Genomic DNA, 72,089 nt, shown 5'->3' on the forward strand with positions numbered 1-72,089 from the left:
TCCCAATTCGATGATGATTGTACAGAAGTTAATACACTGAAGACGTTAGTCGACCGTATTCACAAAAAAATAATACAAAATCAACTAAAAAGTTAATTTTCGATCGTTCCAGCTTTTAATTCGCTCTCACTTGGGACGGAAAATTTAAGTTTTATTTAATATTATTAACTTTTTGTCGAACCTGGAACACGCTTCTCGAAGACAGAAGAAGAAATCTTGATTGGAGCGTGGTTGGATGGCAAAAATTTATTCGGAGTATTTAAGATGCTTCTTTTGAAAATGTACGCGTCGATCAATGAATCAGTCAATCAATTTCACATGGTCATATGCTGTTTCTTTAATTCGATTTTTGCTGAATTTGACTGTGGAATAATTCTGATAATCCAAAAATAAGAGAATTAGCATTTGCTGGCCAATCTTACTACACATACTTGGATAAAACAATTTAATTATGAAAATAATCCTGTGTATGTTTTGAATCATTGATTTCCATTACTAATTCCGACTTTAGTGTTTCTTAAAAGGTTATTTTTGTAGAATAATTGTTGAGTTTTATTGTGGTTGTTAAAGTGGATAGGGGAGGAAGCGTGGGCAGAGAGGATAAAATGGAGTTGGGATTAAGAGTTGAGTCTTGATTGGTGACGAAAATATGATTTGATAAAAAAAAATATATATTTTTATTTAACTATTATTATTTTTAACTTAATTATTTTTAATTAATTTTCTATCATTGTTTATCAAGTTACGTGGGAAGTTTTTTCTTACCGAATAATTGCTTTTAGTTCATTATATAAGTTATTAACTTTTTATTTTAATTTTGTTATAACAGTTTTAATTAAATAACTGGATTAACAGGTAGGTAGTTATGTGAAATTTCTTGTGACCACAAACCCCCATAGGTTTTTCTCAATCGCAAAGCGTTATTTTTATTTATTTATTTGTGAATGTTAAAAATAAAAACTTAAACGTGAACTACTTATTGCAATCTCTTAAAGTTACATTTCAAATCTTGAACATGGCTCAAATTCTTTTGAATATAATATTTTGATGCAAGAATAAGAACCAGGCAAGAGAAAATTCAAAATACATAGCACTTATAATTGTTAAGTAAAATCCCGCAAAAAAAGCTATTACTACTGAAGTTACACAAATCGACTGCAGCCAAGACCAGAAGTGCATACAGGACTGAGCCCATAAGTTAGTCAGAGGTTGGAGGAAGGGGACTAAGACCCAGAATCTTGTTTTGAGGGGGGAAGGGGGTGAAGTTCGCTCAATTTAGACTGAGTTCCAATTATATGTGATTTTCTTGAGTTGCAAATAGTCATGTAAGCCGTAACAATTATAATAGATTGCTATATAACAAGCCTGTCAATATTTCAAAATTTCAAAAAGGGGTCACATGATTTTTCAAGGAATCTTATGTTTGAAAAACAGTGTTTTAACGCCTAAATATCTGGATCGCTGTGTGTTTTTTCCAAAATAAAAATACTAGGCGGGGTGGGGGTCTTCATATAAATGTTAAAGGTGGTTAATTTTATCCTTATGGCTTCATTAAATGAATGACTTACTACAGAAAGAAAATAGGAAGAATAAGTTCCACTTTAGATAGTTCATTGACTAATATTGGCAAATATTCACTGTCATTATTAGTAGTACAAGTCAACCCACGGGTTCTAAGGTACTTACAGGGGATGAAAAGGGGTAGTTTTCTGACCAAGTCTTTGCCAAATCTCTTTCTTCCAGACAAATTAATGTTAAAGCTCTTGTTTACTATATATTATTTTATTGAGTTATCCATATAAAAACGAATTTTTATCTAGCCTATAAAATTTAAAATTCCAGATGTGTTCCACTGTTTTAGTAATTGTTTCAGTTCACGTCACTTAGGGTCAGCTGGTCAAATGAAATTAACTAGTGGAGGGGATTCCTGGCCAGAGCGTGCATAAATTCTGCGAGGATGACGTTCCGTTCATTTCCAGTTCTTTTGATGAACTCCGAACGAATATATGACAGAAAACCATCTATAGGCTCGTCCTGCTGGCTTTCAGAAGTAACAACTTGATTTTGTTGCATTTCTGTTGCTACCAATTCACTAGGGCTATTTGGAGGCTCTTCTCTTATTTTCTTCTTAGGAGGTTGTCTGCAAATTTCTAAGCGACCTTCTCTCGTATCCTCTTGTGAACTATCTGGCCTAGAAGGCAGAATCAATTAGATACATTTATAATCATTTAGGTATATATATATATATATATATATATATATATATATATATATATATATATATATATATATATATATATGTACATTTGTTGTATCTTCTATATATATTTATTCGTTGTAATTTCTGTTAGTTTTGAGTTTCGTTTGTTTGTTGGTGGTGATTTGTAGGGGTTTACGCTTGGAGGGTTGTTTGACTTTATTTTTGCCCATTTTTGTCTTAATGGAGCTGTTTACTTTTCTTTGAGAAACTTGTTTTGTGGAAAGTTTTTTTTTAAATTAATTAAATTAAAAGACTATCCGTTTTTCTTTAAAATAGTTTTGATGGTCAAATCTATCTGAAAAGTTGTCGAATCGTAACATGTCGAACTTTGCGAGATTAGAAATGCCGGTTCTTCCTCTTGCTGCATAGTGATGGGTCCAAGGGGGGAAGTAGGTGAAGAGAAAATGTCATCAAAATTCTAGCTCATGGACTATAAAAGAAATGGGTGCTTGGCCTAAGGATCAGTCGTGCACAAAGAATCCTCGAAATTATTGTCAGGGGATTTGTGAAACAATGGACTTTTATTTAGCAAGAGACAAGGAACTACACTGCGAAGAAACTACTACGAAGAAACTACAGTAGCCTATTTTTATTTCCTGTTTTTGCCATTCCGTTCCATTTTCCATTTTTGTAATTTTTCAGTTGGTAGCTAACTAGGTTATATAAAATCTATTGAGTCATTTTCGTGTGCGTTGTCAGTTTGTAGTTTAATAAATGTTTAATGGATCCCTCCACAAGCTTGCTTCCAGGGACTCGTTTTTTTTCTCTTTCGCTCGTTCGTGTTTGTGGTATATTTAGCGTACAATAAAATAATGATTCTGATATATATATATATATATATATATATATATATATATATATATATATATATATATATATATATATATTTGTAATACATATTATATTTGTAATACAACTCGTTTTCAGTATTTACAGTGAGAGAAGGAGGCAATACCCAAATTCTTGATTGAAGTGATTTTTGTTCGTTCAAGCATGATTTGCATATTCAATTTAAGTTTCACTCGTTTTAAGGTTTCTTTATACATTTATATTAGTATCTATTGTGCGTTTGTTTGCACTGATTGTTTTATTTAATTTCTGTTTGTTTTGGGTTTCATTTATACTTCGGTAGAAAATTTTTTTTTCGTTTTTAGATTGATTTGCATATTCGATTTAAGCATTAATCGCTTTGAGATTAGTTTGTTCATTTATATTATTACTTCTTGTATGTTTTTTTGCTATGATTGTTTATGATTTGCTCTAGGGGCATAAATGGTTCTTATGGAAGGGATGCTCATATAAAGTTCAAAGAGGGCTCATGTAAATGGAAATTGAGTTTTAGTTCAATTTTTTTTTAGAGTCAAAAGATATCGGAGGGAAGCTAGCCCCCCACACCTCACAGCCTTTTTCTCCCAAACCCCTCCGATACAAATTTTGATAGCCATTTTTTTTAAAACAGTTCAAAGGTCAGATAACAAAACTCCAGTGTCGATAGAACCACCCAGGGCCCGGGGGGCAGGCGTTGTAAGTTATGTCCTTGGGGCGTATATGGTCCTTATGAAAGGAAAGGTCCTATAAACTTCAGAGAGGGCTTATTTGATTGGATATTAAAAGTTCTAGTTCCCTTTCTCAGAGTCAAAAGAGATCGGAGGGCAACTTACCTTTCCCCCCTCTATGACCCCCCCCCCCCCAAATGCATCCGACAAAAGTTTTGAGGCGACTGTTTTGCTAAAAATGGTTCAAACATCAGATATTAAAACTCCTGGATCGACACAACCCCCCCGGGCCCGGGGACAAATGTTGTAAATTATGCCCTTAAGGCATATGTGGTTCTTATAGAAAGGATGCTCGTATAAACTTAAGAGACGACTCGTTTAATTTAAAAAGGAAAGTTCTAGTTCACTTTTAAAGAGTCAAAAGGGATCGATGGCCAAGAAGGCCAATAAAAATTTTAAGATAGCCATTTTGTGCAAAATAATTCACATCAAATAATAAAAACTCCGAGGTTGACACAAATCCATTTTTTTTTTACTTTGATATTGATACTTTTATACTAATTTTGATACTTTGATGAACATTTGATGTAGAAAAAAGTTTGATTTTGAAATAAGAATTCCTTAAAACTTAAAACATTTTGCTATCAAAGACGATTAAAAATTAATTAAAAAAAAACTTCCAAATACAAATTTTTCAATTAAAAGTAAAGATCATATTAAAATTAAAATCAGCATATAAAAATACATTTTAAAATTCAGACTCAAAACGACCAGAAATTACTATTAAAGAATAAATGAAACCCAAAACGAATAGAAATTAAATAAACAACCATAGCAAAAAAACATACAAGAAGTAATAATATAAATGAACAAACAAATCTCAAAGCGATTAATGCTTAAATCGAATATGCAAATCAATCTAAAAACGAATTTTTTTTCTACTGAAATATAAATGAAACCCAAAACAAACAGAAATTAAATAAACAATCAATGCAAACAAACGTGTGCCCTCGGGCTCTGGGAGGTTGTGTCGGCCCCGGAGTTTTCGTTACATGATCTTTGAACTATTTAAAAAAAAGTGGATAGCTCAAAGTTCTTATCGAATGGGTTTGAGGAGAAAAGGGCGTTGAGGGGGGCTAGTTGCCCTCCGATCTTTCTTAACTCTTAAAAAGTGAACTAGAACTTTCAAATTCCAATAAAAGGACCCTTCTCTGAAGTTGATACGAGCTTTAGTTCCATAACAACCGTATATGTCCCCAGGGTATAACTTACAACGCCTGCCCCCGAGCCCTGGGGGGTCGTGTCGACACCAGAGTTATTGTTATATGATCTTTGAACTATTTTTGACAAAATGACTATCTCAAAATTTTTATGGGATGCATGTGGGAAAAAAGCGCGTGGGGGGGGGGGGGGAGGCTGGTTACCCTCCGATCTCTTTTGAATTTTAAAAAGTGAACTAGAACTCTCAATTTCCAATCAAATGAGCCCTCTCTGAAGTTTATACGAGCATTCCTTCCATAGGAACCATATATGCTGCCAGGGCACAACTTACAACACCTGCCCCAGGGCCTGGGGAAGGGGTTGTGTCGACACCGGAGTTTTGTTATATGATTTTGAACTATTTTTAACAATATGGTTATCTCAAAAGTTTTATCGGATGGATTTGGGGAAAAAGAAGTTGGGGGATGGGGCTAGTTGCCCTTCGATCTCTTTTGATTCTTTAAAAGTGAACTAGAACTTTCCATTTTAAGTCAAATGAGTCCTCTCTTAAGTTTATAAAAGCGTCCCTTCTATAAGAAGGGATTCACTTTTGACTCTTAAAAAGGGCAGTAGAACTCTCGATTTCCAATCGAATGAGCCCCCTCCCAAGTTTATACGACGAACCCTTCCATTTGAAGGGCCTCTGGGAAAAAAAAATAACAATAAATAATAAAATACTGGAGCCGTATGGCCTTTACACTGTCACTTTTATCACTTTAGCACTAATCACTTTAATATATTTTTCTGATGTCAGAGGCAACGCTTTTGCGTTATATATATATATATATATATATATATATATATATATATATATATATATATATATATATATATATATATATATATATATATATATATATATATATTGGTTTTTGCAAAGGATGATATGTACTATATTATAACGTTTCTTATGACACTATACATCTTATCTACTATACATATAAACGTTTCTTATGACATCATATTAACATCACATAAGTATTTTCTTATATGATGTCATGCATATAATAAAAAATATTGTTGAGTTTCTGACGCAACTGTTATTTATATAATTAATTAAAAAGACTTTCCAAAAAATAATTTTTTCAAATAAAAGTAAAGGTCATTTTAAACTTAAGCTCAGCAGATACAAATACCTTTTAAAATTCAAACTCAAAACGACCAGAAATTACTATTAAATAATAAATGAAACCCAAAACGAACAGAATAGCAAAAACATACAACAAGTAATAATATAAATGAATAAATAGATCTTAAAGCGAGTAATACTTAGATTGAATATGAAAATCAAGCTTAAAACGAAAAAATGTTTTGCTATTGAAGCATAAATGAATCTTAAAACGAGCAGAAATTAAATAAAAAATCAATGCAAACAAACATACAATAGATTTGATGTAAATTAGTAAATAAATCTTAAAACGAGTGAAACTTAAATTGAATATGCAAATCAAGCCTGAAACGAACAAACATTACTACAAACAAGAGTTTGAGTATGACCCCCTTCTCTCAGTGTAAAAGTCTAAAACCTACTGCGTCAAAGGCTATCTCAAAATTTTGATTGGATGTGTTTGGGAAAAGGTTGGCGTGAGAGGGGGGGTTAGTTGCTCTCCAATCACTTTCGACTATTAAAAAGGGCACTAGCCCTTTGAATTTCCAATAGAATGAGTCCTTTTTGAAATTTCTACGACAAAGCTTTCTATAAAACCTTATATGCCCCCAGGGCATCTGGAAATCAACTACGCTGAACAAAATGGCTATCTCAAAATTTTGATTGGATGTGTTTTGGGAACTGGTGGGCGTGGAAGGGGTATTAGTTGCCTTCCAATCACTTTTGACCCTTAAAAAGGCACTAGAACTCTCAATTTCCAATTGAATGAGCCCACTTTGAAGTTTCTACGACGACCCCTTCAATATGAAGTGCCTCTGGGGAAAAAAAATAATAAATGAGAGCCGTATGGCCTTTGGTAATGCCGTATGGCAGCGCTATAGCGTTGCTTAGCATAGCGCAACGCAATGTCTGTTGGAAGGCCCCAAAAAAAAAATTTGCAGTTGCAGCTGCTATAAATGATGATTATATATATAATGTTTTAGAGGTAATTACTTGGCAAGAAAAAAAAATTACTCATCTATCCACCTACCTAGGACCAAACAGTATAACCGAACCATCAACCAAATAGAAATGTCCAAATCCATGCAAAGTTGTCATCAATAAATGTAAGTCATTGTAAATTTACCAGCAAAAGCACCTTAAATCTAGCAAAATATTTCCAAGTAGTACCTTCCATTAGGGCTCATCAGAAGAAATACCACCTGCCTTAACGGGTTTCGAGGCTTTACTTTCCTTACCCGGCACAGTGGAGCCTCTACCATAAGATCTTTATATATATATATATATATATATATATATATATATATATATATTTATATATATATATATATATATATATATATATATATATATATATATATATATATATATATATATATATATATATATATATATATATATATATATATATTTATATATATATATATATATATATATATATATATATATATATATATATATATATATATATATATATATATATATATATATATATATATATATATATATAGTATACATGTTAATAGTAATATAACATCATTTTATAATCCGCAATATACAAAAGACTGTCGTTTCTGGTGACGTGGTTAATCAACAATAGTGTTCTAGTAACCAACAAAAGTTTTATTGATCAACATTGTAGATAAAAACGACCAACAATTTAAATCATTGTTTGTCAAACTTGTTGGTGAATTTCAGGGGAAAATTCAGGGTAGAATATCCCAGGGTAAACTAGTTTTTGTACTTATAATTTAAGAAGAGAAAAAACAGATACTTTTCCATAAAGGTTTTTTACTATAAGCTTGATGTCTTTCCTAAATTAAGACATTAAAATAAAAATTTAGTAATATATATTATATATATATATATATATATTATATATATATATATATATATATATATATATATATATATATATATATATATATATATATATATATATATATATATATATATATATATATATATATATATATATATATATAATGAGACTTTCTTTTTAGTTATGTACCCATTTAACCTCCAAAGAGTAGAGGTGAAATTTGGTTGGGTATAACTGAAATTATCAGAATTTGATCAGACAGTGAAAAGCTATATAAATAGTGAAAATTTGGCGAGTAAACATGAGTCTAATAAAAAATTAGCTAACCAAATTCAATTGATTTTGAAAATATTGCCGTTTATTTCCAACGTTTATTAAAAATTACGGTCTCACGAAAGTTGTTTGATCTATAATTATTGATAAGCAAATCTTATTCATGGTTGTTAATCAGCATTGTTGGTCAACAATGTGTTTGCCAGAAAATATAGAGCATTCAAAATAAAAGAGTAAGAAAAAGCAAGTCGCACAGAAACATTAATAGGCATAGCTAGTGAAAAATATCTTCTTATCAGGTTAACTTTAACCATTTATTCATGGATTTTGGACCATGAACTGCGATTGGACCAGAACCATGGATTCTGGAATATTGTTCGTTTGGACCTATTTGGCTCAGACAGGTATAGCATAAATTTAGGATGTTCACAATAGCATGTTTTTTTTTTATCGGTATCTCTCGCAGCTATATATATATATATATATATATATATATATATATATATATATATATATATATATATATATATATATATATATATATATATATTATGCTGCCCTGTTCTGTCTGCAACCTCTATCTTCAATCGCTCAAACAGCTCAGGATGTTCCTGCAGCTCAACATTTTTTGTCGCTATTTTCAACATTTTTCTTGGGTCCTAGGATTTATGCAATCCTAGACAAATGGACCAAGTATTACGAATTATAGAACATATAGACTACTGTAGTTAACACAATAAGTAACATGTGCGGATCAATTTTTTGTAAGTAAAATAGGAAACAGTTTTTTTTTAGAATTCCCATCAAAATGGCGTAATCCATTAGCAATATACGACGTGACACATTACTGAGGGTCGAAGGCCCAAGTTTTTGCCTGAGTGAAGTTAGGACCATTTACAAGTGCCAAAGGCTTGAGCTACCACCCGAGAAAATCTAGGGCTATTTAAGAGAGCCAAAGGCACGTCTGAGTGAAATGAGGGCAATCAAAAGGCTTTTAAAACGTGATACAGCTGATTCAAAATGCTAAAGACAAAAGAAACTTAGAGCAGTTGCCTCCTTGCTCAAACTTGGGTCGTAGTGTATCGATTTACGCCAAAGCCGCAAAATTTCACGACTACAGGATAGTAATGAATAGCAATGATATAGAATAGCAATGAATAGAATAGTAATGGCATGATTGGTATTCATTCCCTTCTTCCAACTGTCAAACTCCATTTTGACAGTTTTTTATGTTATTGGGCCTCTAATTTCAGTTACCAGAGGATTTAAGAAAATAATATTAAGGCCGGTGGAAGGGGGAAACGAATTGATTCTTTATAGGTATAGTATATTATAGAGTGTATTATAGTTGATAGCATAAAGTTGTAATATAGTTAATAGTAAATGGTATGAGAACAATTACAGTATAGCCATTTTTGTAGAGACAAAAGAAAAATATATTTGCTCAAACGCAAGATCAAAAGGCTAGCTCTTTCTCGTTCTGGGACTGATGCATTTATGGTAATTGTCGTAGCTCCTCATGTCAACGTCATCAAGGAAGTTAACCAATCATTATGAGTGAAATAAAATGCACGACTACATTACCATCAATATCTCGGTCGCAATTTCTTGAATTCAGTAATGTTCAACTTTTAAGTTTAATCTTTACAATTGAATCAGAATAAACCTTTACGGCATGATTTTTGAAATTATCTTTGGAAACTTTTTTTGCGGAAAAGTTTTTAAAATTAATTAAAAGAACCAACCCGGATGTTTTAGTACCAGAAGAGACTGAGGACCTTGTGAGCATAAATTTATTTTAGAAAATAGGCGTTTTCTCGGTAATCTGGAAATTCGTAAAAACATAAAAAGGAAACTGTTTGTCAATTGTTAAAAATATTTAATAATATTTCATTTTCATAGAAACTATAGAGAATAATTACATGAAACTTAAGACACATATAACTGCCATAAACAGAAGTAAGAAATATGGCTTCTAAAAATCATGATGTCATTTCCACTTTACTGAAAACACAACGCATTTCAAACTATTTCACTTTTTTAACACTAATACATCCAAAAATGATGAGACTTTCAGGAAAGAATATCAGCATCTAATAAATTGTTAATGTACATTTCATTAGTTCTTGTCATTATGGTTATGATGGGTATTTTCATGATTAGGTGAATTTTTATCGTCAGGTGACTCTGATGTTACTCGGGTATTAGAAATCACAAAGAGCCATGTGCTGAATAGTGAAGGAAACAGTTAAAAAAAAAAACAATAATGACCATACTGTACTTTTAAGTTCGATTAATAGGCCAGGGTGATTTTTTGTTTCTCTGATAGAATAATTTGTAGTTTCTAAAATATTTTTTCTTTCGTTATCTTTTTAAAGTAGCATTTTTGATGAGTGGCGTAGAGCTAAATTTACCGTCTGAATTTTCAATCTCAGAAATCTTTGAGACACTTTATTTTTTTACTAACAGTTACGAATCTAGGCCAAACCTGACTTTTCACATTGAAAATGTATGTCAGTTTTCTGAAACAAAATATTTTCTAGAATATTTCTCTTTTTTTAGAATATATTTGGTGTCAAAAGCGATTTGCAGCCTATATTATTAATTTTAGAAGTTTTTCTGTTCAACACTCTTAAAGTATGCACTATTTCGGAACACATTCTGTAATGTTTATACCTGTGCTCAAGTTCGGCCCTGGTGTCTCCTCTAGAAGAAGGTGAAGAGATGCAAATATATGGGACGTGATCTAAAGATTCATCGTGCCTGCTAACCTCTGATGGCTCTCTTTCGCAATTTGAAGTGCTTTCTGCTTGGGAGCTCATTTTGGGATGTTCAAGGGATCCCAAGGGAAAGTATAACCTATAAAGGAAAGTTGCGATTAGTCATATCAAAAAGAGTACAGTCCATGTAATTTAAGAAAAATTTCTTTCTTGAATCTCCCACTCAGTTTTGTTTATGTAGGAACAGCGTTCAAATTGATATTTAACCTCCTTCCTTTGGAGCTGTGGGTAATTTTTACTGCGGTTCGGCAATCTTTAATCTAGCTCATTGTGACATTTTATAATAACAATAAGAAGTTTTAACAATAAGAAAAAATCTTCTTGTCATAAAGGAAAGTTCTAACAAGCCATGCTACAAAATCTCAGGGCCGCAATCCTATTTTTAAATAAGTTTCCCTTCTTAAATCTCTCATAATAGTTCGCCTATCGGAACAGCACTCAAACTGATTTTTCATCTTCGTCTTTCGAAGCTATTTTTTACTTAAGCTTAATCTTCTGTGCCAGTTTTACAAAAGAAAATTGTAAGAATAACAAAAATCTTCCTGTCGGTAAGGAAAAGCTGTAATGAGCCACACTGAAGATTCTTAGAACTGCAATCCCTGTTTAAAACAAAATTCCTTTCTTCAACCTTCCATGGAAATCTTCCTGTCGTAACAGCACTCAAATTGATATTCATCTTCTTCCTTTAAAGTTGTAGGTAATTTTTACTGCAGTTAAGGAATTTTCTATTCGGCTTATTGTAAGAATGTTACAGTTTCAATAATATAAAATCTTCCTATTGGTAAAGGAAGGTTGTAATGAGCCAAATTAAAAGCTATTACGACTGAAATCCAAGTGTTTAAAAAAAAATCACCTCTTCAAATTTTCCATTAAAATTTTCTTCTCAGAACAGCGCTCAAATTAATATTTCATCTTCTTCTTTGAACTTACTGGTAATTTCCACTGCAGTAAAGCAATTTTTAATTTAGTTCATTGCAAGAGTTTCACAATAACAAATTGTAACGAAAAATATTCTTGTCGGAGCAGTGCTTGTCGGAGCAACACTTGTGTTAAGGGGGATATTGAACTCAATGAAAAGATTATATCTGCATCGAAGTTGTTAAAAGGACGTACCTCCAATACCCGAGGAATGGCTAAGGGTATTTAATTAAAGCTTTCAGACCCTGTTGAGAGGGATGTTGAACTAGATGAAAAGACACCATGTACATCCATCTTGTCAAAGGGAGTATCTATAATATCTTAGGACCTACTAAGGGTATTAAGTTGAAACTTCCAGGGAATGTTGAGGAGATGTTAAACTTAATCAAAAGACACTATATATGTCTATTCTGTCAAAAGTTGTCTTCAAAAGGACGTATTTACGATCATAGGCATCACGCTAGCGCTGCCTAAATAAAGAACGATGTGGGCACCATGTGTTTTTTTTTTTTTTTTCTCCATACCCGGGCACTTCTATCGAAGGAGTTGTCGTAGATACTTCGAAAAGGGCTCATTCGATTGGAAATTGGAATGGCAAGTCACATTTCATCTTCTGCCTTCGAAGAAATAAGTAATTTTTACCGCAGTAAAGTAATTCCCAATTTAGGTCATTGCAACAGTTCACTTGTGTTAAGGGGGATATTGAACTCAATGAAAAGATTATATCTGCATCGAAGTTGTTAAAAGGACGTACATCCAATACCCGAGGAATGGCTAAGGGTATTTATTTAAAACTTTCAGACCCTGTTGAGAGGGATGTTGAACTAGATGAAAAGACACCATGTTGTCAAAGGGAGTATCTATAATATCTTAGGACCTACTAAGGGTATCTAGTTGAAACTTCCAGGGAATGTTGAGGAGATGTTAAACTTAATCAAAAGACGCTATATATGTCTATTCTGCCAAAAGTTGTCTTCAAAAGGACGTATTTACGATCATAGGCAGCGCGCTAGCGCTGCCTAAGTAAAGATCGATGTGGGCACAAAGTGTTTTTTTTTCTTTTCTCCATACCCGGGCACTTCGTATCGAAGGAGTTATCGTAAAAACTTCGAAAAGGGCTCATTCGATTGGAAATTGGAGTGCCTAGGGTCCTTTTTAATAGTCGAAAGTGATTGGAGGGCAATTAGCCTCCCCCCCCCACGCCCATCATTCCCCCAAAGACCTCCAATCAAAATTTTGAGATAGCCATTTTTTTCAGCGTAGGTGATTTCCAGATAAAAAATGTGTTTTGAGGAGGACACTCTCCAACAACCCTCGGGGCAAGGTTTTTAAGTTAAACCCTGAGGGCATATAAGAATGATGTTGGTACAATGTACTATTTATTGTTTTTTCCTTTAAAGCAGAGCACTTCATATGGAAGGGGTCGTCGTAGAAACTTCAAAAGGGGCTTGTGTGATTGGAAATTGAGAGTTCTAGAGTCCTTTTTAATAGTCGAAAGTGATTGGAGGGCAGCTAGCCCCCCCCCGCCCCTCATTCCCCCTAACAAATCCATTCAAAATTTTGAGACAGCCATTTTGTTCAGCGTAGTAGATTTCCAGATAAAAAAAATGTTTTTGAGGAGGACACTCCTCCACAGCCCTCAGGGTAAGGGTTTTAAGTTATGCCGTGGGGGCATATAAGGTTTTAATAGAAGGCGTTGTCTTAAAAACTTCAAAAAGGCTCATTTGATTGGACATTCAAAGGGCTAGTGCCCTTTTTAATAGTCGAAAGTGATTGGAGGGCAACTAGTCCCCCCCACGCCCATCATTTCACCAAACACATCTAATCAAAATTCTGAGAGAGCCATTTTGTTCAGCGTAGTTGATTTCCAAATAGAAAATATGTTTTTGAGAAGCCCCAGAGCCCTCAGGGCAAGGGTTTTAAGTTATGCCCTGGGGACATATAAGGTTTTTATAGAAAGGCGTTGTCGTAGAAACTTCAAAACAGGCTCATTCGATTGGAAATTCAAAGGGCTAGAGCCCTTTTTAATAGTCGAAAGTAATAGGAGGGCAACTAGCCCCCCCCTACGCCCATCATTCCCCAAATACATCCAATAAAAATTTTGAGATAGCCATTTTGTTCAGCGTAGTTGATTTCCAGATAGAAAATATATTTTTGAGGAGGACACTCCCCCACAACCCTCAGGGCAAGGGTTTTAAGTTATGCCCTGGGGGCATATAAGAGGTTTTTATAGAAGGTAGTGTCGTAGAAACTTCAAAAGGGGCTCATTCGATTGGAAATTCAAAAGACTAGTGCCATTTTTAATAGTCGAAAGTGATTGGAGGGCAACTAGCCCCCCTCCCCCACGCCCATCATTCCCCCAAACACATCCAATCAAAATTATTAGATAGCCATTTTATTCAACGTAGTTGAAAGTTTTGAAATTAGGTCTTTAAGGATGACAACCCCTCCCCCACAGCCCTCAGGGCAAGGGTTGTAAATTATGCCCTGGGGGCACATAAAGTTTTTATTGAAAGCGTTGTCGAAGAAACTTCAAAAGGGCTCATTGACTTGGAAACTGAAAGGTCTAGTGCCTTTTTTAATAGTTGTAAGGAATTGGGTAATGATCAACGCCCCTCTCACCCCCACCATTGCCATAAGAATAGTGAATTAAAATTTAATGCGTTCACGTTGTTCAGCATAGAAGATAGTTCTGGGCGTTACGTCGTTTAGAATGAAGACCCTCTCAGAACCCTCACTTCACGGATTATAAGTTTTGCCTTGGGGCATATAAAGTTTTTATTGAAAGCGTTGTCGTAGAAACTTCAAAAGGGCACATTCAATAGGGAATTGAAAGGGCTAGTGCCTTCTTTAATAGTTGAAAGTGATTTGATAGCGACTAACGTCCCTCTCACGCCCACCATTTTCCAAAGCACATCCAATCAAAATTTTGATATATCCATTTTGTTCAACGTAGTTGAATGTTCTGGAATTTAGGTCTTTAGGAGGATAACCCCCTCAGAGCAAGGGTTGTAAGTTGTGCCCTGAGGGCATATAAGGTTTATATAGAAAGTTGTTGCATAAATTATAGACAGCGCGATCGCGCTGCCTAAGTAAAGAACGGGGACACTCTAGAACGAGAGAAGAAACAGCGACTAAGTAAAGAGGAGGACACTCCCCTACAACCCTCAGGGCAAGGGTTTTAAGTTATGCCCTGGGGGCATATAAGAACGATGTTGGCACAATGTATTATTTATTAATTTTTTCCTTTAGAGCAGGGCACTTCGTATCGAAGAAGTTGTCGTAGAAACTTCGAAAAGTGGTCATTCAATTGGAAATTGGAGTGGTTTGTGCCCTTTTTAATAGTCGAAAGTGATTGGAAGGTAACTAACTCCCCTTCTACGCCCACCATTTCCCGAAACACATCCAATCAAAATTTTTAGATAGCCATTTTGTTCAGCGTAGTTGATTTCCAGATAGAAATTATGTTCTTGAGGACAGTTCCCCACAGCCTTTAGAACAAGGGTTGTAAGTTATGCCCTGGGCATATAAGGTTTTTTATAGAAGAAACTTCAAAACAGGCTCATTCGATTGGAAATTCAAAGGGCTAGTGCCCTTTTTAATAGTAGAAAGTGATTAGAGGGCAACTAACCCGCCTCTCACGCCCACCTTTTCCCCAAACACATCTAATCAAAACTTTGAGATAGCCATTTTATTCAACGTAGTTTTAAGTTCTGGAAATCAGGTCTTTGAGGATGACAACCTCCCCCACGGCCCTCAGGGAAAGGGTTGTAAATTATGCCCTGGGGGCGTATAAGGTTTTTATTGAAAGCGTAGAAACTTCAAAAGGGCTCATTCAATTGGAAATTGAAAGGGCTAGTGCATTTTTTAATAGTTGAAAGTGATTGGAGAGCGACTAATGCCCCTCTCACGCCCACCATTTCCCCAAACACATCCAATAAAGATTTTGAGATAGCCATTCTGTTCCATGCAGTTCAAAGTTCAGGAAATTATACCTTTGAGCAGGACATTCTCTCTACAGTCTTCAGGGCAAGGGTTATAATTTATGGCCTGGGGGCATATATGGTTTTTATTGAAATCTTTGTCGTAGAAACTTTAAAAAAGGCTCATGCGATTTAAAATTCAAAGGGCTAGTAGCCTACCCTTTTTAATGGACGAAAGTGATTAGTTATATTTTTTGTTGTTCTTGTTTTTTAGACCAGGGCACTTCGTATCGAAGGAGTTTTCGTGGGAACTTCGAAAAGGGCTCATTCGATTGAAAATAGAAAGAGCTGGTGCCCTTTTTAATAGTCGAAAGTAATTGGTGGGTAGCTAATTCTCCTTCCACACCCACCCTTCCACGCGCATCCTACTAATTGCCACTTATGTTTAAAAACTAAATGTTTCCTTAAGATTAAATCAAAATGCACTATAATAATACTTATCCCCCATGAGGCAATATCAGTAGTATCCAAAGAACGGCAGAAGGTATTATGTTCGAACTTTTGGGGCCACTTATGTTCTGGAAATTAACCCAATCAAAATGGCTTAAGTGTATCCAAGCTGTCAAAGAAAGTAAACAGACTTTTTCTGCGAATGGTATCAAGTTTTCCATTTCAGGTCAACTAGAGGAGGTGTGAAACTAAATTAAACAGTACTATTTGTGTCCAGATTTTTAAAATAGTTCATGTTGTTAAAAATTGCTGAAATTTTTTTTCCAGCATACAAATAGCAGGCCAAACTATAAAGTCTTAAAAAACGAAAAGATTTAAAGTATTATTTTCTTTTTCCATAAAAAGACTATGTCAATATAAAAAGAACAGAAATTAATTTTTTATTAAAATAAATAAGTTTTTTCAAAGAAAAGCAAAGAACTCCATTAAACAAAAAATGAGAAAAAAAATCAAATAATCTACCAAGCGTGAAACTACCACAAATCAGCATCGATAAATAGATGAAACCCCAAGCGAACAGAAATTAAAATAATTAACCGAGTCAAACTCAAAACGAGCAAAACTTAAAAAAGGTTGGGCGCAAAACCCCTATGCCTTCCCAAGGCCAGAACAAAATTTGCACTTTACTAAAAAAATACAAATGAAAGTGCATTACCAGCTTAATATACGTATACTGATATTTAGTAATCAACATGTTTATATTATTTGATTTATTAAAGTTATAAAAGTAAAAACGCCGATTAATTCCCAAGATAGATCCAATTACAATTTGAAGATATTCACTTTGTTCTGTATAGTTGAAAGGCTCAGTAACTATTTTTCTGGGGATTTCAACCTCCCACAGTCCTTGGGACAAGGGCTGTAAGTTATGCAATTCGCTCGTTGTTTACATATGTTTGTTATTGGGAAAGATGGTATGTTTGACATTTAGTTTTCAACAAAACCAAGTCACAGAAACTTTAATCCCCACGGAAATATCACCTCGTGGAACCCCCCCCCCCACCCAAAAAAAAAATTCTTTATATTTCTCATTAACAAATACTATATGCGAACAATAGGAACATTTCGTAACTTAGAGCCCTTTCCCCACCGACTATGAGGGGTCATGTCATGTCATCTCCAAAGAAACAATGATTGGACTTTCTAACTATGCTGAATCAAATGGCCAACTCAAAATTTTGATCAGATTTTTAGGGGGAAAAGGAGCGTGGGAGGAGGCCTAGTTTCCCTCCAATCTTTTTGATCAGTTAAAAAGGGCACTATAACTTTTGATTCCCGATGAAATGAGCCCCCTCTTGATCTTCTAGGATCAATAGTTCGATACGATCATCCCTGGAGGAAAAACCGCATACTGGCAATGGCTTCTGGCGAAAAATACGAAATTCTACATTTCTGTACATAGGAGCTTGAAAACTATACAGTCGGGTTCTCTGATATATTAAATCTAATGATGTGATTTTAATTATGGTGCCTAGACTTTCTGGGGTGTTTCTCCCCTTTTCGAAAATTGGGTAATTTTTTTTAAGGCTCGTAATTTTTTATATGTAACATTAAACTTAATGAACTTTATAAATTTGAAATCAGCATAAAAATTCAAATCTTTTCCTGTATATATTGTTTTAGAATTAACTAGAATTTTGGACAAATTGTGCGCATCTAGTCAAAACTTTTGATCAGCAGTAGTTCTGTGCAATGAATTTTTAAGAATTCAAACCTTTTTCTTGGCCTTCTTCTTTTGATGTGTTCAAGCATGAATTCCATTTCTTCATTGTATGGAAATGAGCAAGTGGCCGGACTTTCATCAATAAATGTTTCTGACGCTGCCATCTGAAGAAGTTTAGAGCTTTTGGAATATCTATTTCTGAGAGTCTCCCATCGATGTTTACACTGACTTACTAGAAAATATTAGCTTCTTACACATCCTCGAAATCACTTACGAAATTAAAATAAAATTAATACATATTTTTTTTGCGAAAAAGCAAAAATATTACCCAAATATTACTCTACAACCAATTAGCCCTGTACAAAAACTTATTCTCATTTCTGCTTCCGCCCCGTGACATTAACCATTTTTTTTCTTTACCTTGTCAGTTCGTGAAATGGTGAACTACACCAAGAGAAACAAACTTATCTTACTAAAAATTTCAGTCCAAAATAAACATATTTTTATTGAATATTCTGAATATCTCATTAAGATCCCTCTCAAAGTTCAATTTACTTGTTCTATTAATCTGCATGGCGACTAATTACTTAAACAATCGTTCCATACAAATTTGACACATATAGGAGGTTAGATACAACACAAAATTAACCCAGGTAGGAACGTTTGAGATTAAAAATGACATGATAGATATTCATTCACCATTATCCAACTGTCAACCTTTAGATTGACAGTTTTTTTCAGGTTTTTGGTCTGTAATTTCAGTAAGCAGTCAAATTAAACAATCGTTCCATACAAATTTGACACATATAGGAGGTTAGATACAACACAAAATTAACCCAGGTAGGAACGTTTGAGATTAAAAATGACTTGATTGATATTCATTCACCATTATCCAACTGTCAACCTTTAGATAAACAGGTTTTTCAGGTGTTTGGTCGATAATTTCAGCAAGCAGACGATTTAACAAAAATATATTAAGAGTGCTGGGAGTGGGAAACGAAATTTCTCAAATTCTTGATATATTTAGATATTTTTTTTTGTTATTTTTTTTTTAAACCAGAGAATCTTAGTATGCCAATTTTCAGAAAAAACATAGTACCGTTTTCAAGAAAAAAATATATACATATAACGGTTGCAGCAGCAGCTGCAACCTAGTAAAGTGCGAACCACAGCCCATAGTAACCGAAAATTGAAAAAAAAGCTTTGAAAAAAAAACTATCTAATGAGAAAAAATTATCACCTGACACTGAATAAGGAATGGGAATTATTGTTTTGGATAATATCAGAAGTAAAAGTGGGTGTATCCCATTTGAGCGCTTTCCCATTTGAGCGCCATGGCGCGCAAATGGGACGTTCCCAATTGCGCGCCGGATTTTAATTAGTTCAGTTGTGTCCCATTTGATCGCCAGATAATATTTTGCGTATGTTAGGTGATATAGCTAGGTGATCAGGTAAATTTTTCGCAAATCATATTATTGACTTACGAATAAAGTAAACACACCACTCGATGCCTTTTTTAGGCTCTTTCCAAATATAATAATCATTTTTGTCGGAAATGAATTTTACCCCCCCCCCTATGTATACCAATCCAGGGTATATTTTTGCACATTAGGGGGGTGGGGGTAAATTTTAAACTTACCACCCATTATCAACATAAATAACATTTACCCCCCCCCTAATGTGCAAATATATACCCTGAATTGGTATATATAGGGGTGGGGGTAAAATTCATATCAGAAAAAATGATTATTCTATTTGGAAAGAGCATAAAAAAGGTATCGAGTGGTATGTTTACTTTATTCTTATGTCAATAATATCAACTGCGAAAAATTTACCGACGGGTCTTCATGTCTGTTTTCCTCATACAGTATATAGCGGTGGATACCGCATAATGCATAAGTACCTGTATATACCTTTAGTAGTAAATATATATGGTATACATAAATACTATATATATTTACTTAGTTTATAATACTATAAATGGAAGTTATTTTCACAACCATTGACCCAATAAAATCCTCAGTTTTGTTCGTTGTCTTCGTGGCAATAAATATTTCTACAGGTCAATGTGGCAGCAAACCACGCTTCATCCACCGCAAAATCACAATTTTGGGTTTGGCGCTCAAATGGTACTCCGTGGCGCTCAAATGGGAACAAAATTCCATGGCGCTCAAATGGAACAAAATTCCGTGGCGCTCAAATGGGAAAGCGCTCAAATGGGAACACCCCGTAAAAGTTAACTGCGAAAACATTTTTTTGACGATCTCAAAAAGAGCTTGATACCCCTCAAAACAGAGTCAGATCGAAATGAAAATACATGAATGGAATCAGCATGGCCGAAAACCTTGTATAGGATAATTAAAACCCTCCACCTTGAATAACAACGAAGATCATTTTTTTGCATTGGTAACACTGACGTGTCTCCTTTTTTCTTTTCTTTTTCTACCATGGCTAGCGGGTTACTTGAACATCATAGACAGGTGACATCATAGACGCTATTATTTCGGTTACTCTTAAAAGTAAAATTTTATTGCGAAAACAAATTTATAATGGTGATTTATTAACAATTTATGGTAATAAATACGGTGGTAATTATACCATTGGAATTAGTATGGTTAAAAACCTTGTATAAGGTAATTAGAGTCCCCGCCTTGAATAATAAGGAAAATCACTTTTTGCATGGGTAGCACTGATGTGTCTCCTTTTTTACTTTTCTTTTTTCTACCAGGAATAGCGGATTGCCAGAAGACCATAAAGAGATGTTTAAAGGCTCCTTTGAATTGAAATTAAAATTGGTAGTACTCTTTTTAAGTGACCAAAAAGATTGGGTACTTTAGTATTAGCTGCAACCCACGCGAGAAGTCAAGTTTGTTTAACGCTAATGAAATAAAATAGAATGAAAATATAATAGTTTAGAAACAAACTTGGGCTATATATTAGCACATTAGGGGGAGGGATGGTGGGTAAAGCATAGCATATATTAAATACGTAACCTAACCTAACCTTCCCCCCATAAACCCCAAAAAACAATAGTTTAAATATTGTAAACGCAGTGACAAACCACAGTTTGTGAACCATTTATATAATGACAGATACCCGTTTGACTGGTTTGCTTTAGCATTTTCCTATAGAGTATATCGTGTGGGTTGCAGCTAATACTAAAGTACCAAAGATTTGAGGGCAGCTACTACCTCCCTCCTCTAAAGTCGTCCGATCAAATTTTTATAAAGCCTTTATTCAGCATAGATGAAAGTGGACCCCGGTGCCGCTGGATCAACCGAACACCGCCAACGAGAGGCCCGGTTGACCGCCACCGAAGTGTCACTACGCCGCCGGCGTGCCACCGCCGGCAGAGGCGGCGTTCGGCTGACTTTGAATTAATTTTGCGGCAATTCTTTATTGCGTCAACAGCAAAGTCGGAGCTTTTCTTCCTCATGTGGTTTAGCATTTCGATTTTCCTGATTAGAAATCAAGCAGGGCTTGCACTATCCCCGAATTTTCGGGTATTTCCCCGAAAATCTATGCGTCACCCCAACAAAAAATTTGGTTTCCCGAGAATCACCCAATCACGGTGCCACTCCTACCGATTTATCACCAGTGACTTTCCCTGCCAAATATTACTTTCAATAACATAATGCTTCACTACTCTCTTGTTCGTTAATTTTCGTTTCTTTTGTTACTTTACATAAAAACCAAATAGATGTAATTACAATATACACAGTTCTTCACATGTTGACAAAAAAGTATCGTCCTTATGAAATGAGATTAGATAATTTCGAATGCAGTTTCCCAATTGCTATTTCTTACATCATTTTTAGTCAAGCATTTTATTTTTCTGTTGAATAGAATGCATTTACTTCTATACAGCGTCAGTTGGATTTTGAAATTGATTAATTAAAAAAAACAAGTTTTTTAAACTGAAAGTAAGGAGCGACATTAAAACTTAAAACGAACAGAAATTATTCTGTATATGAAAGAGAGTGTCCCCTCCTCAACGCTTCGCTCTTTACGCTAAAGTTTTTATTGTTTTAAAAAATAAAGTTGTGAGACAGAGTCAAACTTTAGCGTAAAGAGCGAGGCGTTGAGGAGGGGACAGTCTCTTTCATATACAGAATAATTTCTGTTCGTTTTAAGTTTTAATGTCGCTCCTTACTTTCAGTTTAAAAAACTTGTTTTTTTTATTTAATTTTTGAACGTTTTTGAATAAATGCAGGTTTTGATCGTAGCTCACCGTACATGAATAATTAAAACAAAATTTTCATATTAATTTACTTTAATTTAGTTAAATGGCTTTCTCGAAACTTGTTTAATTTTATTTACGAACGTTTTTATTAGTAATAAATATACGTAACTTACGAATTAACTTACGTAACGAACTTCTATATTCATATATTTTTAATACATTTATTAGCGGGTTAACCCCCTAGTCAATACCTTGCTCTTTAAGCGAATGTTCAAATTTTGTTCCAATTCTTTATAATTGACCGGTTAATCACAAAGGCCGTTAATTAGAATAAATAGCTCTTATGACAGTACTAAAAAATCTTTGGCTTAAAGAGCGAGGCATTGACTACGGGGTGAATCCAATTATATATGTAATATTTTCTGTTCGTTTAAAGTTTCGACGTTGCTGCTGTTGCAGTTGAAATACTTGTTTTTTTTTATATTAAATTTATGATCTTTTTTTAAATAATGCTGGGAAGTCCGGCGTCCCCTTCATAGCAATGTCCCTACCCCCATGAAAACTTCCTTCATGGAAAGATCCTCCCACATAACCCCTGACCCATCCCTCCCCCCCCCACTACCAGGAAAAATCTCCCCTGAAAACGCCTGTATACTTCCAAATAACCAATACTATATGTTAACATTGGGTAAAGTTCATAACTTTCAGCCCTCCCCCCGGGAAGTTCGGGGGATTAAGTCATCCTAAAAGACATACTTATAATATTTTCGAACATGCTGAACAAAATGGTTATCTCAAATTTTGATCAGATGACTTTGGGAAAAAAATGAGCGTGGGAGAGGGCCTAGTTGCCCTCCATTTTTTTGGTCACTTAAAAAGGGCACTAGAACTTTTAATTTCCATTCCAATGAGCCCTCCTACGATATTCTAGGACCACTGGGTCGATACGATCACCCCTGGGAAAAAAAAAAAAAAAAACAAACAAACAAACACATAAATACGCACCCGTGATCTTTCTTCTGGCAAAAAATGCAAAATTCCCCATTTTTGTAGATAGGAGCTTGAAACCTCTACAATAGGGTTCTCTGATACGCAGAATATGATGGTGTGATTTTCATTAAGGTTATATAGTTTTTAGGGGGTCTTTCCCCCCTGTTTCGAAACTAAGCCGAATTTACTCCGGCGCCGAACGATTGATGAGTAGAATTAAACTTCATGAAACTTATAAATTTGAAATTAGCATTAAAATATAATTCTTTTGATGTATCTTTTTTTATCAAAAGAAAATTTTCTAGAGTTTCGGTTACCATTGAGCCGGGTCGCTCCTTACTTAAAGTTCGTTACCACGAACTGTTTGATAGTCGACAGATTGTTTCTACGGCTGAATCATAAGTTTGCAGATTTTTTTTTTCTTTTGCTGTTTTTAGATATGATTTTCTTAATGTTTAATACATAACTGTTGAACGCCTCATAGATTAAAGAAAATACAATCTTCTTTCTGAAGAAATTTTGGGAGTTATTGTATTTAAGTGATAGTACCTTGAATTTTTTTATTGAAAACAGGGATGCCAAAAATTTATTTGTTTTAATTTAAAGTAGAGATGGTATTCTATCAAGGTGGTATTGAGTGGGGGGGGGACTGTTAGGGAGGTATTATATTTAAATGATAATATCTCAAATTTATTTATTTTTTAAAGCAGGGATGCCAAAAAGTTAATTATTTTTTTAATTTAAAGCAGAGACGGTATCCTATCAAGGTGGTGTCCAGAGGCGGGAGGGGGCTAGGTAAATATTATATTTAAGTGACAATTTCTGAATTGTTTTATTGAAAGCAGGGATACCAAAAAGTTGATTATTTGTTTTTAATTTAAAGCAGAGACGGATCTTGTAGAACATTATATGGCTGCTTTAAAAAATGCCAAAGGGAGTGTGAAGGGAGATGAGAGACTTTTACAAGAAAATGACAGTTTGGTTGCTACCAGTTGCTACTAGGTGGACTATCCTATGAAAATGTACTGTCAATGAGTAAATGTCAATGGACAGTTTGAAGTCAGAAAACAATTCTTTCTAGGTATATGGTCACTAAAAATTACAGAAGAATAGCGAGGTATATGGAAATTTTGTAAACTAAAAAAAAAAATTCCAGTATAAATTAAATGTAATGTTTAATTTAAGTATTTTTTCCAAGTGTTAAGTGTTTTTTTTTTTAATAACTGTTTTTACAAGTATTAAGTACGATTATTAAGTTAATGTAGTGTTTCTAGACCCCGGCGCCGCGCCGATAAGAGAAGACTAGGGGCGGCGCGCCGCCGATGATTTTTTCGCGCCGCCGTCGGTAAGATGTCGGCGGCGCCCCACAGGTGCGATCAATGTTGCTAGCAAACATTAATGTTTTCATCAGTCTTTCTCAAATCCCAGCTTGAATTTACAAAAGATTCGGGCCTATTCATGAGTTAAAAACTTCGCAAGTCGCTGGCTGGACGCTGGTCTTCTTCGTTATTCATCAAGAGAAGTAAAAATCCGGTAGAAACGAAATGGCTGTGGGGTTTCAGAACCCTTGCATAATAAATCAAATAATTGATAATAGATTTTCGGTGACATTCAATAAGATCCTAGGAACATAATTAAAAAGGAGCACACACAAAAGGAAAATTAGGCCAGTAGCCTATGAAAAATCCCAAAATACCCAAGACAATAAAAAAGTCTCAATTGGGTGCCTTGGGTCTATCAAAATATTTCTATGGTTTCCAAGGGAATTTGATATCATTTTCTTCCGTCTCCACTTCAAATGAAAAAAAAGAAGCTCTTGGCATCCCTACTTTCAATTTAAAAAAAGTGAGGTATTATCATTTTAAAATGATAGCCCCTTATCCCCCCCCCCTTGTAGGCAATAACATACATTTTTTTTATAAATCATATTTTTGGGGGCACTTCCGTTTCAATCTTCAATTCCCCAACCTTGTACACAGTCTATAGCTAAATTTTGTCTCAATAGCCTAGAAGGTTTTTTGGGAGGGGGGGGGGGGCTAAAAAATTTTCAGAAAGAAGATTGTATTTTGTTTGATCTATCAGGCTTTCAATAATTGTGAACTGAACATTAATAAAATGTATCTAAAAATAGTAAAAGAAAACAAAATTCTACAAACTTACGATTGAGCTGCCGCAATATTCTTTTGACTATCAATAGTTTATGCGTTCTGTTCAACTTAAAAATAAAATTCTTGACTACGAATGATGTAAAAATCTTATAGCAATTGGGAAACTGCATTCAAAATGGTTTAATCTCATCAAATAGTTCGTGGTGACGAACTGTAAGTAAGGAGCGACCCGGCTCAGTAGCAACCGAAACTCTAAAAAACGGATACCAATTTCGATACCAATAGATGCGTCAAAAGAATTAGACTTTTATGCTAATCTCAAATATAAAAATTTTATCAATTTTAGTGTTACCCATAACAAGTTACGAGCCTCAGAACATTTGTCTTATTTTCAAAAAGGGGGGAAACACCCCCTTAAGTCATAGAATCTTAATGAAAATCACACCATCAAATTCAGCGTATCAGATAACCCTGGTGTAGGGATTTGAAGCTTCTATATGCAAAAATGTTGAATTTTGTAATTTTTTTTTCTGCCAGAAGAAAGATCACGGATGCGTGCTTTTTTTTTTTTTCTTCCCAGGGGTGATCTTATCTACCCAGTGGTCCTAAAATATCGCGAAAGGGCTCATTCGAACGGAAATGAAAAATTCTAGTGCCATTTTTCAGTGACCAAAAAAATTGGAGGGCAACTAGGCCCTGTCCCACGCTCATCCCCCCCCCCAAAGTCACCGAATTGAAATTTTGAGATAGCCATTTTGTTCAGTATAGTCGAAAAATCTAATAACTATGTTTTTAGATGTAAAATGACCCACCACAGTCCCCGGGGGAAGGGCTGCAAGTTGTGAACTTTGCCCATTGTTTACATATATTATTTGTTATTGGGAAGTATACAGCCATTTTTTTTTGGGGGGGGGGTGTGCTTGGGGTGGGTTTCTAAGCGTAGAATCTTCCTTTGGGAGGGAAATTTCTGATGAGTGAATATTCTAGGGGAAATGCTACACTGGGGAGTTTTGACAGAATTACTATTGATTTTTTTTTTAATTGTCTCACATTCTCTTGCCAATTTTTTTTTATATGGAGATGTTCTGGGGGAATTATCCGGGGGCTTTTATCCACACGTTTTCTTTTCTGGGAAATAATTTCCATGGAAGGGGGCATTTATGGAGTGATTATGGATCAAGAAACCGATTATAGATTAAAGTGTTTTCCAATGAAAAATAGCTAAGGAGAATTTTTCAGGGTGAATAATTCACAAGCAATTTTACAGAGAGCGAGGATTGTCAGTGAGGAAGGAACTGTCTGGAGGGAATTTGACGGGGGGGAGTGCACTTTACGTTGATATGAAATTTCCACGGAAAAGTTTTCCATGAGGGGGAGGGATATATTTCATAGGGTGTGAGCAAGATTTACCGGCACTATTTAAAAAAACGAACAGAAATTATGCCATATATGAAGGGTTGCTCCCTCCTCAATACCTTATTCTTTACGCTTAAATTTGCCTGTTTACTAAAATTGAAAGACAGGGGCTGTTTAATTAGAACAGGAAGATTTTTTAAAAGTGCTAAAAGCTTTAGCGTAAAGAGCAAGGTATTGAGGAGGGGGCGACCCTTCGAATCCGGAATAAATTTGCCAAAATTAATATGCAAATAGTGTTTTGATTTTTTATGCACGGTGACCCAAAATCGAGCCTGCATTAGTTGAAAAACGTTCAGAAATTAAATAAAAAACAAGTTTTTTTAACTGAAAGTAAGGAGCGACATCAAACTTAAAACGAACAGCAATTATTCTGTATATGAAAGGGGCTATCGCCTCCTCAACGCCTCACTCTTTACGCTAAGGTTTGACTCTTTTTCACCACTCTACTTTTTAAAACAATAAAAAACTTTAGCGTAAAGAGCGAGGCATTGAGGAGGGGACAGCCACTTTCATATACGGAATAATTGATGTTCGTTTTAAGTTTCAATGTAGTTCCTTACTTTCAGTTAAAAAAAAACTTGTTTTTTATATAATTAATTAAAAAACTTTTTCCACAAAATAAGTTTTTCAAAGAAAAGTAAATAACTCTATTAAACAAAAAACGAGCAAACATAAAATCAATTAATCTACCAAGTGTGAAACTACAACAAATCAGCATCGATAAATAAATGAAACCCAAAACGAACAGAAATTACAATAAATAACCGAGTCAAACTCAAAACGAGCAGAAATTAACATAAGTTGGGAACAAAACCCCTATGCCTTGCCAAAGCCAGAACAAAATTTGCACTTTACTGAAAATATACAAATGAACGTGCATTTTCAGTTTAATATACATATACTGATATTTAGTAATCAAAATGTTAATATTATTTGATTTATTAAAGTTATAAAAGTAAAAACATTTATATTTTTTTTCATTAAAGTGCGAATTTTGTTCTGGCCTTGGGAAGGTATATGGGTTTTGCTCCCAACTTATGTTAATTTCTGCTCGTTTTGAGTTTGACTCAGTTATTTATTGTAATTTCTGTTCGTTTTGGGTTTCATTTATTTACCGATGCTGATTTGTGGTAGTTTCACACTTGGTAGATTATTTGATTTTATTTTTGTAAAGTTTTTTTTAATTAATTTCTGTTCGTTTTATATTGACATAGTTTTTTCAGGGAAAAAGAAAATAACACTTTAAATCATTTCGTTTTATAAGACTTTATAATTTGGCCTGCTATTTCTATGCTGGAGAAAAATTTTCAGCAATTTTTAACAACATACACCCTTTTAAAAACCTGGAGACAAACAGTACTGTTTAATTTAGTTTCATACCTCCTCTAGTTGACCTGAAATGGAAAACTTAATACCATTTGCAAAAAAATCTGTTTACTTTCTTTGATAGCCTGGATACACTTATGGTATTTTGATTTGGTTAAATTCTAAGAGTAGAAGTAGCCCAGAAAGTTTGAACATAATACCCTCAGTTATTATTTGGATACTGCTGAGATGCCTTATTGGGAATTAGGATTATCACAGTGCATGTTGAATTAATCTTAAGGCAACATTTAGTTTTTAAACATAATGGGCGAATGGGAGGGTGGGAGTGGAAGGGGGAATAGTTGCCCTCGAATCACTTTCGACTATTAAAAAGGGCATCAGCCCCTTCTATTTTCAATCGAATGAGCCCCTTTGGAAGTTCCCACGACAACTCCTTCGATACAAAGTGTCCTGGTCGAAACAACAACAACAACAACAAAAAATATCACCAATCACTTTCGACTATTAAAAATGGTACTAGCCCTTTAAATTTCAAATCGAATGAGCCCTTTTTCAAGTTTCTACGACAAAGATTTCAATAAAAACCTTACATGGCCCCAGGGAATAACTTAAAACCCTTGCCCTGAGGGTTGTGGGGGAGTGTCCTCCTCAAAAACATATTTTCTATCTGGAAATCAACTACGCTGAACAAAATGGCTATCTCAAAATTTTTTATTGGATGTGTTTGGGGGAATGATGGGCATTGGGGGGGGGGGGCTATTTTCCCTCCAATCGCTTTCGACTATTAAAAAGGGCACTAGCCCTTTGAATTTCCAATCGTGAGCTTTTTTTGAAGTTTCTACGACAACGCTTTCTCTAAAAACCTTATATTCCCCCAGGGCATAAATTAAAACCCTTGCCCTGAGGGTTGTGGGGGAGTGTCCTCCTCAAAAACATATTTTCTATCTGGAAATAAACCACGCTGAAAAAAATGGTTGTCTCAAAATTTTGATTGTATTGTTTGGGGGCATGATGGGAGTGGGGGGGGGGCTAGTTGCCCTTCAATCACTTTCGACTATTGAAAAGGGTACTAGCCCTTTGAATTTCCAATCGAATGAGCCTGTTTTGAAGTTTCTACGACAACTCTTTCTATAAAAACCTTATATGCCCCCAGGGCATAATTTAAAACCCTTACCCTGGGGGTTGTAGGGGGGGGGTATCCTCCTCAAAAACATATTTTCTATCTGGAAATCAACTAGCCTACGCTGAACAAAATGGCTATTTCAAAATTTTGATTGGATGTGTTTGGGGGAATGATGGGCGTGGGGGGCTAGTTGCCCTCCAATCACTTTCGACTGTTAAAAAGGGCACAAGCCCTTTGAATTTCCAATCGAATGAGCCTGTTTTGAAGTTTCTACGACAACGCCTATAAAAACCGTATACGCCCCCGGGGCATAACTTAAAACCCTTGCCCTGAGGGTTGTCCTCATAAAAAATTTATTTTCTATATAGAAATCAACTAGCCTACGCTGAACAAAATGTCTACCTCAAAATTCAGATTTGATATGTTTGAGCGACGGATGGGTGGGGGGGGGGGGCTAGTTGCCCTCCAAGCAACATAAAATATTAAAAAAACTACTATCCCTTTGAATTTCCAATCAAATGAGCCTGTTTTGAAGTTTCTACGAGAACGCCTTCTATAAACATCTTATTTGCCCCCAGGGCATATTTTAAAACCCTTGCCCTTAGGGTTTAGGGGGAATATCCTCCTCAAAAACATATTTTCTATCTGGAAATCAACTAGCCTACGCTGAACAAAATGGCTATCACAAAATTTTGGTGGGATGTGTTGGGGGGAATGAGGGACTAGTGGGAGGGGGGGCTAGTTGCCCTCCAATCACTTTCGACTATTAAAAAGGACACTAACCCTTTAAATTTCGAATCGAATCACCTTGTTTTGAAGTTTCTACGACAACGCCTTATATAAAAACCTTATATGCCACCAGGGCATAACTTAAAACCCTTGCCCTAAGAGTTGTGGGGGAGTGTCATCCTCAAAAACATATTTTCTATTTGGTTGATTTCCAAATAGAAAATATGTTCTACGACAACGCATTCTATAAAACTCTTATTTGCCCCCAGGGCAAAACTTAAAACCTTTGTCCTGAGGGTTGTGGGGAATTGTCCTCCTCAAAAACATATTTTCTATCTTGAAATCAACTAGCCTACGCTGAAAAAAATGCCTATCTCAAAATTTTGATTGGATGTGTTTAGGGGAATAATGAGCGTGGCGGGGGGGGGACTAGTTGCCCTCCAATCACTTTCGACTATTAAAACGGGCACTAGCCCTTCGAATTTTTAATAGAATAGGCCTGTCTTGAAATTTCTACGACAATGCCTTCTGTAAAAACCTCATATACTCCCAGGGCAAAACTTAAAACCCTTGCCCTGAGGGTTTTGGGGGAGTGTCCTCCTCAAAAATATATTTTCCATATAGAAATCAACAATCCTACGCTAAAAAAATGGCCATCTCACACTTTAAATCGGGTGTGGTTAGGGGAATGATGGGTGTGGGGGGGGGGGGCTAGTAGCCCACCGATCACTTTTTACTATTAAAAAGGCAACTAGCGCTTTGAATTTCTAATAGAATGAGCCCCCTTTTTGAAGTTTCTACGACAATGCGTTCTATAAAAACCTTATATGCCCCCAGGGCATAACTTATAATCCTTGCCCTGAGAGTTGTGGTGGAGTGTCCTCCTCAAAAATATATTTTCTATCTCGATATCAACTACGCTGAACAAAATGGCTATCTCAAAATTTTAAGTTGATGTTTTGGGGGTAATGGTGGGCGTGGGAGGGGGCTATTTGCCCTCCAGTCACTTTTGACTATTAAAAAGGGCACTAGCCCTTTGAATTGCCAATCGAATGAACCTTTTTTGAAGTTTCTACGACAACGCTTTCTATAAAATCTTATATTCCCCCAGGGCATAATTTAGAACCCTTGCCCTGAGGGCTGTGGGACAGTGTCCTCCTCAAAAACATAATTTCTATCTGGAAATCAACTACGCTGAACAAAATGGCTATCTTAAAATTTCGATTGAATGTGTTACGGGAAATGATGGGCGTGGAACGGGTAATAGTTGCCTTCCAATCACTTTCGACTATTAAAAAGGGCACAAGCCACTCCAATTTCCAATTGAATGAGCCCTTTTCTAAGTTTGTACGACAACTTTCTCGATACGAAGTGCCCTGCTCTAAAGGAAAAAAACAATAAATAGTACGTTGTGCCAACATCGTTCTTATATGCCCCTAGGGCGTATTTTAAAACTCTTGTCCCGAGGGTTGTGGGGGAGTGTCCTCTTCAAAAACATATTTTCTATCTGGAAATCAACAACGCTGGACAAAATGGCTATCTCAAAATTTTGATTGGATGTGTTTGGGGGAATGATGGGCGTTGCGGGGGGGGGGGCCCTAGGTGCCCTCCAATCACTTTCGACTATTAAAAAGGGCACTAGCCATTTGAATTTTCAATCGAATGAGCCTGTTTTGAAATTTCTACGACAACGCTTTCTATAAGAACCTTATATGCCCCCAGGGCATAAATTAAAAACCTTGTCCCGAGGGTTGTGGGGGAGTATCCTCCTCAAAAACACATTTTCTATCTGGAAATCAACTAGCCTACAATGAACAAAATGGCTATCTCAAAATTTTGATTGGATGTGTTTGGGGGAATGATGGGCCTTTGGGGGGGATAGGTGCAATCCAATCACTTTCGACTATTAAAAAGGGCACTAGCCCTTTGAATTCCCAATCGAATGAGCCCCCTTTTTGAAGTTTCTACGACAATGCGTTCTATAAAAACCTTATATGCCCCCAGGGCATAACTTAAAACCCTTGTCCTGAGGGTTGTGGGGGAGTATCCTCCTCAAAAATATATTTTCTATCTGGAAATCAACTAGTCTACGCTGAACAAAATGGCTATATCACAATTTTGATTGGAGGTGTTTAGGGGAATGATGGGCCTTTGGGGGGGATAGGTGCCATCCAATCACTTTCGACTATTAAAAAGGGCACTAGCCCTTTGAATTCCCAATCGAATGAGCCCCCTTTTTGAAGTTTCTATGACAACGCCTTCTATAAAAACCTTATATGCCCCCAGGGCATAACTTAAAACCCTTGCCCTGAAGGCTCTGGGACAGTGTCCTCCTCAAAAACATAATTTCTATCTGGAAACCGACTACGCTGAACAAAATGGCTATCTCAAAATTTTGATTGAATGTGATACGGGAAATGATGGGCATGGAAGGGGTAATAGTTGCCTTCCAATCATTTTCGACTATTAAAAAGGGCACAAGCCACTCCAATTTCCAATTGAATGAGCCCTTTTCTAAGTTTGTACGACAACTTTTTCGATACGAAGTGCCCTGCTCTAAAGGGAAAAAATAATAAATAGTACGTTGTGACAACATCGTTCTTATATGCCCTCAGGGCGTATTTTAAAACTCTTGTACCGAGGGTTGTGGGGGAGTGTCCTCCTCAATAACATATATTCTATCTGGAAATCAACTACGCTGAACAAAATGGCTATCTCAAAATTTTGATTGTATGTGTTTGGGGGAATGATGCACGTGGGGGGGGGGGGCTAGTTGCCCTCCAATCACTTTCGACTATTAAAAAGGGCATTAGCCCTTTAAATTTCCAATCGAATTAGCTTTTTTTGAAGTTTCTACGACAACTCCTTCTATAAAAACCTTATATGACCTCCGGGCATAACTTAAAACCCTTGCCCTGAGGGTTGTGGGGGAGTGTCCTCGTCAAAAACATATTTTCTAACTGGAAATCAACTACGCTGAACAAAATGGCTATCTCAAAATTTTGATTGGACGTGTTTGGGGGAACGATCGGCGTGGGGGGGGGCTAGTTGCCCTCCAATCACTTTCGCTATTAAAAAGGGTACTACCCACTTCAATTTCAAATTAAATGAGGCGTTTTTGAAGTTTCTACAACTACTCCTTTGATATGAAGTACCCGGTTATGGAGAAAAAAAAACACATTGTGCCCACATCGTTCTTTACTTAGGCAACGGTCGTGCGCTGTCTATGATTTCATAAAGACGATACTTTTGTCAACATATGAAGAACCGTTCATATTGCAATTTTATCTGTCTGGTTTATGCAACGTAACACAAGAGACGAAAATTAACGAACAAGAGAGTAGTGAAGAAATATGGTGTACAAAGTAATATTTGGCAGGGATAGTCACTAGCGGTAAATCACTAGGGGTGGCACCGTGATTGGATAATTTTCGGGGAACCAAATTTTTTTCGGAGTGACACTAACATTTTCAGGGAACTCCCCGAAAATTCAGGGATAGTGCAAGCCCTGCTTGATTTCTAATAAGGAAAATCGAAATACCTAACCAAGCGAGAAAAGAAAAGCTCCGACTTTGTGGTTGACGCAATAAAGAATTGCCGCAATATTAATTCAAAGTCAGCCGAATGCCACCTCCTCTGCCGGCGGCAGCGCGCTTTGGCACGCCAGCGGCGTTGTGACACTTCGGCGGCGGTCAACCGGGCCTCTCGTTGGCGGCGTTCGGTCAGTGCGCCGGCGTGGCGCCGAGGTCTAAGTGTTTCATTTAAGTGTTTTATGATGATCACTGATCAAAATTTACGGTATTTGTGCCTTTTATTTATGTTATTTTACTGTGTTCATGGCCGTATATTTGGCTTCAAAATACACTTATCTATCTATCTATCTAATATGCAGAATAATTGTACCAAACACATCTTGCATGCAGACCCGCTATACTTTACCCCCACCCCCCCTAATGTGCAAATCTATAGCCCAAATTTATTTCTAAAGTAACGAAGAAACTAACGAAACAAACGTGGTGTGTTTTCGAATTTTACACAGCGCAAACTTGAGTGAGTGGCACATAATACACAAGTACCAAAATTCCTTCCCCCTACGGAAAATAAAAATAATAAGACTCCGGGGAGGGGGGTAAACGCCAGCCACCGGGCAGGACGTGCACCCATCAGTTGACTATACATAGAGCCTTAATTTCGAAAAAAAATCATGCGAATGACGTTACATTTAAATGTATTTAAAGAGCAAAACAGATATGCATCTGCAAGCGGGAAGTCAGAACCTTTTCGAGCACCTTGGTTTCCTGTACCGAATGATTTTTAATCTTGGGATTGTTCCAGACCTATTCTAGACGGGTGTAATTACTCCTGTACTAAAAAAGGGAAAAGACGGGGGGCAGTGCTTTTCTTATTTCTCGATAACTGTCGCGCCTGTACTGTGCAAGTTATTTGAATTGCTTGTTGTAAATAGGCTTAGTGCTACATGTAACACACCGGGTAACCAATTTGGTTTCAAAAATAACATAAGTAGAGAACACGCGCATTATATGATTACTAATTTGTTGATTGACACCGATGATTCAAATGCGACATTGTATTTTGCCGGTCACGATGTCAACCGCACGTTTGACTCCGGTGTGCACCCTCAGATATTGTTGTCTGATCGGAAGCGTGGCGTGGATAAGCCTATTCTAAGCGCACTGAGGAATATGTATAGTAAATTAAAAGCGCGTGTAAATGTAGTCTTCTAGTCTTATACCCGTATGCCTTGTTTCGTTGTTCGCTGTAAAGACACGCAGAACTTATGGAATTCTCGTTTCAATGAAGTGCCACTTTAACCGTTTTCTACTCGCAAGGGTGTATAACGCTTTTGTTTTGCCACATGTACTAGCCCTATCTCCGTTTTGGAAAATATTTACTTCGTCTGATCGCCGAAGTATTTGGTCTACTTTTGATGAGCTTTTTGATGAGTTCCTCTTTTGATGAGCTGAAACGGATCGTCAGTGGTGGAACTCCGGATGTTATTGGATTGTGTGAAACTTTCCTGGATTCAAAAAAGGATATGCTTTTAGATATCCAAAGATTTAGGATGGAGAGGATGAAGCGAAAACAGATGGCGAAAGGTGGCCTTGCCCTGTATATTGCCGATCATCTTGTATATAATTTCCGAAGTGATTTGAGTAGAAATGAGGAAGGAATCTTTGAATCCCTTTTTATTGAGATTAAGTCAGGTTGTAAGAATTTAGTTGTTGGTTTGGTTATACAGATCCCCTAGTGGATCTATTCCTTCGTTTATGAAAATTCTAGAAGAGGTTTTGGACTTACTCCAAAAGCATCCTTACGAACTAATCCTTATGGGGGATTTCAATATTAACCTGCTGGATCAAAATTCTGCTTCGGCTGCAGATTTTTTGTCAATGATGCTTTCTGCGGGAGCTCTACCTTCAGTTTGTATACCAACCCGAGTTACTGAGATGCATGCATCACTTATTGATAATATTTTTTTCGTCACTGGATGTCTTAGATAATTCGGTGATGATTAGTGATATTTCTGATCATTTCCCTGCTATTTCACGGTAGGCCTATAGGACTGCTAATCGATCGCAGTGTAGACTTTCGCCATCTTATCTCCCATTTGTTTGTTTTGGCGTCAGTGAGATCAGTCTACTTAATTTTTGTTTGATTGAACAGCCATGTGATAGATTGGATTCCGAATCGGATTGTAACCACTCTTTTGATTTCTTCTCTGAGTCTGTAAAAGAAGTCGTTTTAGAAGTTTGCCACCAAAATCTAAAGCCTCATACCTCGAAAGGGATAGTACTGCTGAATCCATGGATGACTCCAGGTCTCCATAAAAGCTGGAAAAGGAAAAATTATCTGTGGAAACTATATAAGGCTTCGTCATCTGCTTCTCATCATCAGCGGTTCAAGGTCTATAGGAATATATTTAATTCTCTGTGTCGGAAGGCCAAGTCTCAGTATTATCACAGGAAGTTTTCTGAGTGTTGAAAGGATGTTTTGGAGAAACTGAAAATTATTAGTTATTTACTTAAGCCTACTCCCCTTTAGCGATAGGATCCAACAACGCTTATAGTGGACGACAAAACTTTCCAAGGAGAATAAAATTTTCAGCTAGAACTTTTGTCTTATTTTTGCGCATATAGGAAAAGCGACTGCTTCATCTGTGAGCTCTACAACTCCTCGTTGCGATTTCAGAGCCTATCTTGGACCCCCATGTTTAAAGTCAATGGTTTTGAACCCTGTTTCTGAGTTTGAGGTAGCTCGGATCGTAAATGCACTCAAAGGTTCATCGTCTTCAGGGCCAGACAAAATTCCTACAAGGTTTATCCGTGCTGTTCTTCCCGCTATTCTGTCCCCATTGACTAAGCTTGTCAATCTGTCTTTCGTGAATGGAATTTCTCCTGAATAACTCAAGCGAGCTAATGTAATAGCGCTGTATGAAGGTAGGTCCCAGAATGACCCTGCAAATTACTTGCCAATTTCTCTTTTATCTGTTTTCAGCAAAATTTTTGAGAAGGCTATGCTATCCAGGCTTCTTAGTTTTCTGGATGTCAAAAAATTTTTCCATGATTTCCAGTTTGGATTCCGAGCAAATCACTCTACAGAGCATGCTTGCGCATCTCTCTTGAATTTCATTCATTCGGCAATAGATTTTGGTCTTATCCCGGCAGCTTTATTTTTGGATGTTCGTAAAGCTTTTGATTCTTTGACTCATCAGATTCTTCTTTGAAAATTATCGCATATTGGTATAATATCAAATGCTTTCTCTTGGTTTGAATCATATCTTTCTGGTAGACTTAATTCAATTGATCCGCTTTTCCGAAGCCCTTCTGAAGTAGATTATGGCATTCCTCAGGGATCTGTTCTTGGCCCCGTTTTATTTCTGATTTATGTTAATGATCTGATTTCAGCAGTCAAGAACACCAGTCCTCTGGTATGCTACAATCTGTGTCATCCGGATGTTCCTTCGTGTCCCAATGCTACTTCTAATGAAGATTGCCTCGTTGCTTTTGCTGACGACAGCACTTTTGGGACTCTAGGGAGGACGGAATTTGATGTCAGGTCTAATCTGGTGGCAATATTTGAGAGAGTAGTTTCATGGTTTGAGGCGAATTACTTGGCCTTGAATGTTACCAAGTCACATTTTCTTATTTTTGCTCGAATTGGTGTAGCTTTCCCTCAACTGACACAGCTTCAGGTGTCACAAGGCTTCTTGTGTAGACCAAAGAATCGGTTGGTCCGATTTCTTGGTATCCTGATTGATGAGAACCTTTCGTTTAGACACCATATAACCATGATTAGGGTTAAGGTCTCACGGAGTTTGGGTGTCATTCGAAAACTCAAACACACCTTTCCTGGATCTATTCTGAAGCTTCTTTTTTTCTGCCTTGTCCAGTCATATGTCTCTAATTGCCCCATAGTATGGATGTCTACTTTTCCTTCTACACTGCGGTCGCTTTATGTCATGTATGATAAAAAACGGCGTCTGGTTATTGACACCAACCCTTCTTCACCAAGACCGCTTCTAAATCTACAGTCTATCTACATTCTTTCTTGTGCTTCTTCTGTTTTTCATCAGCCTCATGGCAATCTTCCAAAATCTCTTCAAAAAACTCCTCAGTTTATTTCTGATTCAGCTCCATATAACCTTCGTTCGTCACATAATATCTGCATTCCTCCTACTCCCACTGTGCGGTCAGATTTCAATCCCCTCAGCGCTTGTCATCAGGTTTGGAACTCCCTGCCTTCTTCAGTACAGAAATGCCACTCGTTTGGCACTTTCAAGAGGATTCTTAAGGACCATTTAGTTAAGAATCAAACTGAATATTTTTTTTTTTTTTTTTTTTTTTTTTTTTTTTTTGTGGAGTTGATGTCCCCTGAATGGTTAGTTTGTTTTATGGTGGTTTTCTCTGCGCTATGACTCCCAGGCCTCAGGTATGATTATCATTTTTTATTGGTGAAACTTGTATAGTTCACTAAGGAGTAGCATTCATGAAAACAGGTTAAATTTTATTGCTTTCGCACCATTTTATTACAGTTTAATAATTACAGTCTGTTTCGACGGCAGGAATTCGCTTATAGTAATATTTTTTTTTTTTTTTTTTTTTTTTTTTTTTTTTTTTTGAGTCTATTTAATATAATTAATTAATTTAGTTTATTTATTCTAATTTTTTCTATAGTTTCTATTTTATTTATATTTTCTTTTCTTCTCCTTCATATGTGAGTAAGTGATCATTTTAAATTTTCTTTTGTTTTTTATCCTTGAGTATGTAATTCATATGTCTTCACTCTTTGTACAGGTCAATGAGCCTTTGAGGGATTTATAACATCTAATATTGTATGTGTATTTAATGAAGAATAAAACTTATCTTATCTTATTATTACTTTCTACAGATATGGCAAATATCTCCTTCGTCTTCCAATTTAGCTGAGGAACTCGAAAATATCACTGAAGTATGGTATAGCCGACCCGCTGATAGCTGTACTGAATCGTCGTGCTCGATTTGCAAAGGCATTTGAATCAAGCCACTCTTCATTATACGTCGCAATAACTTAAATTAGTCATTTTTTTTTATGGCAAGGAACAAATTGTTCCTTGCCATATGTACCCGGGCTAAGTGAAAAACTTAAAAGAATTTTACAAAGCAATGGTCTAAGGGTAGCTTTAAAGAGTAATAATACATTGGGTAGTTTTCCAAATTCTGGGAAGGATCTAATTTCATTGGAGCAACAAAGTGGGGTTTATCAGATCCCATGTACTTGCGGAAGCTCATATGTGGACGTACTAACCAGAGTTTGGAAATGAGATTATTAAAACATAAAGATTCTATTTCTTCGGCTTTAAAGCAAGATTTTAAGTCTGAAAATTTTACTTCAGCCCTTTCAGAACATATTTTTAATTTTCCAGATCATTTTATTTTGTTCGAGAATGTCTCTTTGATTTTTAGGGATCGGGGTTTAAAGCAAAATTTTCGTGAAACTCTTGAAATAAAGAAAATCTTATTCAAGAATATTGCTTTGAATCGGGATACAGGTGAATTTGGGCTGAACTCTATCTATGATAATTTATTAAAATCTGACAGAGTAAAGTTCAGTTCACACAATGTAGTTGACGTCTGTCCAAATGTTACGTAAATGAAAGCTAATGGGCCAAGTAAAAGAAGGTCAAATAAGTTAGCTTCTACCTTTGCTTTGAATAGAATTAGAGAATTAAACAATATGTAGTTTTATTTGATTTAGTATATAAACTTTTGTTTTAAATTGTTTTAGTTTTGTTTTACTACTGATGACGGTCCCTGTTTATGTGACCGAAATATCTGGTATTTTTTGTGAATTTCTATACACTGTCTATTAAAAAGGATTTTATCCCTATTTTGAACTTTTATTTTCACCACAAGGGGTATTTTCTAGGTGGGTTTCAATTATGCCCGTGAAAGGAGTATTTTCTACGTGGGGTTTATTTTCCGGGAGGGTAAATGCCTGGTACCCCCTGACATTATTTTTCTTTACCTAGTCAATTCCTGCATCGGTGCCTCTGAGCTACACAAAGAAAACAAACTTACTTTACTAAAATCCTAGTCCTAAATAACAATATTTTTACTGAATATCCTGAATAACATATTAATTATCCTCTCAAAGTTCAATTTACTTGTTCTGTCAACCTGCATGGTGATAAATTAATTAATCTATCGCTGCATACAAATTTGTCACAAATAAGAAATAAAATACAACTCAACATTTACCCAGGTAAGAACGTTTGAAATTAGTAAAAACGTGATTGATATTCAGTCATCATTGTTGAACTGTTAATATTCAGATTGACAGTGATTTCCAGTTATTGGGTCTCTAATTTCAGTAAGAAAAAAAATATTAAGAGCCCTGGGAGGGGGAAACAATGTTAAAAAAATTTATTTCTTGACGCAAGTTTAGAGTACAGTAGCTCCAAAATAATATCTAATAACAGTAGCAATCTTTAAACTTATAGCTTTCTTAATCCGAGTTTAATATATCCAGTAAAATTTCAGAGTATGTTTGTTCACTACAATGATGCTGGCTACAGCGCTGATCTATTAGCGCTGTAGCCACCTACAGCGTGGCTGTATAAAATTGGACAAGAGCTTTTAAAAGGGGTTAAAACTAAAGCTCGCTTGTTTTTCATCTGCTGAAAAAATGTATCGTTAAAACAAAAATCCCCTCTTATCGCTTATGCAAAAGTTTTCTCAGAAATTTATCCAAACTAGAATTTCTTGCCTTTGGTTCCTCCCAAACAAGAGTAATCTTCGCATAAATTATGTATTTAGAACAAATAACTCAGAGAGATTTTTAAGACTAGATTTTGTTTAGCTCGACTTTTATTTTTAGTTTTACACATGCTACTTTTGAAGCATGTGGTCAGCAACAGAGTCATTCCTATGGTTGGTGGTGCCTAGGGAAAAATTAATTATAGCCCTCACCCTTCCGGCTCAAATATAAGCAAAATAAGTTGAATCAAAGTGAAAGGACTAGAGACCTGGTTGAACTTCGTTGAAGTTATGATGCTAGGGCTGTTTTAAAATAACTAGTTTTAAAATCTCGTATTTTAATGTAAGTTTCTCTTTTGTAATTTTATCTGTGTTATGCTGAGGACGGCCCTTTGACATAGGGTCAAAATATTCATTTAAAGTTAAGAGTTCCGCAGTCTTACGAAAAAAAAATCCCTATTGTTCTACATGTTATTTGTTGTTTTTGATGGAAAGGCAGTGTGGTCTACGTCGCTATTTAAAGCTATCAGTAACACTTCCCCTGACCATAGAAAATTTCCTGGCAGTGCTCCTGAGTGCAATGTTTGTTCTGCAAAGTTTGTTCACTTCGACGGGGCACCCCCTTTCAGAAACCAAATATTCCAGGTGGCACGTGCCAAGCGTGGTGGAAACTGTACCGAGCGTGGTGGAAACTGTACCAAGCGTGGCGGAGCTTTGTAGCACGAGTGGCTTTCTGAGATATACACCAGCTGGCGTAAAGTGGGTGCCCCCTTCATTCATTTACTCAGTCGAGACCTAGAATTAACAACACTGGCGCAATATGTCATAAACAATTTGGTTATATTTTGAAACGGAAAGATAATTGTGAGCAGCTCCCTACCCAATAATTAAATCGTGGGCAAGCCAGTGATTCGTTGCAGAACACAGTCTTGGGGAATGGTTTTGGGGGTCCAGACATTTCTTTCTCCAAAATTAAAAAGGATGAGGAAAACTTATAGGGGCTAGCCATATCTAAAGAAAGCATGCTAATAAAATAAAATTATTTTGTACTCCTTCCAAATCTTGTCGTCACTTCTCTGAAATATCCCCCATGATAGTCTCACATATAGCCATAGGATACATACAAAACTAGAACCCTAAAACAATGCAATTCTTACTTTAAAATATGCAGCGTGTTTCAATTAATCAGATTAGCATCTTTACTTCAATTTTTATGCACATTTTAAAATCATTTTTAAAATATATTTTTAACCAACAATTCCAAGCTATTGCAATCAATTTTCGGAACGTTTTTCAGTGGGTCAAGAATGGGATAAATTGGTTAACTTAGAAGACATGATGCATCCCGAGGTACAAAACCATGAAAAATTATATTATTTTGGCTATATCTGGGACTGTCAGAGGGGAGGGGGGCGGTGCATTGTTATTATTTTTCAGGTGTTTTCAAGCTTTGTAAGTTTACCAAAAGTATATTTTTCTTATAATAATTACGGCAAAAAGAATGATTTTTCAAAAGTAATGACACCCCCCCTCCCAAAAAAAAGAATCCTGTCTACTTCCATTATCGAGATAATTAAAGTATTAATTTTATCTACCTGTAAAATTGTAGCCTTCGAGTTCGAGCTTCTTAGTAATTTGGGTCCAAGCAATCTCTTTCAGATCTGCATCCTTATTTTCATAAAGTTGTGCGTCATATAAACAAGGTCTTACTCTCACAAAAAGAATCAGCATTTTATCAGCATCTGAACCCCACCTAGCTCCTTCCATTTTCTATAGATCTTCTCTACTTACAATTGAATATTATACGTCTAACTTTACACCATATTCAAGAGACCAAGACTAAGTGCGTACTGAATTTATTGAGTTTTCAGCTTAGGAGAACTTAACCGCCTTTTTGTTCTCCCAGCGGGCGAACTTAAGTATGCTCAAGAATGCATGTTTTGTCAATAGCTTAAGGCGGTTCCGTAACTAGAAGCTTAAGAAAGATGTCAGTATTGATTGTTTTGTGTGTATTTAAAATGTAACAAGGCGAAAGAGATTTAATACGAGTGGGTTTTATTTTGGTGAAAGAAGGTAATATTTCATTGAAAGGGGGGGGGGGACTAAGTATTAGCAGGCCAAATGGAGTTTATTTTGATGGAAGAAGGCCGTATTTCCTGGAAAAAGGTAGAAAACATTGAGCATTAGCAGGCTCAATGAAAAGGGTCCAAACTTGAGAATAGGTAAAATATCAAAATATATATATAATTAAGCTTTTAGATTGTATTTTTGTATATCTTTTCTGGTACAGTCTCAATTATATACAGTTTGTATTTTTAGATTTCCTTCAGAATATAGCCTTTGACTATATAAGACAATCCAAATGTCTACCCTACAGGACAAAGAAATACATTCAAATAAAATCCCATTGAGCACTATAGCCTAATCTAAAAAAAAAAAAAAAAAAAAAAAATACAAAGAGTCTTTTATTACTGTATTCTCATGGTATTCCCCAAGATTTGTTTTTTAATTAAGAATATTAACTAGGGGATTGTTTCTTTAAAAAAAAATTACAAGGAGACTTACAGGGGAAGATGATTATAAGGCCAAAAGAGACTTCTGGCAAGTCATTAAAAAAAACAAAAAAAACGAGGCTAGCCTCGTTTTAACTTCTTATGCGGGCTAATGATGACACCCTGTTTTTTTACTGCCTATAGTTGGTGACTCTTCTTTACAGCATATTACAGCATCTTCTTACAGCATACAGGGCCCCAGGAGCACCAATAAAGGGGGGAGACATCTGCCTAGGATTTTCGCTCCTTCGGTTTTAAGGATACATCTTTTAGCATTTTCACCAAAGCAATCTTTTTTGGTATTTTCAATGAAAATCTTATAAGAATATAGAATTGCCCCCCTCCCCTAAATTTTAATTGTTTAAATGACCCTCCTCCCTCTCCTTCCATCCGTTAAAAATTTAAAAATTTAAAATCCTTAAAAAAATGTATTCTTAAATCTTACAATTTCATTGTGTGATTAAAATCCAAAGATTCATTTATACTCGAAAGTTATTGGAGGGTAACTAACCCCCCTCTCACGCCCACCATTTCCCCAAACACATCCAATAAAAATTTTGAGATAGACATTTTGTTCAGCGTAGCTGAAAGGTCTGGAAACTATGTCTTTGAGGATGACACTCCCCCCCCCACAGCCCCCAGGGCAAGGGTTGTAAGCTATGCCCTGGGGGCATATAAGGTTTTTATAGAAATCGTTGCCATATAAACTTCAAAAAGGGCTCACTCGATTGGAAATTCAAATGGCTAGTGCCCTTTTTAATAGTTTAAAATTATTACAGGGCAAATAACCCCCCTCTCACGCCCACCATTTCCCCAAACACATGCAATAACAATTTTGAGATATCCATTTTGTTCATCGTAGTTAAAAGTTCTGGAAATTAGGTCTTTGAGGATGATAATCCTCTCATGATAAACCCCTCGGGGCAAGGGTTGTAAGTTATGCTCTGGTGGCATATAAGGTGTTCATAGAAAGTGTTTTCGTAGAAACTTCAAAAACGGCTCGTTCGATTAGAAATTCAAAGGGCTATTGGCCTTTTTAATAGTCGAAAGTGATTGGAGGGCAACTAATCACCCTCTCACGGGTACTATTTTCCCAAACAGATCCAATCAAAATTTTGAGAAGGACATTTTGTTCAACATAGTTGAAAGATCCGGAAACTAGGTCTTTGAGGATGAAACTCCCCCTACAGCCCTCAGGGCAAGGGTTATGCCCTGGGGACATATAAGGTTTTTATAGAAAGTATTGTGGTAAAAACTTAAAAAATGGCTCACTCGATTGAGAATTGTAAAGGCTAATAATTGCAAGCCCTTTTTAATAGTTGGAAGTAATTGGAGGGCAACTAACCCCCCTCTCACGCCCACCATTTCCCCAAACACATGCAAATAAAAATTTTGAGATAGTCATTTTGTTAAAAGTAGTTAAAAGTTCTGGAAATTAGATCTTTGAGGATGATAAACCCATCAGAGCCCCCAGGGCAAGGGTTGTAATTTATGCCCTGGGGGCATTTAAGGTTTTTGTAGAAGGTGTTGTCGTAGAAACTTCAAAAAAGCTCATTTGATTTGAAATTGAAAGGGCTAGTGCCCTTTTTAATAGTCGAAAGGGAATAGAGAGCAACTAACCCCCCTCTCACGCCCACTATTTCCTAAAACAAATCCAATTAAAATTTTCAGATAGCAATTTTCTTCAACGTGGTTGAAAGTTCTGGAAATTATATCTTTGAGAATGACAAACCCCTCACACCCCTCAGGGCAGGGTTGTAAGTTATTCCCTGGGGGAATTTAAGGTTCTTATAGAAGATGTTGTCGTAGAAATTTCAAAAAAAAGCTCATTTGATTTGAAATTGAAAGGACTAGTTCCCTTTTTAATAGTCGAAAGTGATTGGAGAGCAACTACCCCCCCCCTCTCACGCCCACCATTTCTCCAAACACATCCAATTAAAATTTTGAGATAGGCATTTTCTTCAATGTAGTTTAAAGTTCTGGAAATTATGTCTTTGAGGATGACAAATCCCCCAAACCCCTCGGGGCAAAGGTTGTAAGGTATGCGCTGGGGCATATAGGTTTTTATAGAAAGCGTTTTCGTAGAGGCTTCAAAAAGGGCTCATTCGATTGGAAATTGAAAGGGCTAGTGCCCTTTTCAATAGTCAAAAGGGATTGGAGGGCAACTAACCCCCCTCTCACGTCCACCATTTCCCCAAACACATCCAATGATATATCGAGATAGCCATTTTGTTCAACGTAGTTGAAAGGTCTGGACCTTATGCCATTGATGATGACAACCCCCCCCCAGCCTTCAAGCCATCGGTTGTAAGTTTTGCCCTGGGTATATATACGTTTTTTTTTTATAGAAAATGTTGTCGTAGAAACTTCAAAAAAGACTCATTCAACTGGAAATTATAAGGGCTTGTGCCCTTTTTTATAGGCTAGTCGAAACTGTTTGGAGGGCAACTAACCCCCCTCTCACGCCCAGCATTTCCCCAAACACATCCAATAAAAATTTGGAGATAGGCATTTTTCCAACGTAGTTGAAAGTTCGGTATATTATGTCTTTGAAGATGATAAGCCCCCCCCCCCTCACCCCTCGGAGCAAGGGTTTTAAGTTATGCCCTGGGGGCATATAAGGTTTTTATAGAGAGTTTTGTTATAGAAACTTGGAAACTTCGAAGGGCTAGTGCCCTTTTTAATAGTCAAAAGTGATTGGAGGAAAACTAACACCCCTCCTACGCCAACCATTTCCCCAAACACATCCAATAAAAATTTTAAGATAGCCATTTGGTTCAATGTGGTTGAAAAGTTCAGAAATTATGTCTTTGAGGATGACACTCCCCCCACATCCCTCACCGCAAGTGTTGTAAGTTATGCCCTGGGGGCATATAAGGTTTTATAAAAAGCGTTGTCCTAGAAAATTAAAAAGGGCTCATTCGATTGAAAATTGAAACGGCTAGTACCCTATTTAATAGTCAAAAGTGATTGGAGGGCAACTAACGCTCATCTCAATCCCGCCATTTCCCCAAACACATCTAATCAAAATTTTGAAATAGACATTTTGTTCAACATCGTTGAAAGTTCTGGAAGTTAGGTCTTTGCCAATGTTGTCGTATAAACTAGTAGTATCGATGTAATAGATACAAAACTTACGCCTGAGGCATGGATATGTGTGCAGTTTGACGAGCACAGTGCATAATGCCAGCAAGCCCTTCATATAATGGACCTATAAAGCGATAGTGTGCGTGTAATAGCTATCAATTACACATGGAATGACACAAGCCTGGGGCATGAATATACAGTGCAGTTTAACCGGTACATTGACTTACCAAAGACAGTCACCTATTACTATGAACGATACAGGAGCTACCAGACGGGTTTCTGAGGCAAAACCCATTTCTATAGGACCTATAGGAACCACTGAAACGTATCAAGTTGATGGACCTATAAAGCGATCAAACACGTTATATTTGGAACCATGGACGGGATTGTGTAATGCAACCAGACTGGTTTCTGAAGCAACACCTATTTTTTCGACAATTGCCTTTAGTCAAGACTAGTTTGTTAGGACTGCGTCGCCGCTAATTAAAGAATAGGATGCTACACTCAGAATTGATTGATTGGCATATGGTGTTACATCATTCACCAAAAAATAACTTTATTTGCAAAAAAAGGGTAAAGCATTTGCGAATTGGACTATATGAACGATCTTAATTGTTGATTGAATAATAGGGGTGTGAATGATCCTAATTAGTGATCGGATCGTATGAAGGTGGTAAAAAAGGGTTCAACCGATTAGCACTTAAGGTAAATTCAAAATGGTGTTAACTAATAACTTATTTATGATAGATTTGGAATAGCATCAATCTATGAGACTGGTTAACGATGATAAAATGGCCCTGTGAGTTGACCTAGCTTTACTTCACCAATGTGTTCTGTATAATACACAAGTACCGTTTGAACAGTGTTGTCAATATAAAATATGGTCTGACGTCATAGTATACTAAAAAGTTGATACTAATAGAGATGTAGATGGTAAGAAAAGAATTTTAATAATGAAATTCAGAACAACCCTTAGAAATCCATGCAAATCAAGTAGTGAGGTGCATATGAGTATGAACCGTCAAGGATGATAAGCACCAATGACCCTAACCACCAGGGACCTCCAAAGGTCCCCTACCCCAAAACTCCAAGGGGGCCCCCTCGTCCTAACTTTTCGGCCCCCCTCCCCCCCCCCCCATTTTTTATACTTTTTTTGAAGTTTTTTTTAATTTGTGTTTATTTGTTTTTTTAACATGATATATTTTTTCAAATTTCCTTTACATCTCATAGAATGACTTGTAACATACTTAATACATAAAAAATCTAATTTAATATTTTCCAAATTAAAATTGAGAATGATATAGAAATGTTAATCGTGACTTTTACTGTTAGAAAAATATTGTTTGTAGTAGCACTTTTTTTAAGCTAAATTTTTTTAGCCTTCAAAATTATTCAACTTTATTTATTTTATTTTTTTTTACGTATCTTAAAATGACATGAAATATGCTTATGGCTCTAACATTTGTACTCTATGCTTGCTCAGAGACACGATGCAGCTTTCCCACTGGTACTCAATGACCGGTTATTGACACTACCTAGTTTACTGCATGTATTAAATCAGTATTTTTTACACAGTGGAACGATAAACACATAACTAATATCTATAAAAAAGTGAAGATGAAACATTTTAAGAAAGTGTGTTCACATGATAGTGTTATTATAGTATTGAATGCTGACAAGGAGAACTATTTAAACTATGAAATAAGTACAAGTGGTAGCACTAACGGAAACGTATGCACGCATTGTCATGACAGTAAGCAATTAAATTTCTTTGGAGTACCAAAAAAATTCTATTTTACAAATGGTGGATATGCGAGATTGAGATCTCCGGAGATGATTGCACTCAAAGAGAACGCTAACATAAAAAAATAGTGGATGAAGAGGGACATCTTCTTGCTAGTGCTTCCGGTAACATGCTACCTGTTGATAGAACCTATCGTCATCTTTTAGGTATTAGCATTCAATAAAAGCAAAGACAAAAAGAAAGGCCTTCTCGTCTACTAATATCATAAACCATATCTTCTCTGCGTGCCGGAAGTGTTACCTGTGTAAAAAGGATGTTATAATAGATAGTGCAATTGCCGGAAAAATAGAAGGGGCATTGGTGCAAAATATCATCAAGGAATTTAAAGGTGAATCGATGAAAAACAAAGTGCCAGCAAACGTTACTACCATTAATCAAACAGTCAACGAATCAAATAATACCAAAGACGAAACGCATATTGAACCTGTCGGTGACACACCAGTAAATATTGTGTATGACTAAAAATGGAATAATGATTATTCTACCGATTAGAAGTTAAGAGAAGACCATAGCTACAATATCAAGAGAGAACATGGAGAACTATCTTATAGAACAAATTCAAAATGTCCAAAGTTGATCATTGATATTAATAATGTATAATAATGTATCTACCATATATTTATATTGATATCATATGAGTCATTATTTCATTTAAAATATGTTATCTATTACTTTGTTGTATCCCCATTATTTCTAGGGTAGGCTAAGACAGACAATGATAGAAGCAAACACCTGACCAAACACACAAGCAAAAAGAGTGAGAGACACACACAAATACATAGATTCAGACATACAAACCGACAAAGACAGGCGCTGAGATAAGCAAACACCTGCCCAGACACACACAGACAAAGAGATTGAGAAATACATTCAAACATATAGATTCAAAGATACAAACCGAGAAAGACATGCACTGGAATAAGCAAACACCCCCCCCCCCAAAAAAAAAAACACAAGCAAAAAGAGTGAGAGAGATAAAAACACATGCAAATATATAGATTCAGAAATACAAACAAACAATGACAGGCATTGAGATAGGCAAACACCCTCCCAGACACATAAGCAAAGACAGTGAGAGTGACAAAAACACATATCAATATATGTGTATATATACACAAGCAAACACACAAACAAAAAGAGTGAGAGAGATAAAAACACATGCAAATATATAGATTCTGACATACAAACTGACATAGACAGGCTTTGGGAGAAGCAAACATCCACCTAGACAACTAGGCAAGGAGAGTGGGAGAGATAAAAACACAGGCAAATATATTGATTCAGACAGACAAACCGACAGAGACAGGCACTGAGATAAGCAAATACCCGCCCAGACACACAGGCCCAGAGAGTGAGAAAGACAAAAAAACATGCAAATATATAGAGTCAGACATGCAAAGCAACAATCGCAGGCATTGAGATAGGCAAACACTCGCCCAGACGCATAAGCAGAAAAAGTGAGAGAGACAAAAACACATATAAATATATGGATTCTGACATGCAAACCAACAATGACAGGCATTGAGATAGGCAAACACCCGCCCAGACACATAAGCAGAGAAAGTGAGATAAAGAAAAATACATATAAATATATGGATTCTGACACACAAACCGACAAAAACAGGCACTGAGATGAGCAAACACCCGCCCAGACATATATGCCCAGAGAGTGAGAGAGACAAAAATACATGTAAATATATAGATTCAGACATACAAAGCAACAATGACAGGCATTGAGATAGGCAAACACCCCGCCCAGACACATAAGCAAAGAGAGTGAGAGAGTCAAAAACACATACAAATATAGATTCTGACATACAATTCTACAAAGGCAGATACTGGGAGAAGCGAGCATCAGCCCAGAGACATAGGCAGAGAGAGTGGAAGAGGTTAAAAGAGATGCAAATATGTTCATTCAGGCATACAAATCAGCAATAACAGATATTGGAATAGGCGAACACCAGCATAGACACATAAGCAGAAGATGTGAGATAGACAAAAAAGAAATTTAGAGAGACAACAACGCATAGAAATATATAGACTCAGACATACAAACCGACAATGACAGGCAGTGATACAAGAAAACACCTGCCCAGAGACACCTGCAATAAGAGGGAGAAAGAGAAAAAACCATATACCAATACTTAAATTTAGACTATAGCCCGACAATGACAGGCATTGGGACTAGCAAACACCCGCCCAGACACATAGGTAAAGAGATGTTAGTAAGTAAGTAAGTAACAATCTCTTGGCACTGGGAGAAGCAAACACCCGCCTAGACACAGAGGCAAGGAGAGTGAGAGAGTAAAAAAACACATAAATATATAGATTCTGACATACAAACCGATACAGACAGGCACTGGGAGAAGCAAACATCCGCCCATCTCACTCTCTTTGCTTATGTGTCTGGGCGGGTGTTTGCCTATCACAATGCTTGTCATTGTTGGTTTGTATGTCTGAATCTATATATTTTGATGTGTTTTTGTCTCTCTCACTCTCTAGCCCTGTGTGACTGGGTGGGTGTTTGCTTATTTCAGTGCCTGTCTTTGTTGGTTTGTATGTCAGAATCCTTATATTTAAAAGTGTTTTTGTCTCTTTCACTTCCTGTGCTTATGTGTCGGGGCGGGTGTTTGCCTATCTCAATACCTGTCATTGTTGGTTTGTATGTCGGAATCCATATATTTATATGTGTTTTTGTCTCCCTCACTTCCTCTGCTTATGTGTCTGGGCGGGTGTTTGCCTCTCTCAATGCCTGTCATTGTTGGTTTGTATGTCTGAATCTATATATTTGCATGTGTTTTATCTCTCCCAGTCTCTTTGCCTAAGTGTCTGTGCGGATATTTGCTTCTCCCAGTGCCTGTCTCTGTCAGTTTGTATGTCAGAATCTATATATTTATGTGTTTTTTTACTCTCTCACTCTCTTTGCTTATGTGTCTGGGCGGATGTTTGCTTCTCCCAGTGCCAAGAGATTGTTACTTACTCACTTACTTTCATCTCTTTACCTATGTGGCTGGGCGGGTGTTTGGTAGTCCCAATGCCTGTCATTGTCTGGTTGTAGTCTGAATCTAAGTATTGGTATGTGTTTTTTGTCTCTCTCCCTCTCTTTGCAGGTGTCTCTGGGCAGGTGTTTTCTTGTCTCAGTGCCTGTCATTGTCGGTTTGTATTTCTGAATCTATATATTTGTATGCCTTTTTTGTCTCTCTCACTCTCTTTTTTGTCTATCTCACTTCATCTGCTTATGTGTCTAGGCTGGTGTTTGCCTATCTCAATGCCTGTCATTGTTGGTTTGTAGGTCTGAATCTATGTATTTGCATGTGTTTTTATCTCTCCCACTGTCTTTGCCTATGTGTCCTGGCGGAAAATTGCTTCTCAAAGTGCCTGTTTTTGTCGGTTTGTATGTCAGAATCTATATATTTATGTATTTTTGACTCTCTCACTCTCTTTGCTTATGTGTCTGGGCGGGGTGTTTGCCTATCTCAATGCATTTCATTGTTAGTTTGCATGTCAGAATCCATATAATTATAAGTGTTTTTGTCTCTCTCACTTCCTCTGCTTATGTGTCTGGGCGGCTGTTTGCCTATCTCAATGCCTGTCATTGTTGTATTCTATGTCTGAATCTATATATTTGCATGTGTTTTTATCTATCCCACTCTCTTTGCCTATGTGTCTGGGTGGAAGTTTGCTTCTCCCAGTGCCTGTCTTCGTCGGTTTGCATGTCAGAATCTATATTTTTATGTGTTTTTGACTCTCTCACTCTCTTTGCTTATGTGTCTGGGCGGGGTGTTTGCCTATCTCAATGCCTGTGATTGTTGCTTTGTATGTCGGAATCTATATATTTGCATGTGTTTTTGTCTCTCGCCCTGCCTGGGCCTATATGCCTGGGCGGGTGTTTGCTTATCATAGTGCCTGTCTTTGTCGGTTTGTATGTCAGAATCCATATAGTTATATGTATTTTTCTCTCCCTCACTTCCTCTGCTTACGTGTCGGAACGGGTGTTTGCCTATCTCAATGCCTGTCATTGTTGGTTTGTATGTCAGAATACATATATTTATATATGTTTTTGTCTCTCTCATTTCCTCTGCTTATATGCCTGGGCGGGTGTTTGCCTATCTCAATGCATGTGATTGTTGCTTTGTATCTCTGAATCTATATATTTGCATGTGATTTTGTCTCTCTCACTCTCTGTGCATATGTGTCTGGGCGGGTGTTTGCTTATCTCAATGACTGTCTTTGTCGGTTTGTATGTTAGAATCTATATATTTAAATGTGTTTTTGTGTCTCTCACTTCCTCTGCTTATGTGTCTGGGCGGGTGTTTGCCTATCTCAATGCTTGTCATTGTTGGTTTGCATGTCAGAATCCATATATTTATATGTGTTTTTTGTCTCTCTTACTTCCTCTGCTTAGTTTTCTGGGCTGGTGTTCGCCTATCTCAATGCCTGTCATTGTTGGTTTTAAGGTATGAATCTACGTATGTGTATGTGTTTTTATCTGTCTATCTGAGTCTGTAAATGTATCGGAGTTGATCTACGCCTATCCCAGTACCACCTTGTATCGGTTTGTGTATCAGAATCTATGTTTTTTTGTGTTTTTGTCTCTATCACTCTCTCTGCTTATATGTCTGGGCGCGGTAGTTGTCTATCTCAATGCCAGTCATTTTTGTTATGTATGTCTGAATCTACAGAATTGCATGTGTTTTTGTCTTTCTTACTCTCTGGGCCTATGTGCCTGGGTAGATGTTTGCTTATCTCAGTGCCTGTCTTTGTCGGTTTGTATGTCATGATCCATATATTTATTTGTATTTTTGTCTCTCTCACTTTCTTCGCTTATCTGTCAGGGAAGGTCTTTACCTATGTCAATACATTCCTTTGATGGTTTAAATGTCTGAATCTATGTATTTATAAATGTTTTTTTTTCTCTCACTTCCTCTGCTTATGCTTCTGGGCGGAAGTTTGCCTATTTCAATGCGTGTGATTGTTACTTTGTATGTCTGAATCTATATATTTGCATGTGTTTTTGTCTCTCCCACTCTCCTTGCCTATGTGTCTGGGAGGATGTTTGCTTCTCCCAGTGTCTGTCTTTGTCGGTTTGTATGTCAGAATCTATATATTTATATGTGTTTTTGTCTCTCACTCTCTTTGCTTATGTGTCTGGGCGGGTGTTTGCCTCTCTCAGTGCCTGTCATTGTTGGTTTGTATGTGTGAATCTATATATTTGCATGGGTTTTTGTCTCTTTCACTCTCAGGGCCTATGTGTCTTGGTAGGTGTTTGCTTATCTCAGTGACTGTCATTGTCAGTTTTTATGTCAGAATCTATATATTTATATGTGTTTTTGTCTCTTTCACTCTGCTTATGTGTGAGGGCGGGTGTTTGCCTATCTCATTGCCTGTCATTGTTGGTTTGCATGTCAGAATCCAAATATTTAAATGTGTTTTTTGTTTCTCTCACTTCCTCTGCTTATGTGTCTGGGCGGGTGTTTGGCTGGTCAGAATCTATATATTTATGTATTTTTGACTCTCTCACTCTCTTTGCTTATGTGTCTGGGCGGGGTGTTTGCCTATCTCAATGCCTGTCATTGTTAGTTTGCATGTCAGAATCCATATAATTATATGTGTTTTTGTCTCTCTCACTTCCTCTGCTTATGTGTCTGGGCGGCTGTTTGCCTATCTCAATGCCTGTCATTGTTGTATTGTCTGTCTGAATCTATATATTTGCTTGTGTTTTTATCTATCCCACTCTCTCTGCCTATGTGTCTGGGCGGAAGTTTGCTTCTCCCAGTGCCTGTCTTAGTCGGTTTGCATGTCAGAATCTATATATTTATTTGTTTTTAACTCTCTCACTCTCTTTGCTTTTGTGCACGGCGGGGTGTTTGTCTATCTCAATGCCAGTCATTGTTGCTTTGTATGTCTGAATCTATATATTTGAATGTGTTTTTGTCTCTGCTCACTCTCTGGGCCTATGTGTCTGGGCGGGTGTTTGCTTATCTCAGTGCCTGTCTTTGTCGGTTTGTATGTTAGAATCCATACATATATATATATATATATGTATTTTTCTCTCTCTCACTTCCTCTGCTTATGTGTCTGGGCGGGTGTTTGCCTATCTCAATGCCTGTCATTGTTGCTTTGTATGTCTGAATCTATATATATATTTGCAAGTGTTTTTGTCTCTCTTACTCTCTGGGCCTATGTGTCTGGGCGGGTGTTTGCTTATCTCAGTGCTTGTCTCTGTCGGTTTGTATGTCTTAATCAATATATTTGCATGTGTTTTTATCTCTCCCACTCTCCTTGCCTATGTGTCTGGGCGGATGTTTGCTTCTCCCAACGCCTGTCTTTGTCGGTTTGTATGTTAGAATCTATATATTTATATGTATTTTTGTCACGCTCACTCTCTTTTCTTATTTGTTTTGGTGGGTGTTTGTCTATCTCAATGCCTGTCATTGTTGGTTTGTATGTCTGAATGTATATATTTGCATGTGTTTTTATCTCTCTCACTCTTTTTGCTTGTGTGTTTGCTCGGGTGTTTGCTTATTCCAGTGCATGTCTTTCTTGGTTTGTATGTCTTAACATATATTTTTGTATGTGTTTCTTACTTTATTTTTCTGTGTTTGTGTCTGGGCAGGTGTTTGCTTATCCCTAGTGCCAGTTTTTGTCGGTTTGTATGTCTGAATCTATGTATTTGTATGTGTCTCTTACTCTTTTTGCTTGTGTGTTTGGTCGGGTGTTTGCTTCTCTCAGTGTCTGTCTTAGCTTACCCTAGAAATAATGGAAATAGAACAAAGTAATAGATAACATATTTTTAAAGAAATAATGACACATATGATATTAATATAAATATATGGTAGATACATTATTATACATTATTAATATCAATGATCAACTTTTTGCATTTTGAATCTGTTTTATAAAATAGTTCTCTGTGTTTTCTCTTGATATTGTTGCTATTGTCTTCTCTTAACTCGTAATTGGTAGAATAATCATTATTCCATTTTGAGTCTTACACAATATTTACTGGTGTGTCACCGACAGGTTCAATATGCGTTTCGTCTTTGATATTATTTGGTTCATTGACTGTTTGATCAATGGTAGTAACGTTTGCTTGCACTTTGTTTTTCATCGATTCATCTTGATATTCCTTAGTGATATTTTCTACCAATGCCCTTTATATTTTTCCGGCAATTTCACTGTATATTACAACATCATTTTTCCAAAGGTAACAGTTCCGGAACGTAGACAAGATATGGTTTATGATATTAATAAAAGAGTAGGCATTTTTTTTGTCTTTGCTTTCATTTGAATGCTAATACCTAAAAGATGACGATAGGTTCTATCAACAGGTAGCATGTTACCGGAAGCACAAGCAAGAAGATATCCCTCTTCATCCACTATTATTTTTATGTTAGCGTTCTCTTTGAGTGCAATCATCTCCGGAGATCTCAACCTCGCATATCCCCCATTTGTACAATAGAATTTTTTTGGGACTCCAAAGAAATTTAATTCCTTACTGTCATGACAATGCGTGCATACGTTTCCGATAGTACTACCACTTGTACTTATTGCATAGTTGAAAAACTTTTCATTGTCAGAATTCAATGCTACAATAACACTATCATGTGAACACACTTTATTAAAATGTTTCATCTTCACTTTTGTATTGATATTTGTTATGTGTTTATCGTTCCACTGTGTAAAAATTACTTATTTAATACATTCAGTAATCTAGGTAGTATCGATAACCGGTCTAGAGTACCATTGGGAAAGCTGCATCGTGTCTCTGAGCAAGCATAGAGCACAATTGTTAGAGCCTTAAGCATATTTCATGTCATTTTAAGATACGTAAAAAAAAGTTGAATAATTTCGTCCAAAAAAAATTCATTTAAAAAAAAGTGCAACTACAAACAATATTTTTCTAATAGTAAAAGTCACGACTAACATGTCTATATCATTCTTATTTTGAGTTTCGAAACTATTAAATGTGATTTTCTTATGTTTTAAGTATGTGACATGTCATTATAAGTGATGTAAAAAAAAAGTTGAAAAAATATAACATGTTAAAAAATAATAAAAAAAAGTTAAAAAAAACTTCCAAAAAAAATATAAAAAATGGGGGGGGGGGAGGGGGGCCAAAAAGTTGGGGGGAAGGAGGCCCCTTGGAGTTCGGGGATAAGGGACCTTTGGAGGTCCCTGGTGGTTAGGGTCATTGGAGCTTATGTTCCTTGATGGTTCATACTCATATACACCTCTCTACTTGATTTGTATGGATTTCTAAGGGTTGTTCTGAATTTCATTATTAAAATTCTTTTCTTACCATCTACATCTCTATTAGTATCAACTTTTTAGTATACTATGACGTTAGCCCATATTTTATATTGACAACACTGTTCAAACGGCACTTGTGTATTATACAGAACACATCGGTGAAGTAAAGCTAGGTCAACTAAAAGGGCCGTTTCATCATCATTAATCATTCCCATAGATTGATGCTATTTCAAATTTATAATAAATAAGCTATGAGTTAACAACCTTTCGGTTTTACCTTAACTGCTAATCAGCTTAACCCTTTTTTTTACCACCTTCATACGATCCCATCACTAATTAGGATCATTTACAACCCTATTATTCAATTAACAATTAAGATCGTTCATACAGTCCAATTCGCAAATTCTTTACCCATTTTCGCAAATAGAGTTATTTTTTGGTTAATGATTTAACACCAAATGCCAATCAATCAATTCTGAGTGTAGCATCCTATTCTTTAATTAGCAGCGACGTATTCCTAACAAACTAGTCTTGACTAAAGGCAATTGTCCAAAAAATAGTTGTTGGTTCAGAAACCCGTCTGGTTGCATTACACAATCCCGTCCATGGTTCCAAATATAACGTGTTTGATCGCTTTATAGGTCCATCAACTTGATACGTTTCAGTGGTTCCTATAGGTCCTATAGAAATGGGTTTTGCCTCAGAAACCCGTCTGGTGACTCATGTATCTTTCATAGTAATAGGTGACTGTCCTTGGTAAGTCAATGAACCGGTTAAACTGCACTGTATATTCATGTCTCAGGCTTGTGTAATTCCATGTGTAATTGATATCTATTACACGCACACTATCGCTTTATAAGTCCATTATATGGAGGGCTTGCTGGCATTATACAATGTGCTCGTCAAACTGCGCACATATCCATGCCTCAGGCGTAAGTTTTGTATCTATTACATCGATACTACCGAAACTTCAAAGAGGACTCATTCAATTGGGAAATGAGAGGGCTAGTGCCCTTATTAATAGTCAAAAGTGATCGGAGGGCGGAAGGCTCCCCCCACACCCATTATTTTCCCAAACGCTTCCGATTAAAATTTTGATATAGCCATTTTGTTGAACGTAGTTGAAGGGTCCGGAAATTATAATTTGAGTTTGACAATTTCCCACAGCCCTCAAGGCTAAGGCTCTAAGTTACACCCTGGGGGCATATAATGTCTTATAGAAGGTGTTGACGTAAAAACTTCAAAAAGGGCTCTTCCGATTTGAAATTCAGAGGGCTATTGCCCTTTTTCATAGGCGAAAGTAATCAGAGGGAAAATCCCCCCCCCCACTCCCCTCATTGCACAAAATATTTCCGATCAACATTTTGATATGGCCATTTTGTTCAACGTAGTTGAAAGGTCCGGAAATTATGCCTTTGAGGATGACAACTCCCCCCATAGCCCTCAGGACAAGGGGGTATAAATTATATCCTTGGGGCAAATAAGGTTTTTATAGAAAGTTTTCTAGTAGAAGTTTCAAAAAGGGATAATTCGATTTGAAATTGAGAGGACTAGTGCCTTTTTTATTAGTCAAAATTTATCAGAGGGCAAATACCCCCCTCCACATCTATCATTTTCCCAAACAGTTCCAATCAAAATTTTGATACAGCCATTTTATTCAGCCTATCAGAAAGGTTTGGAAATAATGTCTTTGAGGATAACAAATCCCCCAGCCCTCAGGGCAAGGGTTGTAAGTTATGCCCTGAGGACATATAGGGTTTTTATAGGAAGTTTGGTCATATAAAATTCGGAGGGGGCTCATTGAATTGGTAATCAGACGCTCTAGTGCTATTTTTAAGAGTCAAAGTTATCAGAGGGCAGCTACCACCTCCACCCTACACACACGTCGTATTGTCCCGAAATATATCTAATAGAAGTTTTGATAGAGCCATTCTATTCAAAATAGTCTAAATATCGTATAACTAGGCTTTTGGGGTTGAAACAAGCCCAAGAGATTAGAGGCAAGGGTTGTAAGTTATGCCCAGGAGTTATTTAAGGTTTTTATGAAAGGGATGGTTATTTGACTTCAGATAAGGCTCAGTCTTTCTCCCTGAAAAAGACTATGTTAATATAAAACGAACGGAAATTAATCAAAAAACTTTTTGCACAAAATAGGTTTTTCAAACAAAAGTAATGAACTCCATTAAACCAAAAATGAACAAAAATAGAATCAAATACTCTACGAAGCATACAACTACCACAAGTCAGTACCAATAAATAAATGAAACCCAAAACACACAGAAATTAAAATAAATAATAGTCAAACTCAAAACAAGCAGACATTAATCTGAGTAGGGTTCTAAACTCTATGCTCTCTAAAAGCCAAAAAAAATAGTTTGTACTTTACTGAAAAAAATTCTTTTGAATGTTTTCATTTTTATAACTTTAAGAAATAAAAATTAATTAAGATTTTAAGGAACAAATATCAGAGTATGTATATTAAACTGACAATGCACATTTTTTTTCAGTAAATTCATCTGAATTTTTTTAGTAAAATACAAATTATATTCTGGCTTTTATAAAGCATAGGGTTTAAAACCCTATTCAGATTAATTTCTGCTCGTTTTGAGTTTGACTTATTTTAATTTCTGTTTGTTTTGGGTTTCATACCCAAATACTCAGTTATTCCTGTGTTGTACCCTTTTAAAAAACCGCATACACATAACGTGTTTTGATTTAGTTCAACACTCCCCTCAACATTCTCGGAAAGACTCACCTAAATACCCTTTGTCTTCTTGGAAAGTAAAGTTCAAACATGCATACCTTTCTCAATAACATTTACTAGGTGTAAACAATGAACGATTTGCCTAACTTACAGCCCTTGTCCTGAGGACTGTAAGGAGGTTGACATTCCCAAAGACATAATTACTGGACCTTTCAACAATGCTTAACAAACTAATTCTCTTAAAATTTCTATCAGATGTGTTTTGGGGAATGATAGGCTTGTGAAGGGGATTACATCCCTCCATTCACTTTTGAGTCTTAAACAGGGCACTAAAACTTCCGACTTTCAATCAAATGAGCTCCATCCGATCCAAAGTTTATACAGCTATCCGTTCTATAATAACTTTATATGCCCTTAACTTTATATGCCCTTAACATAACTTACAACCCTAGCCCATGGGATCTGGGGGATTGTGTCCACCCTAAAGACATTGCTATATGATTTTTGGACTATTGGTAAAAAAAAAATAACGCCACAATTGAAATCTCACAATTTCAATTGAATATGTTTTGGGAAAAAAGGATGTCAGGGAGGAGTTTAGTTGCTCTCCATCATGTTTGGCACTTAAAATGAAACTAGAACTTTCAATTAAAAGGGAACAAGATGGGTATTTCAAAATTTCGATTGGATGTCTTTGAAGAAATAGGGCGTGAGAGGGGTGTTATTTCCCCTCTAATCAATTTCGACTATTAAAAAGGGCTCTAGCCCTCTCAATTTCTAATCGGATGAGCCCATTTTTAAAAAAGGGACACAATTCCTTTTTTTAAGTTTCTACGACAACTCCTTCGATACGAAGTCCCCTGGTGTAAAAAAAAAAAAAAAAAAAATAATAATAATAATAAAATCCATTGTACCCACATCGCTCTTTACTTTTGCACTGCCTGCACTGATCTTTGGACTATTTTGAACAAAAAGCTATCTCAAAATTTCTATCGGATGCATTTGTGGAAAATACTCAAAAGTTAGGAGCCTGAGAAAATTCGCCTGATTTTCAAAAAAAGGGGGAAATACCACCTAAAAGTCAAAGAATCTTAAAGAAAATCACACCATCAGATTCAGCGTATCAGAAAACCCAAGCTCCTATCTGCAAAAATGTGGAATTTTGCCAGAAGAAAGATCTCGAATGCGCGTTTATTTGTTGTTTTTTCCCCGATGTGATCGTACCGACCCTGTGGTCCTAAATTGTCGCGAGAGGGCTCATTCGAATGGAAATTAAAAGTTCTAGTTCCTTTTTTAAATGACCAAAAATTTTGAGGGCAATTAGGCCCACTCCCACGCTCATTTGTTTCCCAAAGTCACCGGCTCAAAATTTTGAGATAGCCATTTTGTTCAGCATAGTCAAAAAATATAATAACCATATCTTTGAGAACGACTTCATCCCCCTCAGTCCCCGGGGGAAGGGCTGGAAGCTATGAACATTGCCCATCGTTTACATATAGTATTGATTATTAGGAAATATAAAGACGTATTACGTGGGAGGATCTTTCCATGAAGGATGTTTCCTTGGGGGAAGGGACATTTCTATGAAGGGGGCGCCGGATTTCCCAGCATTTTTTAAAAAAGATCAGAAATGAAATGAAAAAGAAAGTTTTTTCAACCGAAAGTAAGGAGCAACATTAAAACTTAAAAGGAACAGAAATTATTACGTATATGAGGGGGCTCGCCCCCTAGTCAATACTTCGCTCTTTACGCTAAAGTTTTTTTTTAGTGCTTTCAAAAGAGCTATCTATTCTAATTAAACGGCCTTTGTGAATCAGGGATTTGTGATTCGAACAAAATTCTAACTTTAGCGTAAAGAGCGAGGTATTGACTAGGGGGCGAACCCCCTCATATACATAATAACATATACGTAACAAAAACAAAACTATAAGAAAGCCAGCGATACCGCTCAATAGTAGTTGAAACTTTAAAAGACGGAATTTTGATGTCAGTAGTATCCCTGATATTGAAATGAATTGCACAAGGAATTGCACAAGAATATGCGGTGTCGTTTGACGTACGCATTGTAAAAAGCGACCAATCCTTTACCTACAACGTGGCCAAGGATGTTTTGAAACTATAGTCAAGGCTGTATAAGATAATCAGACCGGTTTTTTGTTATTGATATTAGTTGAACAAGAAATGTACATTCACGCCTACAAGAATATGCATGTTCCTTCCACGTGCACACTGCAAAAAAGCTGGCAAGCTATAAAGTGATTAAACATATTTTGAAAATTTTTAAGGAGAAATGTCTGAAAAGTGCATGGATGCTACAATCAGAATTGTTTGATTGACATTTGCAAAAAGGGATAAGGAATTCGCGAATTGATGATTTGGGATGTGTAGTTTGCTATTTGGACTTTTCAGAGCTAGGATTCTTAGTCTCTCATAGGTGTTTGTTGTCTGAAACCTATAGTTTGGGGTGAGTAGTTTGCTATTTCAGGCTTTTCTGAGCTAAGGTTTCTTAGTATTTCGTAGGTGTGTGTTGTCTGAAACTTATGATTTGGGGTGTTTAATTTGCTATTTCGGGCGTTTCATAGCCAGAATTTCTTAGTCTTTCGTTGGTGTGTGTTGTCTGAAACCTATGATTTGGGATGGGTGGATTGCTATTTTTGACTTTTCTGAGTTGGATTTCTTAGTCTTTCATAGGTATATGGTGTCTGAAACCTATGATTTGGGATGAGTGGTTTGCTAGTTTTGGACTTTTCTGACCTGGATTTTCTTAGCCTTTCATAGGTGTGTGTTGTCAGAAAATTATGATTTGGGATGTGTAATTTGCTATTTGGACTTTTCAGAGCTAGGATTCTTAGTCTCTCATAGGTGTTTGTTGTCTGAAACCAATAGTTTGGGATGAATAGTTTGCTATGTTCTAGGCTTTTATGAGCTAGGTTTCCTAGTATTTGGTAGGTGTGTGTTGTCTGAAACTTATGATTTGGGATATGTAAATTACTATTTCGGGCTCTTCTGAGCTAGATTTCTTAGTCTTTTGTTGGTGTGTGTTGTCTGAAACCTGTGATTTGTGATGGGTGGGTTGCTATTTTTGACTTTTCTGAGCTGGATTTATTAGCCTTTCATAGGTGTGTGTTGTCTGAAACCTATGATTTAGGATGTGTGGTTTGCTATTTTGACTTTTCTGAGCTAGATTCCTTAGCCTTTCATAGGTGTGTGTTGTCAGAAAATTATGATTTGGGATGTGTAGTTTGATATTTGGACTTTTCAGAGCTAGGATTCTTAGTCTCTCATAGGTGTTTGTTGTCTGAAACCTATAGTTTGGGGTGAGTAGTTTACTATGTGGGGTTTTTCTTAGCTAGATTTCTTAGTCTTTCATTGGTGTTTGTTGTCTGAAACTTATGATTTGGGATATGCAAATTACTTTATTGGTCGTTTCTAAGCGAGATATCTTAGTCTTTCCTTGGTGTGCGTTGTCTTAAACCTATTACTTGGGAAGGGTGGTTTTCTGTTTTTGACTTTTCTGGGCTGGATTTCTTAGCAGTTCATAGGTGTGTCTTGACTGGAACATATGATTTAGGATGGGTGATTTGCTATTTTTGACTTTTCTGAACTGGGTTTCTTAGCCTTTCATAGGTGTGTGTTGTCTGAAACCTATGATTTGGGATGGGTGGTTTGCTATTTTTGCTATTGTGTGTGTTGTCTGAAACCTATGATTTGGGATGGGTGGATTGCTATTTATGACTTTTCTGAGCTGGATTTCTTAGCCTTTCATATGTGTGTGTTGTCTGAAACCTATGAGTTAGGATGATAAGACTGCCATTTGTGACTTTTCTGAGCCAGATTTCTTAGCCTTTCATATGGGTGTATTGTCAGAAAATTATGAATTGTGATGTGTAGTTTGATAGTTTGACTTTTCAGAGCTAGGGTTCCTAATCTCTCATAGGTGTTTGTTGTCTGAGACCAATAGTTTGGGATGAATAGTTTGTTATTTCAGGCTTTTATGAGCTAGGTTTCCTAGTATTTCGTAGATGTGTGTTGTCTGAAACTTATGATTTGGGATATGTAAATTACTATTTCGGGCTTTTCTGAGCTAGATTTCTTAGTCTTTCGTTGGTGTTTGTTTTCTGAAACCTATGATTTGGGATGGGTGGGTTGCTATTTTTGACTTTTCTGAGCTGGATTTCTTAGCCTTTCATAGGTGCGTGTTGTCTGAAACCAATGATTTGGGATGGGTGGTTTGCTATTTTTGACTTTTCTGAGCTGGATTTCTTACCCTTTCATAGGTATGTGTTGTCTGAAACCTATGATTTGGGATGGGTGGTTTGCTATTTTTGACTTTTCTGAGCTGGATTTCTTAGCCTTTCATAGGTGTGTGTTGTCGGAAAATTATGATTTGGGATGTGTAGTTTGCTATTTGGACTTTTCAGAGCTAGGATTCTTAGTCTCTCATATGTGTTTGTTGTCTGAAACCAATAGTTTGGGATGAGTAGTTTGCTATTTCAGGCTTTTATGAGCTAGGTTTCCTAGTATTTCGTAGGTGTGTGTTGTCTGAAACTTATGATTTGGGATATTTAAATTACTATTTCAGGCTTTTCTGAGCTAGATTTCTTAGTCTTTCGTTGGTGTGTGTTTTCTGAAACCTATGATTTGGGATGGGTGGTTTGCTATTTTTGACTTTTATGAGCTGGATTTATTAGCATTTCGTAGGTGTGTGTTGTCTGAAACTTATGATTTGGGATGAGTGGATTGCTATTTTTGACTTTTCGGAGCTGGATTTCATAGCCTTTCATAGGTGTGTGTTGTCAGAAAATTATGATTTGGGATGTGTAGTTTGCTATTTGGACTTTTCAGAGCTAGGATTCTTAGTCTCTCATAGGTGTTTGTTGTCTGAAACCAATAGTTTGGGATGAGTAGTTTGCTATTTCAGGCTTTTATGAGCTAGGTTTCCTACTATTTCGTAGGTGTGTGTTGTCTGAAACTTATGATTTGGGATATCTAAATTACTATTTCGGGCTTTTATGAGCTAGATTTCTTAGTCTTTCGTTGGTGTGTGTTGTCTGAAAGCTATGATTTGGGATGGGTGGTTTTCTATTTTTGACTTTTCTGAGCTGGATTTCTTAGCCTTTCATAGGTGTGAGTTTTCAGAAAATTATGATTTGGGATGCGTAGTTTGCTATTTAGACTTTTCAGAGCTAGGATTCTTAGTCTCTCATAGGTGTTTGTTGTCTGAAACCAATAGTTTGGGATGAGTAGTTTGCTATTTCAGGCTTTTATGAGCTAGGTTTCTTAGTCTTTCGTAGGTATGTGTTGTCTGAAACCTATAAAAATAAACTATTTCCGTAAAATCTGAGCTAATAAAGGTTTTTGACCGTAAACTCTAGTTTTGTGCAAGAAAATCAGGGAAAATACATTTCGTTGACTCATAGGTGAAACTTAGGCCCAGTTATGGATCGAAAAATAAACTATTTCTATAAAATCTAAGCTAATAAGGGTTTTTCACCGTAAGCTCTAGTTTTGTGTAAGAAAATTATGGAAAATACAATTCTCTGATTCAAATGTGAAATTTAAGTCCAGTTATGAATCGAAAAATAAACTATTTCTGTAAAATCTGAGTTAATAGGGGTTTTGACCGTAAACACTAATTTTGTTGTTTTTTTTTGTAAAAAAATTATGGAAAATACAATTCTCTGGTTCAAATGTGAAACTTAAGTCCAGTTATGGATCGAAAAATAAACTATTTCTGTAAAATCTGAGCTAATAAGGGTTTTTTTGACCGTAAACTGTAATTTTTGTAAGAAAATTATAGAAAATACAATTCCATTATTCAAATGATACGGGTAAGACCATTGTATCAACGAAAAATAAAACCAAGTCAGTAGAATCTGTGCTGACAAGGGTTTTGGGACTAAACCCTAGCTTCCTGTAAGAAAATCATGGAAAATACAAGTTTCAAGCTCAGCCGTAAAACATAAGTCATGTGTTACATACTCAAATTGATGAGGACTAATAGTTCTAATTCAATATTTTTTTCATAAAAACAAACTATTTTTCTTAAAACCTCGAAATTATTCAACTTTATTTTTTTATTTTTTTTGTACGTATCTTAAAATGACAAAATATGCTTAAGGCTCTAATAATTGTACTCTAAGATTGGATAGAGACACGATGTGGCTTTCCCAGTGATATTCTATGTCTGGTTATCGACACTACCTAGTCTATTGCACGTATTAAATCAGTATTTTTTACGCAGTGGAACGATAAACACATAAGTCATATCTTTAAAAAAAAAGTGAAGATGGAGCATTTTAATAAAGTGTGTTCACATAACAAAGTTATTGTAGCAGTGAATGCCGACAAGGAGAAGTATTTAAACTATGAAACAAGTACAAATGGTAGCATTATTGGAAATGTATGCATGCATTGTCATGACAGTAAGGAATTAAATTTCTTTGGAATACAGAAAAAATTCAACTCTTTTGTTGGTGGTTATGCGAGATTGAGATCTCCAGAGATGATTGCACTCAAAGAGAATGCCAACATAAGAAAATCGTTGATGATAGAGGACAACTCCTTGCTACTCTTGCAGGTAACACATTACCTACTGATACATCCAATCGTCACCTTTCGGGTATTAGCATTCAACGGAAGATCAATAAAAGAAAGGCCTACTCCTCTACTAATATCGTAAACCATATCTTGTCTACGTGTCAAAACTGTTACCTATGTAAAAATAATGTTATAATAGACAGTGAAGTTGCCAGAAAAATAAAAAGGTTATTGTCATAAAATATCACTATTGAATATAAACATGAATCGATGAAAAAAAAAACACCAGCAAATGTTACTGCCATTGATCAAATAGTCAATAACAAAGGACAAAAAGCATATTGAGTAAGTCGATGTGACACCAGTAAAAACTGTGTATGACGCTAAATGGAATAAGGATTATTCTACTGATTACGAACTAAGAGAAGACAATTGCTATAATATCAAGAGAGAACATTGTGAACTATTTTATGGAACAGATTCAAAATGTCCAAAGTTAATCATTGATATTAATAATGTATCATAATTTTTTTTTTGTATTAATTTTCTACATAGCATTATTTCATTAAAAATATACTATGCATTACGCATTTTTATACTATGCATTATTGTTATGTGTTCATTATTTTTAGAGTAAGCTAGCATATCAAGTAAAATGCAAAGTCGACATAGCTTTATTTCATTTTTTAAGGTTAATTTAGACGAGGTCACGTGCGCGCACGTAACCTCGTCTAAATTAACCTTAAAAAATGAAATAAAGCTATGTCGACTTTGCTTGTCTCTCTCACTATGTATGCGCCGCCGCGGTGTGTAACCAATCACCAATCAAGTTATCTTATATTGAGCAACATCCGCTGTCTCTGATTGGCCCCTAAAAATGGGTGTTGTCTTAAAAACCAGTCTGGTTGAAAAAGTGGAGTTGAAAAAAACTTGTGTGGGGAATCCCCGTTTGTACTGCTCACTTGTTTGCAACGTGTAGGAACCAGTGGGGAATCCCCGCCCGTTTGGAAAGGTACCAAGGAAAGGCAAGCAAATAGCATGTAGTTTCAAAACGTATTTGATCACGTGTAGAGGTCCCATGGAATGAAATTTCTATATTGTGCATGCAAACGGCGAATTCAAGAATGAGTTTGTTACTTACTTAGAATTTTGTCATAATTTCTTGAGTGAAATGTTTTTTTTGTAGCCAAGAGTTGAAATCAATAAAGACTTTGTTACTTACTTTCAATTTTTTATTATAATTTCTTGAATGAAATTTCCGTATTGTGTATCCAAGAGGGGACTTCAAGAAAGACATTGTTACTTACCTGGAATTTTCTCATAATTTCTTGAATGAAATTTCCGTATCGTATTGCGTATCCAAGAGGGGACTTCAAGAAAGAGATTGTTACTTACTTAGAATTTTCTCGTAATTTCTTGAATGAAATTTCCGTATTATGTATCCAAGAGGTGTATTCAAGAAAGAGTTTGTTACTTACTTACAATTTTTTTTATAATTTCTTGAATGAAATATCTGTATTGTGCATCCAGGAGGATAATTCAAGAAACAGTTTTCTACTTACTTACAATTTTTTTCATAATTTCTTGAGTGAAATTGCTGTATTGTCTTTCCAGGAAGCGAGTTCAAGAAAGAGTTTGTTTGCAATGTTTTTCATAATTTCCTGAATTAAATTTCTGCATTGTGCATCCCAATGGTGAATTCAAGAAAGGGTTTGTTATTTACTTAGAATTTTCTCATAATTTCTTGAATGAAATGTCGTTTTTGTTTATCCAAGAGGCAAATTCAAGAAAGAATTTGTTACTTACTTACTTACAATTTTTTCATAGTTTCTTAAATGAAGTTTCTACATTGCGTGTCCAAGAGGTGAGTTCAGGAAAGAACTGGTTACTTGCTTACAATTTTTTCATTATTTCTTGAATGAAATCTCCGTATTGTATATCCCAGAGGAGAAAAAAATAAATAGTTTGTTACTTACTTGCGATTTTTTCATAATTTCTTGAATGAAGTATCTGTATTATGCATCCAAGAGGTGAAATCAATAAAGATTTTGTTACTTATTTACAAATATTTTCCTAATTTCTTGAATGAAATTTCCGTATTGTGTAACCAGGAGGGAACTTCAAGAAAGAAATTGTTACTTACTGAGAATGTTTTCATAATTTCTTGAATGAAATTTCTACATCGTGTATCTAAGACGTGAAAACAATAAAGAGTTTGTTACTTACTTAGAATTTTGTCATAATTTCTTGAACAAAATGTCTTTTTGTTTATCCAGCAGACGAATTCAAGAAAGAATTTGCTACTTACTTACAATTTTTTCATAATTTCTTTAATGAAATTTCTGTATTGTGTATCCAAGAGGTGACTTCAAGAAAGAATTTGTTACTTACTTACTTTTTTCATGGTTTTTTAAATGAAGTTTCTGCATTGTGTATCCAAAAGGTGACTTCAGGAAAGAGTTTGTTACTTGCTTACAATTTTTTCATAATTTCTTAAAAGAAATTTCTGCATTGTGTATCCAAGAGGTGACTTCAAGAAAGAGTTTGTTACGTACTTAGAATTTTTTAAAAGTTTCTTGAATGAAATGTCTTTTTTTTTATCCAGGAGGTGAATTCAACAATGAATTCGCTACTTACTTACAATTTTTTAATAAATTCTTAAATGAAATTTCTGCATTGTGTATCCAAGAGGTGACTCCAAGAAAGAGTTTGTTACTTACTTACCATTTTATTCTCATAGTTTCCTTAATTACATTTCTGTATTGTGTATCCAAGAGGTGAATTCAAGAAAGAGTTTGTTACGTACTTGCTTACAATTTTTTCATAAAGACATATCCAATAACGGATGTTGATAAAGAATTTATTCATTCTGATACGAAGATTTTGTCAATGTTATTCCATGTGTTTGACAACAGATGTATGTAAATTCCCTTTCTTACATCTCCGACGTTTTATTAGACATTCTAAACGCTTGATATGCTAGCTTACTCTAAAAATAATGAACACATAACAATGTAATGCATAGTATATTTTTAGTGAAATAAAGTTATGTAGAATATTAATACAAAAAATATATTATTATACATTATTAATATCACTGATTATCTTTGGACATTTTGAATCTGTTACATAAAATGGTTCACCATTTTCTCTCTTGATATTTTAGCTATTGTCTTCTCTTAGTTCGTAATCAGTAGAATAATCATTATTCCATTTTGAGTCATATACAATTTTTACTGGTGTCTCATCAACAGGCTCAATATGCTTTTCGTCTTTGGTATTACTTGGTTCATTGACTGTTTGATCAATGGCAGTAACGTTTGCTGGTGCTTTGTTTTTCATCGATTCATCTTTATATTCCATAGTGATATTTTGTGACAATGCCCTTTTTATTTTTCTGGCATTTTCACTGTCTATTATCACATTATTTTTACACAGGTAACAGTTTCGGCACGTAGACAAGATATGGTTTACGATATTAGTAGAAGAGTAGGCCTTTCTTTTATTGATCTTCCGTTGAATGCTAATACCCAAAAGGTGACGATTGGATGTATCAGTAGGTAATGTGTTACCTGCAAGAGTAGCAAGGAGTTGTTCTCTATCATCAACGATTATTTTTATGTTGGCATTCTCTTGGAGTGCAATCATCACTGGAGATCTCAATCTCGCATAACAACCAACATAAGAGTTGAATTTTTTCGGTATTCCAAGGAAATTTAATTCCTTACTGTCATGACAATGCATGCATACATTTCCAATAGTGCTACCACTTGTACTTGTTTCATAGTTTAAATACTTCTCCTTGTCGGCATTCAATGCTACAATAACCTTGTTATGTGAACACACTTTATTAAAATGCTCCATCTTCACTTTTTTTTAAAGATATGACTTATGTGTTTATCGCTCCACTGCGTAAGAAATACTGATTTATTACGTGCAATAGACTAGGTAGTATCGATAACCAGACATAGAATACCAGTGGGAAAGCCAAATCGTGTCTCTGACCAATCATAGAGTACAATTGTTAGAGCCGTAAGCATATTTTGTCATTTTAAGATACGTACAAAAAAAAAAAAGTTGAATAATTTCGAGGTTTTAAAAAAAAATAGTTTGTTTTTATGAAAAAAATATTGAATTAGAACTATCAGTCCTCATCCTTATGAGTATCCAAAACTGGACTTAAGTTTCATATTTGAACTAGAGAATTGTATTTGCCATAATTTTCTTACAAGAAACTAGAGTTTACGGTCCAAAAACCTTAATAGCTCAGATTTTACGGAAATAGTTGCATTTTTCGATCCAAAAATTGACTTAAATTTCACATTTTAATCAGAGAATTGTATTCTTAATAATTTTCTTACAAAAACCTAGAGTTTACGGTCAAAAACCCTTATTAGCTCAAATTATACAGAAATAGTTTATTTTTCTATCCATAACTGGACTTAAGTTTCACCTTTGAACCAGAGAATTGTATTTTACATAATTTTCTTACAAAAAAAACTAGAGTTTACGGTCAAAACCCCTATTAACTCAGATTTTACAGAAATAGTTTATTTTTCGATTCATAACTGGACTTGAGTTTCACATTTGAACCAGAGAATTGTATTTTCCATAATTTTCTTACAAAAAACTAGAGTTTACGGTCAAAAACCCTTATTAGCTCAGATTTTATAGAAATAGTTTTTTTTTCGATCCATAACTGGGCTTAAGTTTCACCTATGAGTCAACGAAATGTATTTTCCATGATTTTCTTACACAAAACTAGAGTTTACGGTCAAAAACCCTTTTTAGCTCAGATTTTACGGAAATAGTTTATTTTTATAGGTTTCAGACAACACATACCTACGAAAGACTAAGAAACCTAGCTCATAAAACCTAGCCTAGCTCATAGCAAACTACTCATCCCAAACTATTGGTTTCAGACAACAAACACCTATGAGAGACTAAGAATCCTAGCTCTGAAAAGTCCAAATAGCAAACTACACATCCCAAATCATAATTTTCTGACAACACACACCTATGAAAGGCTAAGAAATCCAGGTCAAGAAAAGTCAAAAATAGCAAACCACCCATCCCAAATCATAGGTTTCAGACAACACACACCAACGAAAGACTAAAAAATCCAGCTCAGAAAAGCCCGAAATAGTAATTTAGAGGGGACAGCCCCTCTTATTCCGTATATGAAAGAGGCTGCCCCCTCGTCAACGCATCTCTCTTTACGCTAAAGTTTTTTATTGTTTTAAAAAATAAAGTTGTTAACAAATTTGATATCCAGCCACCTCCCCCCACTCTTACTCCGTAAATAAATTCAAGGTAGTTCTCCTGACCTGGTTGTAGGATTATCAACAACAACCCGGTTGTAGGATTATCAACAACAACCCGATTGTTGTGGTTAAACCGTCACTGAGAAAGGAAATCCTACAATCTGACCGCTAATTTTAGAATTAAGCCTATCAAATAGTTTGTGGTAGCCAACTATAAACAGTTTTTTATGCAAATAGCAATTGCTCTTAAAATGTATATATTAAAAGCAATATATACGCAACAAGAATTTCCTTTTATTTCTCCCCCATCCCTTGTATACAGGATAGCTTTCAGTTTGTTCAAGTCTTAATGTTGCTCTTTACTTATAGTTACTACGTTTTTGCTAAGAATAAGCCAAGCGCTTTTTCCTGTGTAATCTATATTCATTTTTTTCTCAGAGATGAGCTGCTGATCTTCCGTATCTGTTTCATGTATTATCTAAATTTCTGGAATGTTCACCTTGTGACAGCGGAGTGGTTAACGCTACGCTCGGGAACTTCCGGGATCTGGGTTCGATCCTCCATGTCGCAAGGAAGGGATTTTTAAATTAATCATATTGATAATTTTTTTTTTAACTTAATTTTAGTAAAAGTCAAGCACGAGCACTTATAGTTATGATTGTTTAATCAGTGTTTACTGTTTATGATGCATTGCGTAATGTTATTTAATTTTCACCAAGTAGCGTGTTTGTTAAATAGTTACTTTTCTTCGCTACTGCCTGAATAGCAATTACTTCAATATCACTCCCTCTTGCCCCCCAATAAAAATACTGTAGCTACACCCCTGTTAAGAAGGGTACAAAGTTTAAAATGCATAGTGATCACCTGAGCGTATCATGGAACTGACACGACATTAACGGAGGTATCGGTAAGACTTCAACCTGTAGAAAGTTTTTTAGAGGAAGAAGCAATAAAAAGTGCCGTCGGGCTACATATTGCCGATTAGCGGATTCGAGACAATAGATACGAAATTAGAAAATCAAATGCCTAGGTTCAGGAGGCTGCTGATGGCAAAGATAATACTGGCCTATTGCGTTATTCTTACCAAAATCGAAGATTCGATCTTCAGACAAGCAGGGAATATTTATTCATACTAATGCATCTCAATTGCAACAAGTATCTCGGTTGCATCTGTTATATGGATTGGACGTTCCACTATCCAATCTTCAGAAAATGTTGGTCTTTCAGAAGGCTCGTCGATTTCACACTCCCATCATCTTCCCTAATTGGAGCGCGTCGCCTCCTGGGGATGCTATAGCATTACTTGGATAGCTGATGTTTGGGCCGTTAATCATGACCGTTAATCATGAATGTTTTAACGGTAATTTATTTGAACAGCAAATCCCCACCTTGCTTGCACCCTCTACGTATTAGCCTAGTGCTCAATTAATGACGTTTCTACCTCTCTACCGTAGTGAGGTCCCGTAGTAGGATTTCCCAGCGGAAGACTAGAGACGGAATATCTAAGTGACATAATGGTTTCAAATTATGTTTTGAGAAATATTCCGATTACTCATCTTATGAATGAGCTAAGAATGAATTAATTCCCTCTAATGGGTAGAAATTAAGTCGACATGCTAATTACTTTTATAACATTTCTTAGGGCAAGACTAACATTTCCACCTTTAAACTTCCTAGGTCTTGGTGACGAAACTTTTCAGTGGAACACAGACTACGCAGACACATCGGCCTTATAAAATAT

At 35.9% G+C, this 72,089-nt stretch overlaps 1 protein-coding gene across 1 annotated transcript; it reads right to left on the reverse strand.

Moving 5' to 3' along the window:
* Positions 1-1,843: 1,843 nt before the first annotated feature.
* LOC148945409 (uncharacterized) lies at positions 1,844-42,047 on the reverse strand. The gene is made up of 4 exons (XM_089099308.1): positions 41,740-42,047; positions 18,065-18,245; positions 10,896-11,078; positions 1,844-2,191 (listed from the first exon to the last, which is right to left on the reverse strand). Exons 1-4 carry the CDS (start codon positions 41,909-41,911, stop codon positions 1,912-1,914), a joined length of 816 nt encoding a protein of 271 aa, XP_088955434.1. The 5' UTR covers positions 41,912-42,047; the 3' UTR covers positions 1,844-1,911.
* Between the last annotated feature and the right edge of the window lie 30,042 nt (positions 42,048-72,089).

The sequence above is a fragment of the Artemia sp. Qi Xiang Cuo genome, chromosome 13 (assembly GCF_049724085.1).
Source record: "Artemia sp. Qi Xiang Cuo chromosome 13, ASM4972408v1, whole genome shotgun sequence".
In the NCBI taxonomy this organism is placed as follows: Eukaryota; Metazoa; Arthropoda; class Branchiopoda; order Anostraca; family Artemiidae; genus Artemia; species Artemia sp. Qi Xiang Cuo.

Bases quoted from the DNA above. Each gene is read 5' to 3' on its own strand.
- LOC148945409 (XM_089099308.1), bottom strand. From the start codon at position 41,911: ATGGAAGGAGCTAGGTGGGGTTCAGATGCTGATAAAATGCTGATTCTT. The intron at 18,246-41,739 runs GTAGATAAAATT...AATATTTTCTAG, and splicing joins CGAAGGCTACAATTTTACAG to TAAGTCAGTGTAAACATCGA. The intron at 11,079-18,064 runs GTTTGAATTCTT...TTTCCTTTATAG, and splicing joins AGAAGAAGGCCAAGAAAAAG to GTTATACTTTCCCTTGGGAT.